At 38.6% G+C, this 72,089-nt stretch overlaps 4 protein-coding genes and 1 non-coding gene across 10 annotated transcripts; 4 read left to right on the top strand and 1 right to left on the bottom strand.

The window, feature by feature from the left end:
• Positions 1 to 25,843: 25,843 nt before the first annotated feature.
• Positions 25,844 to 25,949, top strand: LOC145565038 (small nucleolar RNA R71). Its single transcript, XR_014094953.1, has one exon. It is a non-coding gene; the product is annotated as a small nucleolar RNA R71 (small nucleolar RNA).
• Positions 25,950 to 31,209: 5,260 nt separating this feature from the next.
• LOC145557891 (uncharacterized) lies at positions 31,210 to 39,532 on the top strand. Its single transcript, XM_081619071.1, has 8 exons — positions 31,210 to 31,795; positions 35,270 to 35,434; positions 35,529 to 35,621; positions 35,704 to 35,819; positions 36,901 to 36,999; positions 37,150 to 37,455; positions 37,536 to 37,700; positions 38,847 to 39,532. The coding sequence occupies exons 1-8, from the start codon at positions 31,415 to 31,417 to the stop codon at positions 39,121 to 39,123; spliced, it is 1,602 nt and encodes a 533-aa protein (XP_081475197.1). The 5' UTR covers positions 31,210 to 31,414; the 3' UTR covers positions 39,124 to 39,532.
• Positions 39,533 to 41,031: 1,499 nt separating this feature from the next.
• Positions 41,032 to 42,642, bottom strand: LOC145635592 (uncharacterized). The gene has a single exon (XM_081686904.1). It carries the CDS (start codon positions 42,640 to 42,642, stop codon positions 41,032 to 41,034), a length of 1,611 nt encoding a protein of 536 aa, XP_081543030.1.
• Positions 42,643 to 51,569: 8,927 nt separating this feature from the next.
• Positions 51,570 to 64,900, top strand: LOC145557867 (uncharacterized). Of its 6 annotated transcripts, none has more exons than XR_014092332.1 (7): positions 51,570 to 51,913; positions 52,713 to 60,960; positions 62,625 to 63,877; positions 63,966 to 64,020; positions 64,107 to 64,259; positions 64,416 to 64,486; positions 64,568 to 64,900. XR_014092332.1 is itself a non-coding variant. In XM_081619054.1 (7 exons), exons 3-7 carry the CDS (start codon positions 63,641 to 63,643, stop codon positions 64,587 to 64,589), a joined length of 528 nt encoding a protein of 175 aa, XP_081475180.1. In that variant the 5' UTR covers positions 51,762 to 51,913; positions 52,564 to 60,960; positions 62,625 to 63,640; the 3' UTR covers positions 64,590 to 64,900. The 6 variants fall into 6 exon arrangements, 3 of the variants coding, with proteins under 3 accessions (XP_081475186.1, XP_081475180.1, XP_081475191.1); XR_014092331.1 differs by having other exon boundaries at positions 51,573 to 51,913; positions 52,564 to 60,960; XM_081619054.1 differs by having other exon boundaries at positions 51,762 to 51,913; positions 52,564 to 60,960; positions 64,117 to 64,259.
• LOC145635574 (protein FAR1-RELATED SEQUENCE 6-like) lies at positions 62,786 to 63,565 on the top strand. Its single transcript, XM_081686885.1, has 2 exons — positions 62,786 to 63,166; positions 63,272 to 63,565. The coding sequence occupies exons 1-2, from the start codon at positions 62,786 to 62,788 to the stop codon at positions 63,563 to 63,565; spliced, it is 675 nt and encodes a 224-aa protein (XP_081543011.1).
• Positions 64,901 to 72,089: the final 7,189 nt, after the last annotated feature.

Here is a 72,089-nt window from a genome sequence, read left to right as displayed (position 1 = left end):
AAACTACAAAGAATGAGAATAGGGAGAAAACAATATATAAAAGGATCTAGGGCATAGGTTCACCAATAAATAATACTCCAGGGTAAAACATAATAATCAATCATTGACATTGCATAAATAACATGATTAACAAGCTCTCGCAATTTATTAATCAACATAGATCTAACAAGCTCTCGCAATTTACTAGATCTAAGTTCTTATTGAAAATAGCCTTTAATATCAAATTAACATCTGCTCGATTCATCAATTCAATATTGCTATACTTTTACAAGCCGTAATTGTAAAACGTTAAAACAATTCAATAAGAAATTATCATGCGATACTAATAATCAATAATAGTCAATCATCAATGCATCAATTAACCAGATTGTAAAGGGCTTTCGCTACGTATTACAATCACACAATTAATTTACCGGTATTAAATCTCATCTCTCGAATCTCGACTTAACCATTTATAAATTAACCTGCCTATTGAAACTAGACCTAAACATCAATTCTCATCTCTCGAATCTCGAATCAATGTTGTCAAACTCATGCATAAAAGATATGCCTAATCTAGTCACAGAGCATTAAATCAATCAATAGGAAATTAATCTAGCATTGATAATTAACAACAACAATTTACCCCTTCATATTATTTAAGGATCCCCATAATCCCTAGAAATAAAACTACTCACACATAGTAAAAACTAAACTAATCAAGGCAATAAAATAAGTCATGATGAAAGGAATAAAATAAACAACTAAGATTAAGAGAAGAGAAATCGTTACCAAAATAAATCTGGAATTAAGAGTAGATTAAGAACAAAGGTTTAGGAGAAAGAAATCTAAGAGAACAATTAAGAGAGTAAGGAAAGAGTAAAAGAAAAAGAAAAGGAGTAAAGAGATCGTATTACGGAGGAGTATTTATACTCCGTACAAATCCTAAACTAAAACGACGTTAATCGTCAACTAGTAAATACACGCGCCCGATCAGGTGAGGCGCCGCCCGATCGGGCGCGCCTTTTTATCCCTAATACTGATCTCGCGCCCGGCCGGGCGCGTCACCGAGCGCCAGCCTTAGCTTCTCCCGCCCGATCGGGCGCGCCTCCGGGCGCCAGCCTCTTTGGTCGGGCGGCTCACTTGGGCCACTCTTTGGACTACGATTGGGCTCCAATTCTTCGGGCCAATCTGGGTTTCCTCTTCCGGTCTTGAATACTTGGTCCAAATGCCCCGGTATCACCTATACCGATCCCTTAATCACCAGTTCGATGGCTCTAACCGGCCCTGGGCTATAAAATCTGGTCGTGCTTCTCCAATGTTCGTGATTGCTCCAAAATATCTAGGGAAAATACTCCAAAAGCATAAATCCCTGCAAAAGTCAACCAAATCTACGAAAACACTAGAAAACACCAATTAGTAATAAAAGTGGCTCTAAAGAGCCAAAAACACTACTAATTATGACCAATGGATGGGGTAAAATACTATATAAAATAAACACATCATTTTCTCATGAAGTTAATAAGAGGATTGGCCTATGGAGAAACATAGACATTCTTATATATAAGAAGTTTAGTGGGAGCAAAAGTAAATTATATAAAGGTCCAACGAAAAGTTTATGAACTCTATTGTGAAATAACTATCAAATGCTAAATGCTTAGATTTGAAAGTATTTTTGACAATGGACCAAGCATAAGGCGACACTTAGTACATATTGGTATTGAGATCTATTGTATAGACTTAGCTTAATAAAATGTTTGAACGTGTAAAGGATTTTACCGTGTTAAACATGAATTGAAGGACTTTGAAAGACTTTCGACCCGTATGTATAAAACTAAGTAAATGTTTGAACTAAGTATAAGCTAGGCTAAATACTAAGTCAAACATGAAAGACTCTAATAGAGACTTTCAACCATATCACATAGCAAACAATTTAGCAAAGACTCAGTGAAACTGAATGAGCTAAAATGACAAATTGATGGAATAAGATTGAGAATTACTCTGCAATTTGATCCATCATGTACGCTGTAATATGGAATCGTCGCACGACTTACTTTCTTAGAGCATGTGAAGTATGTATGTAGTACCAATCAACCTGAATCTATGTAATAGATCGTTATATTATGGCCAAGAACATCCAAAGTACTTGGATAAGTAACAGGATGAGTTCTCGACTTGTGGAAACAAATACAATTTGAGAGTTGATGTTGCAAGCACAAACCTTAACAAGGATTAGATCCTTAACAAGGAAGTCATTTATAAGCTAATCCTTAACAAGGAAGTCGTTTATAAGCACAAGCTAACAATAAGTCGTGGCTTGAGAATGGTAACATGGACGTGCATCCATGTGTAATGTGCAGGATTTTAAGGAAAATTTCCATGATCACAAGTGATTAGGGTATCCCAAATCATTGTGAGCCGTTTGGAGTGAAACCCAAGCAAAGAATCATCAGGAAATCTACTAAAATATATGTTGAGAATATTGTTGCCTTAATGGCGATAATAAAGAAGATGTTCTATGGAAAGTTTGTTGCTGAACGTTAATGATTGTAGGTTATCAAATTGAAGGTCTCAATCATGAAAATGAGTGGGAGCCATCACTTGGACAATAAATCATAAATCAAATATAATCCATGACACTCTCAAATTTTTTCATCTTATTATGAAAGTGATCAGTAATGAAGATGCTAAGATTAGCAAAGTAGTTATAACTAAACCTATGCAATAAGTGAACGACAACATTCACAATTGCATGAAAGAAATCAAGCATATTAGATATGGGTGTGATTTCTATAGATGTTTTATAAAGAGTGATAATCTTAAAACATTCGGAAAAACCATTTATCATAAAATGAACCATTCAGGTTTTTTGAGTAATTTAAACTTTCATGCAATTTTATCACTCCGTTTGCTATTTAATTATGGTTTTTATTTGGGTATTTTATACCCGGCCAGGTGGCCCAATCAGAAAGCGCCACGTGTCCTCCATATAGGTGCCATTTGGACCTATGGAATGATGACACGTGGAGGGTGGACTCTTCTCCGTCCTACGTGGACTGAAGGTCCAGCAGGGACCATTCCGGTGGCGACACGTGTCACTCAAAATGCGCTTCCGAATCCTTTTGGGCACAGTGACACGTGTCACTCAGGCAATTGGCCCTGGGATGGCAGCCTTCTAAAGGCCCAAATCCCGAGGCGCCGCAAAACGGCGTGACCTAATTCCTAGGTCACCAAGATCCTAGGAGGGGCACACTTTTGAAAAGGACCCTATAAATAGAGATATTCTGGCATTTATGACGGACACAGAAAAAAGGAGAGAGAATATACACGCAATACGAGACAACACGTCACTTACCACAGAGCTGTTGTTTTCAAGGAACACACAGCACTTTACCTGAGCTTGGAATCCAAGCAGATAAACTTTACTTCCGCACGTTTTATTACCGAACGTTTACTAACTTAATCTTCGGAGGCGGACCATCGACCATCCGGCGGTCCGTTTGCTTTGCAGGTACAGGCATCCTCAGTCGAATCCAGTTTAAGTGTTGTAACTCTCCCAAGGGACAAAAAACCCCCGAAACATTTGGCGCCGTCTGTGGGGAGAGTACCTCTGAAATGGCTTCACAAGAACCTGTACCAAATCCAGAGGCCATTCGGCCTCCAGATGATATACTGGTCCAAACGGACCATGACTCAGGGGACGACGCTGACGTCGAAACCTATGTGGATCCAAATGGATCCCTCATCTCTAAGCACATCTGCAGTAAGGAGAGGCGGGAGCGCCACCATGACCAGGCAGGGCCAAGCAAAACTGCTGGTCAGCCAAAGAAGCCCTCGGGGCGGCCGGTTGTTCCTTCCCAGGCGGCAGGATCAACTCCCGTCACTCGGGATGAGCTAATGTCACTCCTGAGCAGCCTCAGGGGTGAAATCAAGCAGCTCGCCTCGAAGAAGTCGCCTGCTCCTAGAAAGGAGCAGTCGGCCAAGAAGCCAGCCCAAGCTGGCAAACAGAAGTCGGTCAGGGACCGTTAGCCGACTCCTCATCCTGCTCCTAAGGAGAAGGCCAGGCCCCAATTTGACCTTAATCGGCTCCGTTTCCCAGAAACGGGCGCAAGAAAACCCATCCGGCATATACAGCCGGATGGCAGCAAGAAGATGTTCTCTAATGCTCGGCAATATATCGAGGAGAAGAGAACTCACCTATCAGAGTCGGCTTCAACATCGACTTATCATGATAGCTTTCGGAATACCTCTGTGAGGTGTTCCCAGTCGGTACATGAGACCCCAGCAAGCAGCCAAAGGGTTCAGTCTGGGCCGCATGTGATTCAGTCCGCCCAGTACATGGCACAGCCATTGTACCAGGCGCCAGTTGTACCTTACATACAGCCTACCCTCTATGGAGGACAGGCGGCATACGGCTATCAGCCGATGGACTAGTAGCTTAGGCTGCAACGCCTTGGAGATCAACCCTCTGCTTTCTCTAGGGAAATAGCTGAAGATGTACAGCCGGCTAAAGTTAAAAACGTTCTGGTTGGAACCTATGACGGGACCTCCAACCCAGATGACCACCTGCTAGCATACACCCACCTCATGTATTTACAGGGGTTGGATGATGCCGCATGGTGTCGTTGCTTTCCAGCCACCCTGAAGGGCATAGCCCAGCAGTGGTTTGGCAACCTGCCGGCTGGATGTATAAATAACTTCAAGACGCTTGCGTTCTTGTTTGCATCAAACTTCTCTATGAACATCCCTGCCAAAAAGACAAGTCTTGACTTGGGCAATGTACAGCAGGGAGATAGAGAAGGTTTGCGTTCCTACGTCAGGCGGTTTAATCTGGTCCGAATCCAGATTCATGGGCTGTCTGATGAGGTCTCCTTCACAGACTTCTTCAAGGGTCTGAAGGACGGGTCTACTTTTAAGTACGAACTCGTCCGCAAACAAATTTTTACTCTGCAAGGAGCCTTGCGAGAGGCGAAAGCCTATATACAGGCAACCGAACTCTGCTCCTCCAATAAGCAGTCGGACCATAAGAAGTCCGACCGGCAGAAAAAGAGTCGGCCTGCTCAGCCGGCCCCTAAGCTAGAAGAGAGCAAAAAGAAAAAGCAAGTCTGGGCCATTGATAACTCTGATCAACCGGCCGAGAAGAAGAAAAAGGAGTGGAAACCGTACGTCCCAAGGTACGAATTCCACAAGGATTGCTGCTCCATCCTCTTGGAAATTAAGGATCGGCTAACTCTTGAAAAGCTGACTCCTATGAAAGGTTCCGCTGAAAATCGGAACAAGAACAGGCATTGCCATTTCCATGAGGATGTTGGCCATGACACGAACGACTGCTTTAGTCTCAAGCGGGAGCTCGACCGTCTGGCCGACAAAGGACAGCTGAAGTCCTATGTGAAGTCCAAAGTGACTTCAAAAGCAAATCCGGGGCAGTCCAAGAAGAAGACTCCCCAGCCTGCAGTGAGTGCCGAAACTGATGAAGAGCCGGTGTACACCATAGCAGGCAGATTTGCCGGTGGTGGCCCGACCATTCGGGGTACCAAGGACCATCTGAGAAAGATGGTCAATTCTGTTGAGGAGGGGGATGCATCAAGCGCATCCACCTTCCCTAAAGTTGTCATCACCGAGCAGGACAGAGGCAAAGTCCGTCGGCCGCATGATGACCCTGTTGTCATTGAGTGCAAGGTCGCCAACCAGCTGGTGGGCCGAATTCTGATTGACACAGGAAGCTCCTCTGACCTCATCAGCCTCAAATTCCTATCCAATCTCAAGTACAAACCGGATATCATGATAGAGGTCACCCACACCCTAGTTGGGTTTGGGGGAGGACTTGTGCACCTAGTCGGACAAATTGACCTACCTGTCCGCCTGGGAAGCAGGGGAGACGGTCGGCACATGACCATCCGTTTCCTAGTGGTTGAGGAGCTCACGGCTTACAACCTCATCTTTGGCCGTCCCACTCTTAATGAGTGTAAGGCCGTCATCATCCCTGCTCTTATGCTACTCAAGTATGAGAAGGATGATGGAACAGTTGGCTCCCTTAATGGGGACCAAAAGACGGCCCGAGAGTGTTACCTCTCGGACGTCAAGCCTGCGGCCACAGCATCCGGCCGGGGCAAGCAAACAATCAACCTCGACGATGTCGAGGAAGAACAGTCGGCCCCACCGGCCGGAAAGAAAAGAAAGACTGATCAGCTGGTGGTGGTCAAAAAAGAAAAGCAATAGCAATCACTAACCGGGGAACGGTCGGATGATCTTCGTCCCCAGCCTGCTGGTGAACACATTGATATCCCTCTAGATGACAGCCGTCCAGAGCGGACTGTTAAGGTGGGGACGATTGCTTTTGCAAAGCTGGGTGAAAGCCTTCACCAGCTGCTGAGGGAATTCAAAGACATCTTTGCCTTTGAAGTGGAAGAGATGCCAGGCATCAGCCCGGATCTCGTTGTCCACAAACTCGCCGTGGATCCTAAAAAGAAGCCCATCCGGCAAAAGAAAAGAAACCACTGCGAAGAAAGAAGTCAGGCGGCAGCTGCCGAAGTAAAAAAGCTGTTAGATGCCAAGTTCATTCGGCCGTGCAATTTCCCTGAGTGGGTAGCTAACGTTGTGTTAGTAAAAAAGCCGAATGGAACTTGGCGGATGTGTGTTGACTACACAGACCTCAACAAGGCATGTCCAAATGATAGCTATCCATTGCCTAAGATCGACAGTCTGGTCGACTCAACAGCCGGACATGCCCTGATGAGTTTCATGGACGCCTATTCAGGTTTCCATCAGATCCCCCTGTGGAAAAAAGATCAAGAAAAGACGGCATTCGTCACTGATCAGGGGTTGTTCTGTTATACGGTGATGCCGTTTGGTTTGAAGAATGCGTCTGCTACCTTCCAACGAATGATAAATACGGTCTTCATTAATCAAATCGGAAGGAATGTAGAGGCGTACATCGATGACATGATAGTCAAATCCAAACAACAGGCGGATCACCTTGCTGATCTCCGAGAAACATTCGCCACACTCAGGCGGCACAAGGTCATGCTTAACCCAAAAAAGTGTGTCTTTGGTGTTGAGTCTGGGAAGTTTCTCGGATTTTTGATTGACCAAAGGGGAATAGAGGCCAACCCTGAGAAAATACAGGCGGTGATCGACATGCAGTCGCCCCGTACTGTGAAGGAAGCGCAAAAACTAACAGGTTGCCTGGCGGCCTTGGGGAGATTCCTCAGTCGGTCAGGCGACAAGTGCCTCTACTTTTTCCAGGCAATCAAAAAGAAGACAAACTTTGAATGGGGGGATGACGCAAAGGCGGCCTTTCAAAAATTAAAGACTCGTTTGCACTCTTTGCCGAGGCTTGTTAGCCCTCTGTCCAAAGAGACGCTCTTCATGTACTTGGTCGTCTCCGATCATGCCCTCAGCGCTGTTCTCCTAGCTGAAAGAGACGGCACTCAGCTCCCGGTCTATTTCATCAGCCATGTTCTCAGGAACGCTGAGCTTCGGTACCCCATGGTTGAAAAATTTGGTCTCGCCCTTTACATGGCCATCAAGAAATTGAAACCCTACTTCTTGGCACATGCGGTAGTGGTCTATACTGACCAGCCGATCAAGCGGCCACTCACAACCTTGAAGTCTTCTGGACGAATGCTCAAATGGGCGATTGAAATGCAAGGACTAGAAATCACTTACGAACCAAGGAAGGCAATAAAGGGACAAGCTTTTGCTGACTTTATTGTCGAAATGACAAGGCCGGTTGTTCCGGACAATACAGACCAGGTTTGGAAAGTGTATGTGGATGGGAGCTCCACTGTGAACGGCTGTGGTGCAGGGATTATCTGTCAGTCTCCTGAAGGAGATAAGTACGAATACGCACTACGGTTCAAGTTTCAGGTCTCTAACAATGAGGCCGAGTATGAGGCCCTGCTGGCCGGCATCCGGTACTGCAAGGCGGCAGGGGCAAAGAAGATATCCGCTAGCTCTGATTCTCAACTGGTCGTACTCCAGGTTAATGGAACGTACGAGGCCACTCATCCGGCCATGATAAAATATTTGCAGGCGGTCAAGAGTGAAGTTGGGTCACTTGAAGAATTCCATCTAACCCAAGTGCCCAGGTCTTCAAACAATCAGGCGGATGCTCTGTCCAAGCTGGCATCATCCGCCTCCTGTGAAACGCCTCGGTCAGTTTTCTGGGAGGTCATGGAAAAAAGAAGTATATCTGAGGAAGACCCCATTGGAATTCTTGACCGAAGCTCAACCTAGATGGACAACATCCGGGCCTATCTTGCAAACGGCACGCTCCCTGACTCACCACAGGAGGCGGCTGTTCTGAAAAAGCGAGCAGCTAACTTCGAGTTGCGACAAGGAGAACTCTTCAGGGCTGGCTTTTTGAAACCCCTGTTGAAGTGTGTTACCCCTGAAAAGGGTAAGGAAGTCCTCGAAGAGTTGCATTCGGGATTCTGCGCCTCCCATATAGGCGGCAGATCCCTCGCGGCCAAGGCCAAGCGGCTTTACTTCTGGCCAACCCTGGAGTCGGATGCCATGGAAATGGTGAAAAAATGTGACAAGTGCCAAAAGTTTGGCAAGCTCATCCGTCGTCCGGCTACAGACCTGACGGCCATCCACAGCCCAATACCCTTTGCCAAATGGGGCATGGACATTCTTGGACCATATACGACTGCACCAGGCGGCAAGCGCTATATATTGGTGGCTGTGGATTACTTTACCAAGTGGGTAGAGGCGGAGGCAGTCAAAAACATCAAGACTAAAGACGTCATTTCCTTCATCTGGAGGAATATAATCACTCGTTTCGGGGTGCCCATGTCTATGGTTTTTGACAATGGTCCTCAATTTGAGACGCCTCAACTCAAGACTTGGCTAGGATACCAGGGGGTCTCAAGTTTCATTGCATCAGTCGGCCGGCCGCAAGCAAACGGCCAGGTCGAAGCCTTCAACAAGTTAATCTCAGACGGGATTAAAAAGAAAATTGAGCGGGCTGGTGGCCTTTGGGCGGATGAATTACCACACGTCCTCTGGTCCATCAGAACGACTGCTAAAGGGGCAACTGGAGAAACCCCATTCCTTATGGTGTATGGAGCAGAAGCTGTTCTGCCCATTGAGCACTATGAGCCGACTCTTCGAATCATGTTGTATGATGAAGAGGCGAACTGAGAGGCCATGCGCCTAGCATTGGACTCACTACCAGAGCGCAGGGGCAATGCTGCCTTGAGCCATGAGATATACCGTCTGAGAATGACTCGGGCTTACAACAAAAAAGTACACAAACGTCCTCTCAAAGTGGGGGACTTTGTGCTACGGAAAATGGAGGCAGTCGGTAGGGCGAATGAACAGGGAAAGCTAACCCCAAATTGGGAAGGCCCCTACCGAATCTATGAGGAAGTAAGAGACGGCACCTACCGCCTGGAAGACCCAGACGGCAGGAAGTTGCCCAGAACTTGGAATGTAGACAACTTGAAAAAGTACTACTTCTAAGTACGAATGTAAAGACCTCAATTTTGTAATCTTAAGTTTTGTTAATGAGAATATGCCTTCATTCTCCAACTTGTCTTTTTATCTAAATTTTTAAGTGTCGCCTGTACCAAATACAGACGGCCAATATGTTTGGAAAGCGTCTGTCCCAACAGCAGACGCCCCAATCCCTCTGAAGGAGCCGATTGTTTCAAAACAGTCGTTCCTACGAAATTCATTAAGTTTATACCAACACTTGACGAATATTTACTTGGTCATTTAAGAGGCCTAAGGCCTAATAAAATCATGATTAGGCCCATGGCCGGATGTTAATAAACAAAAAGAGACCAAATGGTCACAGTCTGCTCCAACATGAGTCAGATAACCGGCGACGTCCATTCGGGCGAATTCGTCGAGGAGAAGCATCTCCCATTTGGGTGGCACATTGCTCTACGAATATATCAAGCGGCCCTACCGAATGCTAAGGCAACATTCGCAATCGTTTGTTTTAATCGAAAGTGAAATCTAAAAGACCCGAATTTTCTCTGTCCTAGCGCAGTTCAGAAATGGTCACTGTTTCATAAGTAGAGGCTAAGCGAGGCATGAAGTCGGATGCGCCTGTTATTGCTCAGGGACAAAACAGGCGGAATATTTGATTAATACACGAGTTAAGTTAACTACTTAGCACTTATTGAGGCTATTGGCTGGATGACGCCTGATCCTTGCCTATGGGGCAAGACAAGCGGACAATTATTTTTAAAGAAAATTGGTTAAGTTACAAACTTAGCATTTAATCTCAAAGAGGCCTATGGCCGAAGGCGCCTGTTTTTGCTTATGGGGCAGAACAGGCGGAGATTTCCCCTTAGCAAATTAGCTAAGTTGGAAATTTGAGTTTAGTTCGAGCCAATGGCCGAATGAACACTTATGTTTGCCAATTCTGGATGGACGTCTGCCGCGTGGTTTGGGGCAATTACCATAGTGATTGATTGACTTAGAAACCATAAATACTCTTCTAAGTATCAACAATTTCTAAGTCAATCAATCCAATAAACCAAAACCACTTGACATCCGTCCAGGGGCAAGAACATTTGCATGCTATACAGGTTATAATACTTAGCCAAAAACATGCAATGAAAAATTCAAAAAAATTCAAAGGACAGAATATGGATAACTTCAGCCAAATGGCCGAATGATTCAAATTAAAAAAGACCAATCGTCACCAGACGATTGGTTAAGATTGTTATCTGGCAAAGCCAGAAAGATTGTCAAATTACCCGACCCCTCGGTCGGTAAAAATACAAATACTCGGCACGCAGGCCGGAAAAAACAAAGTACTTGGCCATTCGGCCGCAGAAACAGAAAAAATAAAAAGCTTAAGTGATCTGGGGAGAGCCTCTTCATTGGCAGCCGGCCTGTTTTCCTTCGGCTGCTCTTCATCATTTTTCTCTTACTCCTCCGCCTGATCCTCCTCCTCACCACCAGAGGACGACTCCCCAGAAGAGTCGGACCCAGAGCTTTCCTCGGCCGCAGCATTCTCAGCCTCTTCAATAAGACGAGCGTCGAATGCTTTGCTGGCTTCATCAAACTTGGATTTCCAAATCTGATAGTCTGAGTCCGGCTGCACAGCCGCCCAAGTGTCCCGCATGATGGCATCATAATCGCTCATCATTTGCTTAACAAGAGCCTCTCTCTCTTGCTCAGCCACGGACTCAAACTTGGACTTCAGTTGGTGCTCCTGGTTGCTGTGGCGCTGCTCCAGGCGACCCACCTTCTGCTTGACTCTCTCGGCCTCTTCTTTGGCATCTTGAAGAGGCTCGAGCTTCTCCTTAAGATTTGTAATTTCTTTCTTAAGGGAAGTGATGCGCAGGCGGGCCGAGTCCAGGTCCTTCTTCACCTGCATGTTGGCTTCCGCCTGCGAATACATCATATCAAGCGTCAGATACTCATTCTGAGCAATATCAAATTGAGCTCGATCCAAGGCGGACTCGGCCCGAGCTTTAGCGACTGTTACCTCTTTGGAATTCTCCTTGAGGGGTTGCCTGAGCCCTTGGACGCGCAGCATGGCCTGCAAAAATAGCCGAATGGTTAAAACCAGGCGGATAAAGACTTGAGCAAAAAAAAAATAAAAAATAAAAAATAAAAAATTTCTTAAGTTAAGACTCATACCTCGCAGAGGTTCCCTAAGATGCCATCCAAGTCCAGGGTGCCGACTCCTCTGACAGACGCCTTGTCGTCAGGATCAACCGCCCTCAGCATGGACTTGGCCATCTGGATTACAGTTGGCCTCTGCACAGGAACTGAGAAGGAAAGAAAGTTGGAAAAATGACACAAGTGTATCTAAATGGAAGAACAATAAAGACGAATGGTTTTTACCGTCGTCCTTCGGTTCCTCCTCTGTCCCCAGACTCCTCTTCTCTCCTGCTGAGCCGACAGCAGCGGTGGGTTGCTTGAAGCCACCCTTCGATGCCCTCTGGGCATCCGGTTTGCTGACCTCCTTTTCAGCTTCGAGAGAAGAGGCGTCTGGGCCCTTCTTGGGCTTATGAGCAATGTGCTTCCGGCCGCCCTTGCCGGATGCGCTCACATCACCCGCCCTTGTCTTTTGGACCTTAGGGTCGGACGGTTTTGAAGGAGATTTGGAAGGCGTACCCTACATCAACGCAAGATAAACGCCAGTTAGAAATCATTCGGGCAAATTTAATATTGGTCAGAAATGAAAGTATAACAATCTTCTACCTTGGAGGTGCCGCCAGTTTTCTGCTCATCCACTTTGGTGTGGGTGGTTGCTTCTGCCCTGTTTAGGACATTCGACCTGTATCGAGCAGCAGATACAGCCGGCTTCCTTGTGGCCGAGAGCTTCTCCATTGCTTTGTCAGCACAAAGGAACAAGTGTTAGCACCATTAAACAGGTACTGAAAAGCAAAAGTAAATTGCATATAAAACAGACGGCCGACTACCTCTCGGCATTTCAGAACTTAGCCCACAGGCGGCTAAGAATGTTCCTTCTTCAAACCACTTGTACAAAGGGAGATAGCATTGAGGGGTGACCTCCTTGTCCTCCTCATCATTCGTCCACACGGACACGGTAAACAACCCCGCGTCCATGATCTCCTCCTTTGCCCGCCTGGGAATAGGCGGCAATGCGCTCCTGCCTGCTTGGAGAGGTGGATCCTTATTCCACCTGTTATACTTTTGGTTCAGGCGGCTGTCGGCAGACTTGACTATATAAAACTTAGTCCTCCAGTCTTTCCACTTGTTCTCTTTGCCAACAGCCATCATGTACCCCTTGCAAGTGGTCAAGGTGTACCAGCCCTCACCGCCCCTAGCAGGCGCCCTGCTCAGATAGTGCATGTGGGCGAACGCTTCAAAGCTCGCGTCCACCTGCAGCATCTCACAGGCGGCAACGTACCTCAGAATATTGATCCAGGAGTTGGGTACAAGTTTCCAGATACCCAGTTGGTATCCGTCCAAGATCCTCTCCACGGCCGGATGGAGAGGGAAGCGGAGGCCAGCCTGGAAGGCCGCTTCATAGCAGCCGAATAATTTGTCCTGATAGCTGGCCAGACTCGGCCAGGTTATGGTGTCGCCCTCGTTAGGGACCGACAAAGTGTAGCCATAGCCTAGGACGACCTTGCGCCTAAAATTGGCAAGGCCGGATGCCATGGCGCTCCGCCTGCCTGGCGGAACATGCTGATAGTATGGGGCTCTCTCCAAGCACCTGGAAGCGCTCGGCTCGGCCCAGCTTTCCCCCCTATCCACTGCCAGAGACTCTCTGGCAGAATCTATATTTGATCTAGCCTCCTCTGAAGTTACGGAGGCATTCTCTGAAGAAGATGACGAGGCCGACTCGTCATCAGAGCTCTCATCAGAGCTAGGGGACCGCCGACTGGTGCCAGCGGGGTCCTCCCCTAGACTCTCTTCTGGCGCCTATCCAGGAGGCCCAGGTTGATATTCTTCATCCGCCTCCCCCAGGATTCCATCACTAGGAGTTCCACTAGATGTGGGAGAATGGTAATAGGGGGGTAGGAGGAAGATAAGAAGGCTGTCAGGATGTTCCGACAGCTCACTTCGAGGCACTCTTATTGAGCCGTCTGAATAAACAGTCGACCCATCCGAATGGTAGAAAACTCCATCGGAGCTACACTGCCTTGCTGTTCTTTTGGTTCTGGCCATAGTGTCCTGCACAGACACGGAAACGGTCGGATTCGGAGAAGTTCGCAAAGCAGGGTCGTTGGCCAAGCATTCGGCACTGCTAGTTCTAGATTCAGCCGTCCCCGGTGACCAGCTGATCACTATCCTACGCCGTGCCGTATGCAATTGGGGAGCCATTTTTCGAAAACCAAGAAAAAATGAAGAGTAAATGAAAAAACAGGTGTTACCTTTAGAAGAAGGGTGAAAGACGCTTGGTGTGCTGAAGAACAGTCGGACAATTGGCCGAGTGTCGGATGCTTGAAAAGTTAAAACACTTTGGGAATTTTGAGATTCTCTAAGTTAAAAAGTCCAAGATTCTCCAGAGATTCGCAAAGGTGTGAATCTAAGGGGGGGTCAAACCTCACTATTTATAGGGGGGTAAAACCCTAATTTTTCCCCCCAGTAATTTTTTAATCTGACCACTCAGATACCGACACCTGTCACAGGAGTCACGTGCAATGCACGTGACCCCTGTGAGGGGCAAATGATTTGGGTATTTTATACCCGGCCAGGTGGCCCAATTAGAAAGCGCCACGTGTCCTCCATATAGGTGCCATTTGGACCTATGGAATGATGACACGTGGAGGGTGGACTCTTTTCCGTCCTACGTGGACTGAAGGTCCAGCAGGGACCATTCAGGTGGCGACACGTGTCACTCAAAAGGCGCTTCCGAATCCTTTTGGGCACAGTGACACGTGTCACTCAGGCAATTGGCCCTGGGATGGCAGCCTTCTAAAGGCCCAAATCCCGAGGCGCCGCAAAACGGCGTGACCTAATTCCTAGGTCACCAAGATCCTAGGAGGGGCACACTTTTGAAAAGGACCCTATAAATAGGGATATTCTGGCATTTATGACGGACACAGAAAAAAGGAGAGAGAATATACACGCAATACGAGACAACACGTCACTTACCACAGAGCTGTCGTTTTCAAGGAACACACAGCACTTTACCTGAGCTTGGAATCCAAGCAGATAAACTTTACTTCCGCACGTTTTATTACCGAACGTTTACTAACTTAATCTTCGGAGGCGGACCACCGACCATCCGACGGTCCGTTTGCTTTGCAGGTACAGGCATCCTCAGTCGAATCCAGTTTCAGTGTTGTAACTCTCCCAAGGGACAAAAACCCCCGAAACAGGTTTAGAATTAAATAATGAGTCCATTCGATTCTTGGAATATTCAAAATAGGGTATCAAGACAAGTTTTGGTAAGGAACCACCTATTAAGTGAACGTTGAATATTATAATAAAAAATTAACCCTAATCGAGGTCATTTGAACGATGGACGATTAATGACCAGATGAGATTAGTGTGTAGTTTGATTCATAGCACCGTTTCATGTGCTACAAGGACATGATTGTCATGAATCATTTGCACAGGTATTGGTTTAGAACCATACTGGATCGACCTATGAGAATACTTTAAGAGATTAAAAATCGTCATAAGTATACTTCTCATTATTATTATCGGAACCTTTTTTCCTTGACCATGAGTATTGTGAGCTTTCTTGTTTGAGTACTAGTCCGCTTTGATTATTGTCAAACGTCTGCCGTAACAGAGGATTATAACGACATCACTCAGGCGGCTAGGTCTCCTTAGTAAGAGAAGCTACATTACAAGACTGGGAATGTCCCCCTACTAACAATAGGGAGCATGTCTTTTTGTTTACAAGGCCTCTCGAAGAGCGAGACTATGAAAACGCATGGTCGTGCTTTGATGGATTTTAGAAATCATCTGCTTAGCCAAACTCGGATTTCAAGAAACACTTCTGGACGTAATAGGGATGACGAATAATCTTACCCTATAGTTCATGAAGAGACATAGGAAAGGGGCTATACACTGAAAGCTCACTTGTCCGGAATGACAAGTGGGAGATTGAAAGGAATGGTGTCCTTCGAACAAGTGTATTATTCTGATAGTGGGTTCAGAATTATTAGAAAGCTAATATATTTAGTAAGGTCAAGTGATCGGAATACCTAGGTGGAGGCCGCTTCCGATCGGTAATATTAATGTATAATTAATATTACAGCTTAATCTTGATTGAACCCTTCGGGTCAAACCCAAGAAATGAACGAACGGACTCTACAAATTAATTCAGAAGAAATTAATGAGTCGCCCAAGTAATTAATATTTAGACGTCGGAAATTCGAGTTTGGAGCGTCGAAACCGAGCGTCGGAGAATCTCAAATGTCAAGCTAAAATTTGGGATTTGGCAAGATGGGAAAATGCTTCAAGTAACAAGTAAAATCCTAGCCACGGGAAAGGCTAGGAAAACGCGCCAAATAGGAGCGTGCCACGTGGAAAATCGCCATGTGATAGCGCACGTGAAAGCCACGTTGGCAGCACATGTGGCAAGGGTCGTGGACCCGGGTGATGGGTCATGGACACGGGCCAAAAGAAAGTGGCCCAACCGAACCCAACTTGGGGCTCAAGGTTGGGTGACACATGGTTAGTTCACAATGCATGTGAAATGCCTTGGGGACCAAGTGGGAAAGTGGTCCTCACCTAACCATGTGACACTTGTTACTTGTTCCTTGGTTTATTTAACTAAGGGTTGAATTCATAAATCATTCCATGTGGGATCTTTTTGTGAAAAAGTCCCACATTGAAAGATGAGTGGAATTCACAAGCTATCCTTCCTTATAAATAGCCAAATCATGGCTTGAGAATTCTTTGCTTGAGTAAGAGTTCAATAGGGCATTGCCTTTGCAAAAACCCTTAAACTCATATAATACTCGAGTTTTGGTCGGGCCTCGCTAACCTCGAGGCAACGGACCTAAAAGTCAGTAGTCGTTCTTGCGGGTGGATTTTTGTTGGAGGCTCTCGTGTTTTCGGGGCTAAGCTTTCAAGTAAGAGCCCATTTGGTCGGGCGAAGCATGCTCCAAAAGGTAATCATTTTATTTTAATCTTGTGTTTAATTTAATTATGTTTATGGTTTTATTTATTGCGAGTGCGGTCTTGTTTTTGAGTTTGTTTCCGCGGTGAGTCGGACTCACCAAACCCCAACAAAAATTACCTTAAAGATGGTCCGCAGGCTCTCCTGATTGACGCGGCCGTTTCAACTTCGCCGCGCCCGCGGGTAGCCCACGGCAACAAACAGATTATCACTACAAGAAAAATCTCTTTCCGTAGCGATTATTTCGTAGTGATTGTGCATTCGCTATAGTATGCAAGTATGTTTGTGAAATAATTAAGGATGTCGTATCATTTTTACAATCGCCATGGTTTTCCCATATAAAATTGATACGGAAAACATAATAATACATACCAACACTTTTTTTACACATTTATATAATTTTTAGAAATCGTATCATTTACAATCGCCACTAAATCATAAAAATCGATACAAAATGCCTTTTCAACACTAGATATATAAATATTGTTTGACAAAGAATACATAAAATATGTCATAGCTTATTGGTGAAACATTTAATATAAGAGTTTGAGGTTGCATGTTCGAATCTTATAAAGATCATACTTATGTTTTTTTTTTTTTTGAAGAAAATGAGTTAAACATTTATAGCGATTGTAATCGCTACAATAATCACCACGATTGGATGTAGTTTTTCGTATCGATTATTGAGGCCAACCCCAGCGATATTGAAAATCACTACTAAAGGCTAAGGCAACGGGGGATATTGTATCGAACGACCACTCGTTGGAAAAGATTTTTGTTGCAATTACAATCAATACTAAAGGTTAAAATAATCGCTACGAAAAGGTTAATTTCTTTAGTTTTTCTATTTTTTGCCTTATTGAGGAGCCGCTCCCTCTCTATTTCACCCGCGGCCTCTCTCTTTCACCCACGCCCGCAGGTAGCCCGCGGGGCAACCGCGGGGAGTTCCTGGTCGAAATTTGCACTTTTTATCATTTTAAAGCCCGAAACCCCAGCGGCCTCTCCATGCCCGTGGGGTGTCCTCTCCCTTGCTTCAAAAAATCTTCTTGTACTCTCCTCATCAATCACCCTAAGTTCATAATTATTGATGGAAAGCAACCTACAAAACAAATCAAAAACAAGAAAAATAGTAAAAACAAAGACTAATTAACAAACAAAAATAAAAGAGAGAAAAGAGGTTAGAATCCGGGTTGCCTCTCGTAAGCGCTTTTGTTTAACGTCGTTAGCTCGATGATTACCACCCATTCAAGGTGGTTGTCGGAGAAGCAATGTGTGAACAAGGCCAACAAAAGCACCATCAAAATACTTCTTGAGGCGATGGCCATTGACTTTAAACAAAGAAGAAGAATCCATCATTGAAACCTCTACAACGCCACTTGGAAGAACACACTTGACCAAAAAGGGACCGCTCCATCTTGACATAAGCTTTCCGGGAAACAACTTCATTTTTGAATTATAGAGAAGAACTTTGTCACCAACACAAAAATATTTCTTCTCAATAACCTTGTCATGTGTTTCCTTGGAACGAGCTTTGTACACACTAGCACAATCATAAGCATCAAGCCGAAGCTCCTCTAGCTCATGAAGATCCAACCACCTATTCTCCCCCGCACTTGCCAAGTCAAAATTTATCTTCTTGATTGCCCACAAAGCATGGTGTTCAATTTCAACCGGGAGATGGCATGACTTGCCATAGACTAGGCGGTATAGAGTGGTACCTATGGAGGTCTTGAAAGCTATTCGATAGGCACAAAGAGCATCATCCAATTTTTCCGACTAATCCTTTCGATTTCTCGCAACCGTCTTTTCAAGGATGAGCTTGATTTGACGATTAGAGACTTTTACTTGACCGCTCGATTGGGGATGATATGGGAGGCCAAATAATTGATGGAATCCATGCTTCCTCAACATATTTTGAAAGGCATGGTGAATAAAATGAGAACCGTTGTCGCTTACCCACCGCCTTTGGTACCCCAAATATTGGAAAGATTATTTTCTTAAACAACTTCATAACCACCTTGTGGTCATTAGTTGGGGAGGCAATGGCCTCCACCCACTTAGACACGTAGTCGACCGCCACAAGGATAAATTGATTTCCAAAAGATGAGGGAAATGGGCCCATAAAGTCAATACCCCATACATCAAACACCTCCAACTCGAGTATGGGTTGTTGAGGCATTTCATTTCTCTTGGAGATGTTTTCAACTCTTTGACATTGGTCACATGTCTTTATAAAGCCCCATGAGTCCCTAAGGAGATGTGGCCACCATAAACCGCATTGAAGTACCTTAGTGGCGGTCTTAGAGACACCCATATGGCCTCCGCTTGGATCCGAATGGCACATTTTCAAAACACTGGGCACCTCTTTGTTTGGCACACATCGTCTAAGTAAGCCATCGACTCCTCACTTATATAAGATAGGATCATCCCAAACATAATGCCTTGCCTCTCTCTTGAGCTTCTTCCTTTGATTCTTAAAAAAGGAAGGAGGAAACTCCCCACATGCAAGAAAATTCACTAAATCGGCAAACCATGGGAGCTCCTTTGCTTTAATAGCATACAAGAAGTCATCAAGAATCCTATCCTCAATTAGAGAACCATCATCATGAATTTGAGAATCATCTAGACGAGAAAGATGGTCCGCCACAACATTCTCCGCTCCTCTTTTATCCATAATCTCAATGTCAAATGTTTGAAGCTCAAGAACCCACCAGATCAATCTTGGCTTGGACTCTTTCTTGGAAAAAAGTTACTTGAGAGCCGCATTATCCGTGAAGACTATGGTCTTAGAACCCAATAGATAACAACGAACCTTCTCAAAAGCATGAACTATAGCCAAGAATCCCTTCTCCGTTGTAGTGTAATTTCGTTGAGCTCCATTGAGAGTCTTGGATATATAATAGATCACATGTAGCTTCTTGTCCACTCTTTGACCTAAGACACCTCCTATTGCCGAATCACTTGCATCACACATCAACTCAAATGGTAAATCCCATCTTGGAGCTTGAACAATAGGAGTAGAGATTAGAGCTTTCTTCAACTTATTGAATGCCTCCAACCACTTATCATCAAATATAAACACGACATATTTTTGAAGAAGATCATTGAGGGGCTTTGCAATGAGCGAAAAATCCTTGATGAATCTTCTATAAAACCCGGCATGGCCCAAAAATGATCTCAAACCCTTCACATTAACCGGAGGTGGCAACTTTTCAATAACCTCAATCTTTACCTTGTCCACCTCTATGCCCTTGTGAGAAATTTTGTGCCCAAGGACTATGCCTTCTTCAACCATGAAATGGAATTTTTCCCAATTCAACACCAAGTTCAATTTTTCACACCTTGCCAAACACTTTTCGAGATTTTCAAGGCACGCCTCAATGGAAACTCCACCTACAGAAAATTCATCCATAAACACCTCCATCTCCTCCTCCAACATGTCTCCAAAGATACTCATCATACACCGTTGGAAAGTAGCGGGAGCATTGCAAAGACCGAATGGCATTCTCCTATAGGCAAAGGTACCATAGGTACAAGTAAAAATAGTTTTATCTTGGTCATCGGGTTAAATAGGAATTTGGAAAAATCCCGAGTAACCATCAAGGAAACAATAGTACTTGTGCCTCGTTAATCTTTCAAGCATTTGATCAATGAAAGGAAGGGGGAAATGATCTTTCTTTGTTGATGTGTTTAGACGTCTATAGTCTATACACATCCTCCATCCCATGACCGTCCTCTTTGGAATGAGCTCACCTTTCTCATTCTCAACCACGGTCATACCTCCCTTCTTTGGGACAACGTGAACGGGAGAAACCCACATAGAATTAAAAATGGGGAATATGATTCCCGCATCCAAAAGTTTGGTGATCTTCTTCTTCACTACCTCTCCCATTTGGGGATGTAGCTTTCGTTGCCTCTCAATGGATGGTAGAGTACCCTCCTCAACAGTTATGTGATGTGTACATAAAGCGGGGCTTATACCTTTGAGGCCATCAATGGTATATCCCAAAGCACCTTGATGCTTCCTCAAAACATCACACAACTTTTGAGCTTGGTGCTCACTCAAAGAAGAGCTAACAATCACGGGAAAAGTGGATTTGGGTCCCAAAAATTCATACCTAAGGTGTGATGGAAGAGGTTTGAGCTCAACCATTGGTACACCTTTACCTTCCTTTGTAGTGGCAGCTTGCAAAGCTTCTTGGCTTGAGATATTCATGCACATATGCTCATCCACTTCCTCGATGCTTCCATTTAGCAAATCCTAATACACAGTGGCGGACCTAGAAATTTGACAAAGGGGGGACAATTTCGATAATTCAACTAACATCAACCTGTTTTTAAAAAAACGGGTACACAATAATACAAATAATTTGGGCACATAGTTGTTTAATACTAAAAAGTTACAATCCCAAAATCCATTAAATAATACAATTCGGTTACATACTACTAAAAAAAACCTCCGAGTCTTCATTCTTTGAAATCGATCAATGATAACTTCATCGAGGACTTGTAAAAATACTTCTTTCTCAATGAAAGTAACCAAACAATCGTTCATAAGTTGATCACCATATTATTTCTCAATTTATTTTTGATATATGTCATTGCCGAAAAGACTATTTCAACATTTGACGTAGCAACGGGAAGAATCAACATTAACTTGATAAGCAAATGAATAAGAGGATAATTCTCATGCAACTAATTCAATACACAAAGTTACAAACTAATTCAATACACAAAGTTACAAACTAATTTACATATTAATTAAATTCACAAAATCACAAACTACTTGTCTACTTTCAAAGTTTCAATCTTCCATTCACCATATTCACCAAATAATTCACAAAACCACAAAATCACAATTCAATTCACAAACTAATAACAAATAAACTAAATCACAAATTAATTCAAAAACATGATTACATAAACACAATTACTCATAAACTAATTCTTTAATTTTTTTTATAATCTAAGATAAAAATTAGAAAAAAAAAAAAAAAAACTAACCTGTTGTGTGGGTTGCCGTCTGCCGGAACGGCGGGGCTGACTGTAAGGGGTGCGGTGGCGGCGAAAATTCCGATGATCGGTGCCTTGGTGGGGCGGTGGTCGGTGCCTTAATGGTGCAAGATCTACTTTCTCTCTCTTAGGTTTTTCAATATTCAAACTTTTCTCTTTCCTCTCTTTTTTTCCTCCCTTTTTTTCTTTTCTTCTTTCTCTTAACCCACGTGATGTACAAGGCTTCTTGCTGATTGATTTCTTTTAAAAAAAAATAAAAAAAATTCTCTATATTTTTTTGTTTTGAAAGTGGGGGGACAATGGTCCCCACTTGTCCTAACGTGGGTCCGCCCATGCTAATACATTGCCATTTCCTTGATAGGAGCACCTATCTTATCCTTATTCAACAGGACATTCTCAAGAGGATCATTAAAAGTGAGCAAGTGCTCATGCATGGAAGATAATACAAGATCAAGAGAATGAATCAACATGCAATTTTCTAAAGAGGAACATGGATACTTCATGCTTTAATTCAAATCAAATTCAATGACCTCTTCTCCTACCTTGAGTGAAATTTTTGCACTCTTTACATCTATCATGGCACCCGAAGTAGCAAGAAAAGGTCTACCAAGAATAATAGGAATGTTAGCATATTCATCCATTTCAACATCCACAAAATCTACCGGAATTACAAACTTCCCTACTCTCAAAGGAAAATCCTCTACCTTCCCCTTAGGAATCTTAATTGACCTATCGGCCAATTGCAAGGTAATTTTGGAAGGCATAAGTTCCCTTAACTCAAGTCTTTGATTAACCGAATATGGAATTAGGATAACATTAGCTCCTAAGTCACATAAGGCATTATCAATTTGCATCTTGTTAATGGCGCAAGGGATAGAGAAGTTTCCGGGATCTTTCAACTTGGGTGACATCTTGTTCATTATAATTGCACTACAATTCTCGGTCAAGTTGACCATCTCCACCACATCACAAGTCCTCCTACCACTAAAAATGTCTTTGAGGAATTTTTCATAATTGGGCATTTGGTTAACAATTTCGGTAAATGGTAGAGAAAGATGAAGTTGCTTAAGCATGTCAATAAATCTTCCAAATTGTTCATCCAACTTATGTCTCATGAATTTTTTGGATATGGAAGCTTGGGTTTCACAATTTCTTTCTCTACTCTCACCTCTCTAAGTCTCTAGGTGTCTCAATCACAACCTCACTCAAAGATGCACCATCTCTCTCATTCTCTACCAAGACCTCCTTAGTTTCACTCTTCCTAGGCAAACTCTCCTCAAGAACCTTACCACTCCTTGTAACAATAGCATTCACGGGTCTCTTGGGATCTAAGCCTTAGGAAGGTAAAGAAGAAGGACTAGCATGGTCTTTCAAAGCATTGGCAAGTTGAGAAATTTGGTTTTCAAGCATCTTATTATGAGTCATCATCTCATTGGATTTCTTGTCACTTACGGCCATGTAAGTGTTCAACAACTTTGTTTGGTTATCATGGTTTCCTCAAAATTAGTCCTAGAGGAAGAGGATTGTGAATAGGAATTATCACCTTGAGTCTTTGGAGCAAATCCGGGTGGAGGGCCTATTTGAGCATTATTTTGAAAATTGCCTCTCCCTTGATTGTTCCAAATACCCCTATTTTGATTTTGACCATAACCTTGATTATGGTTACCACCACCTTGATTACGATTTCCATAACCTTGGTTTTTATTACCATAATTTTGGTTTTGATTTTGGATACTATAACCTTGATTGTTATAGTTACCTCGAGAACCTTGGTTCCTATAACCACCACCTTGGTTATAGTTGTCAAAATTACCTTGGTTTTGGTAATTCCTATTCCATTGACCCCTTTGATTATCAAACCTTTGCACATTGTTGTTATTTGACACATAGTTCACATGTTCACTCTCATTGTTATCAAAATCATCATGACTATAGGGAATATTTCAAGCATTACCCCAAACTTGAACCCCACTGTGATCATACACTAAAGCATGGTGGCGTCCAAAGGGAAGGAAGCTAGAGCAAAAGAGTCGCCAACAAGTTTTAGGAACTTGAAAACCGTTCACAGGGTGAAGGTTACACCCCTTAACAATCCAGGAGATCGTTAACTCCAATAGGTCTGGAACCATGACTGGTGTTCGGGGATGAAGGTACAAATCCAACCTAAAAGAGATTGAACCTGCCCTAATAATAGGCCTCTACTTTATTCTGATCGTATTCATGTGCGCTTTCTGACTAATATGCAATCATTAGGTTTACCCTAAACCTATTTATCTATGTTGGTTGAATATTAATGCACAAATAAAACTATTATTGGCGATCACTTGAATTATAATCATATTAACCCTGAACAAGATTATTAATTATCTTATTAAGCGTGATTACAAGTACGAATTCCCTTTAAACATGCATAAAAGGTGGGATCAAGCAATAACAATAATAATCAAGCAACATAATAAACCATAATAATAATCAAAATAATCATAATCATCATCATGACAATTAAAATAATCATAATCATGTTAAAGCATAATAATAGCAAGATCCTAGGCATGATACTAACAAGATTAATAACAAACCCTAGCATGTCACTAAACAATAAAAAATCAAATCTTTAACCCTAACATGATACTAACATAAATATTAGGAAGAGAATAGGAAGCATCACAGGAATCACAATAAGCATATTTGATATTAGAAATTATAGTTATTACCCTAAACATGATACTAGGAAGATCAAAACGCCCTAACATGACACTAGGAATCATAATAATAACCTAGACATGATTTCTATATCATAACATCAATAAAATCAATTAAAGCATTTACTTGGATGCCTCTCACCTCTTTCTAATAATAAAATACACACATTAGTAACTTCAAGGAAAATAATAAAAACAATCAAACAATTAAATTAAATAATTGAAATAGAGATTGGGGACCAAACCCTCAGAAATTAAAAACTTTCACGTCTAGGGTAAAGGCAACTTCGAACTTGGCTAGGTGTTTCTAGATCTTGTGAATGCGGAATTTTGTATGCAAAAGGGTTGGTTTAGAAAAGAAAGAGAGAGATAAAGAGAAAGAGAGAGATAGAGAGAACTAGAATTAGAGAGTTGTTGATTATTGATAGTTTTTTAAACGGAGGTTTAGGAGGCTATTTATAGAGAAAATCAGCCGGATGGATAGAAAAACAAATCAGAGTTTCAAAGAGAATAAAACGAATTAGCGCCAAACGCCAGACATTAGCGCCAGACGCTAATCCTGTTGTCAGGCGCTAGAAAACAATTTCACGCGTTTTCTTAATTTTGATAAAATTTAGCCGTACAGGAGGGAAAAATCGTATTTTCCTTAAAAACACTTCTTTTATTCTGATTAAAACTCTAAAAAGTCAACTAAAGTCAATTTATCAATGCTAATTAAATTAGGAATGAAAAGAACCTTCTAGAAGAATTTAGGAGACTATAATCAATTCTAATTGCATTAGGAATGATAAATCAATATTAGGCCCTCCTCTAGATCATTGGGCCGCATATAAATATCAAACCGGGCCCAGTTTAGTAATTTGGCCATAACTTCCTCATTATTCATCGAAATTGGGCTTATAATATATCGTTGGAAAGCAATTTTCGAACCTGACCCAACTACACCATTATTGGACCCTTTCCATGGACCAAACCAAACTGGATTGGCTGTTTTCTTAAAAATAGGTTTTCAAAAATAGAGAGAAAGAAAAGAAATAAAAAACTAACCGTAACACTAGACCTTCCACACTTTCACTTCATTCGATTATGATTGGACGCGAAAGGTAATCATCATTGGGTTTGGTTTTGGGGAGATACAAATGGGTGTCTACAATTACCATCCGGAAAAGCATGAGGACAATTACTAGCATCATGATCATATAAACCACACACATTACATAAGAAACAACCACTAGGCATGTTACTAGAAGAAGGAGGGGGATGAGAGTTAGAAGGAGTACCTCTCCCCTTAAATTGGGAGGGAAGACTTGGAGCTTGGGAAGAAGAACTCTCCAATTTTTCCTTGATTGCAATCACTTCCTTCCCCAAGTTCGTTATTTGTGAGGAGAGATTGCTGATTGCATTTAGATGATCAACCGAGTACACCGAGTAGCTAATCTTGCTAGTTAAATCTATGTCACCATCTTGCCAATCTCTATAGTACCTCACAACATCCTCAATGATGTATACCACTTCTTCTTCCTAACTATTCATGATGGGACCTCCGGCTCCCCCATCAAGGCACGACTTGCCTTGGGGACTTAAGCCTCCATAGAAAATTTGAATAATTTGATAGGTTGGAATTCCGTGGTGAGGACACTCCCTTTGATACTCCTTATATCTCTCCCACGCTTCATAGAGGCTCTCACTTGGCTTTTGTTTGAAACCTTGAATCAAAGCTCTTGCCTCCGCCGTTTTCTTTTGTGGATAGAAAAGGGTTAGAAATTATTTTGTAACCTCGTCCCATGTCGTTAGAGAATTCGGCTTAACCTCCTTGTCTAGCCATTCCAAAGCACGCCCTATGAGAGAAAAGGGAAAGAGCTTGAGGCGGATGAATTCTTGGGAAACTCCGTTCACCTTGATAGTATGCAATATTTTTCAAACTCCTTGAGATGGTTTAGCGGGCTTTCATGCTTGGCTCCACTAAATTGTCGCCTCTCTATCAAAGTGATCATAGCCGGCCTAATTTTAAAATCATTTGCCGGTGTTGTAGGTGGAGCAATTCCACTCTCAAATCTATATGCACCGGGAATCCCCAATTCTTTCAATGGCACTCTCGGATTCTCTCCTATTCTTGCTTGTTCCTCCAGTAGTGGTTCTTCCTCACTTGTAATGCTAGAGCTCAAAGATCGCCTAGCAACCCTTAGTCTTGTAATAGTCCTCTCAATCTCCGGATCAAATGGCACTAGTGAATGACCACGTGCTCTATGCATACAACTTCAAAAGAAATGATTAGTAGCACGACTACAAGTGTAGCCTATAAGAGGAAAATCTTTTTGATTTTTTAGAATGAAATAGACTCAACAACTACAACAAATAACCAATGTCACTCCCCGGCAAGTGGAAAACTAGGTCGTTCTCTAATTCTCCCTTGGTCAAACTAAATTTATAAACACTTTACAAACCTTATACAAGTATGCGGTAAGTCAAGGGTCGAACCTAAAGGAATGAGTAGGAACTATGCTATAGTCTATTGTCAAGCTAAATTGAAGAATATCAATGGTTGAGGTTGGTAACTAGAATATCAAGAAGATAGACAAATCAAAGAATTCAATCAATATGCTAAACACTAGGGATATAGGTTCCACATGCAAGCTCAATGATTATGTTAATTGATAGATCACTCAATTGATTCAAACATTACAAGGGACAAACAATAGTTGCAATCAAAGGAATTCAAAGTTTATCTCCTATAAGCCAAGATAGGGTTCACTAAGAATGGCTAACAAGGAGAATCACAATCAAATTCAATCAATTAAAGCAATTCTCAAATCAAGGGTTCATGTCATTGAAATTTGCAATGCAATCTAGATTAATCTTATAGGTTGATCACTCCTAATCTAATTAATCACATGCACAACTATGTTAACCGATTTAATTGCAACAATTCAATCAATCAATGATCATCAACTAGAAAAAATCATCAATCAAGCATGCTTCCCTTCTCCATAGAAACTAATCTACTCACTAATCATGGTGAAATTGAAAGACAAAACAAATTCAATCACAAACATATTCATTTCAAGCTAAATCAAAAGGAAAATCAATCAATCAACTAATTCTTAAACCTAAATCAAAATCCAAATCAAACATTAAAGAAAATTACAATTGAAGTAAATTCAAAGGAAAGAAATCTCACAAACTTTCATTGATATGAAGAATAAATCCAAACTTGATTGAACAAATGTTGTAATACAAATCAAATCCAAGAATTCCAATCTCTACTTTCTCTCTAACTTCTCTCTAATTTCTCTCTCTAAAAACTAAGCAAATGAAAGATTATCTAAAAGTTAGCCTTCCAAAGGAATTACAAGAGTATTTATAGACAAAGAAGAAAAAATGATCGGCCACGCCCTCTCCAAGAACATCTCGCGGGCGCGGAGAAATGGGTACGGAACCCATAACTAACTCCGTCGGGAATCTGGGCAAGACCCGCGCCCACGGCAAAGGCACCCGCGCCCGCGGCTAAGGGCGCGGCAGATGCCCTATTCCAAGTGTAAACAAGGGGGCCTCGGTCTCTCCAAATTCTCCGCGCCTGCGGCTAGACCGCGGCCAGGGCGCAGAGAGTTCCTGCCAAAAATTCCCACTTTGCTGCACTTAATCCGCGCCCGCGACCCTCAGGACCCGCGCCCGCGTCAATGAGCAGATGTAGAGCGCCCTCTTCGTGCCCTCTCCAAGGAGCTTGATTCGTCTTTTCTTAGCCCTTTTTGCTCTTCTTGACCCCTTTGCAAAGACAACTCCTTAAGCACATACAAAAGTAACCAAAGAGAGAAAATAGAAGAGAAAAAGAGCAATATAAAAGCGAAACACGAAGAAAACCACATAAAGGAAAGTAAAACACGAAGAAAGATGAAATAGAGAAACTAAAGGAGAAAAGACCAAAATGATATAAGAAAACCATAAATAATAGGGTGAAAACATCCTAAAAGACTACCCTATGAGTGCTATAAATGACACTCGTCAATAGCTCGGCAGCTAGGTCATGCCTGCCGCAAGTCCTCATAAAGTCGAGCTATAGCTCACTCGCATAGAGCTATAGCTCGCAGCCTCGTTGCAAATTTCCAGCTTCGTCAGGTTTTCGTAAAACGGTCATAACTTTCTCGTTCTTATCAGAATTGGGCATATGACCTGTCATTAGAAAGATCTTGAACCAAACTATCACCTCCAACTTGAATCACATAAAATCAGTTGTAGTTTGAGAGATATAAGCGTTCAAAGTTAGCCCTACTAGATTTCGAGTCACAATTTAACACATACAAATGTTTAACTGCTAAAAAGGCACTTGCGGCATCATCCCTCAACCATGTAAGATAGCAAAATTTCATAAAACAAAAAGATAATGGAAAAAACAAAGAACTAAATAACGTAGTATATTCATGCACAATATATGCTCTAATAGATGACAAGACTTAGCATAGTATATGATGTTATTATCATTCCATTAACACACTACTATAGACACCAGAATGGAGCAAATAGAAAATACATGAATGAACTCACCTAAAGCTTGCTTCTTCGGAACAACTTCTTCTTGCTTCTTCTTTGAATCAAGACAATGTTTGGCAGCCTCACGTGCATCAAGGATTGTCACATAGTGTTCAAAGCACTGTCCAGGCATGTAACCTAGGATTTTAGCTATGAGGTGCCAATTATCTGGCACTTGCAGATTCTCTTGGAGAAGTATAATCTTCAGATCCTCTACTAACGTCCAATCCACCTGCAAATTCAACCGAAAAAAAAATAAACACAACTTAGAAAGGAGAAGTTGTATAAATAATCAATAGATCTTTTAATATATAATAACATATCATTCATAATAATTCATAAAAGAAGTTATGAGAGGGAAAACCTTCTTTCGCTTTCTTGCAAGACTTTCCTCAAATACGGACAGAGGAATGCGCTTCATTGAGAATCCGGTTAGCACACATAAACAAACACAAGCAAAATTAAAAAGGCAATTAACTTTCAAGAACATCAATTACTATTGCAATTCAAATCCTAATCCTAAACTAATAAGTTAGATAAATTCATAATTTGATGTAACACAAAGGAGATATGGATTAGGGGGTAACACATCCCAAATTAATTAATAAGGGCACCGTTGATGAGTGTCATTTATGGCACTCATTTAGCCTCTTTTAGGATGAATTTTGATTGCTTTTATATCTCTTTTATCTCTTTTTATTTAGTTTTACTTGTAATTTCTCTAGTTTGTGTTTTTGTTAGTTGTTTTCTCACTTTCTTGCATTTCTTAGATTATTTTACCTTTTCTCCTTTACTTGTTTTCTTCTCTTTGATTTTAGAAGATTGGTGATGCTCAAGGAACTCAATGGCGTTTTCGCATGGTATACAAAGCTCAAGATGCAAGCCGGACTTTCCCCTTGAAGCTCAAAAGTGAAGGAGTGCAAAAGCCAAGTCTTCAATGCCGCGCTCTCATGCTGCGTGGACATCAAAATCAGTGTTGAACCCACCGTGAAGACCTCTAGTGACTGCCTCCCCCATCATGTATCAAGTAGAGCGCATGGGAGCATCAATGACCGCACGAGGAAGTTCTCTCCTGTTCCCAGAAGCGGGCGCGCAGGTGGCAGGAGCGGCCATACAACCTACTTCCCCCTGTTCTGTACCTATTTCTTTGCGGCCACGCATTGAGAGGGGAGGTCGCGCCATTTGGGGTTCTCTTTGGACGTTTAACTAACTTCTCCTTAGTTAGTTTTACTATGCATAAAATTTCTTCTTTTTAGAGAGAGACTAGACATTTTATTAGATTTTTTTATTGGAATTTTAGAGAGAAAAGCTCAAGATTTTGGAAACTTTAATTTGTTCTTAGATTTTAGAAAGAGAAACTTGGTAATGGATGATTGCTACATTTTAATCATCATTCACTTTGATATTGATCAAATTTTTGTAAGAATTCTTTCCTTTTCAATGCAATTTTATGTTTGATTCTTGATATATTGTTGAATTTCTATCGTTTGTTTGTTTTGATTGTTGATATTTGAATTGCAATGTTGATGATGAAATTGATGATTAGTTTTGTTATGCTTTTCAATTTTACAATGTATAGTGAGTAGTTCCTTTGCTGGGTGGTGAAGCATGTATGAATGATAAGCTATAGCTAATTTGGGTTTTTGATTTGATGATGTGATAAAATTTGTTGATGAAATTTGTGCATGTGTTTGATTTGAAGAGGAGTAGCTAACCTTTTCTAACCTTGATTATCAAGCTAGATTGCATAGTAGTTTTCAATGACACAAAAAGTTGATTTGGAAGCTATTATTATCGATTGATCTTGTTTTGCGATTTTCCTTTGAAGTCATTTGTAGAGACATTTAGATTGACCCTAGAAAATAGCGTGATTTTGATTGCGAATATTATCTTCCCTCGCATTGCTTGATTGAACAAATTCCCGACAAATTGGCAAGTTTATCGTGAGTGCATGTGGATCCTAAATTGCCTAGTGTTTTGATAATTGAATTCTATTTGTTAGTTTTGATTGAGTTGACTTGCTAGCTTAGACAAGCCCTATTGTTTAAAATTTTGGAATAGTTTAACTAGAGACATTAGCTAATACTGCATTCCCTTGGGTTCGATCCGGATTTACCCCTATACCTAGGATTGGGTTTGGTTTTATAAATTTGGTTTTGATATGGGAATCTTAGAAATCAATGACCTAGGGTTCACCCGCTTCAACCGCCACCATCACCTACCTCGACAGCGCCAAAATAAAAATAAAAATAAAATTTCAGGCCGGGCCAGCAGACCGAGCTAAAATTAAAAATATGGTAACTCAAAATTAAAAATATGGTTAAAAGTATGAAAGCGAAGTCCTTATTTTGTGGTAACTAAAAATTGTATAAATGGAGTTGATTTGTGGTAAACTGAACCACGGAGTTACCCATTTCGGATTGGGTTTCCCCCTTTGTCGGCTTCCACCAACTATCAACAAAAACCTACAACCTCCCTCACACTTCAACTCCTCTTCCCTCTCTCAATACTCTTTCAAGAAGAGAGAAATTTTAACCTCAATTTTATCTCTTCTTCCATATCTTCATTTTCCCCAATATTATCATGTTTTTCTGATCAATTTCTTCATCAATCATCACTTCATATAATAATCTCTGATTACAAAAAAAAAAATAAGAACCCCAGAAAAATGGCGCACGCTGTGTTTCAAGCAGCTCAAATTATGCCCATGAATACCCAAATTTCGCCTAAAAAGTCTATCTTTACAAAACCCACAATTTTACCCATGATTTCTTCATACTCAATTGCAGGAAAATCAAGGAAAACTCTGTTTATCAGGGATTTTCTATCTTCTACTCCTTCTCCTGTTGATGGGGGTTCTTCAATTGGTCATTTGGAGCGCTGCTTAGGCGTTTCTTCTGCGCCTTTGGATTCTTCGGCTTCGGCGACATTGTCGTCTTCTGGGATGTTTGCTCCTTCTATGAAGGGAAAGTATGGTGCTTTTGGTGCTGTTACTTTGGAGAAGTCTAAGCTTGATATGACTCAGAAGCAAACCCTTTCTAGTCCTGAGGTTTATCACTCTTCCCCCCCCCCCCCCCCCCTTTTTTTATTGGCTTAATCTTTTGTATTATTTATGTTGAGAATTTCGAATTTGTAGATTGATTGTTGTTTTTTAATTTCTTTTGGATGAATTTCTTGAGTTTGTTTGTTGTTCTTGAGTTTTGTGTTGAAGGTATGATTTGTTGCTGATATTTGATTCTTGTAAAGTAGTTGGAATGGTTTAGTTATTGTATTGATTGTAAAGATGGAAGAATGTTAGTGAAATGAAGTTTTACATACGGTTTTGACATAGTAGTGGTGAGTGGTGATGGTACCCTGTCTAATCAATGCCCTTGTACTGCATCAAGTTCGGTTTTGACATATTAGTGTTGACCATACCAATGCCCTTGTACTGCATCAACTTCGGTTTCGACATATTAGTGGTGACCATACCAATGCCCTTGTACTGCACCTATTTTCCTGGGTTATTTCTTTCCCTGCAAGGTTCGGGCTATGGAATTTAATGAGATGTATGCAATAATAAGTGGGCATTTTGGGTCTTGAATACACGGGTAACAATTTTGTTGCGCAATCTCTTTATAAATTTTGATAATTGCTGGATTTTATCTCTCTGGACTTTTGTCACATGGTATGACTAACAAAGAACATTGATTGGTGGCCTCAATCTGTTGACTGTATGCATAGTAGCTGTGTACTGATTCTTTTTAAGGTGGCTTGAAGGCTTCGGTGACAATTTAGAATTTAGAGCTTAGTGCTTGTAAGTATGATGGAAGATGTTTATATTGTATTGAAATTAGTTTTGAAATTTCAGTGGCAAGTGTGCCATGTTCTATCTCTTTTGAGGGTTACTGAATATTTGGGTCTTAAATCTGTAGAATGAATGAATATTATTAGTGACACAAACTAGAAATGTCGATATTATTGCCAAATTTCTATCTTTCGGGACATTTGTCAGATATGTAGACTTGAGAACATTGAGAACATTGATTTGTAGACTTGGTAATGAAGTCACTGTTAATCTGTGTTGCATAAGTCTTTCTATAATTGCTGGAACCACACTTCTATATGAATGAGAGCCACCCTGAATTGATCTAGGAAAATTTGCTGTTGAACATACACTTTTTTTAATTGATACTTTGTCTTTGGTTTCTTTAGCAAGCTTTAGTGTAAAAAGTACAAACTCACCCATATAAGTAGTCAAAATTAGGAGAGAGGCAACAGCGTAAGAACTAAGAAATCCTTGTGAAGTTTGGAAAAAAGGTAGGTAGTGGTGTCACATAAAATATATTGATGTGCCCAAAAGATAAATGATTGAGCTAATTTTATAAATCCTTAAAAGGAAAATGGCAGGAGCGTAGAATTAATAAAATTAACCGAGGAAGTATAATCCATACCGTCAACTTTGTCAAGTATATCCAATTCAAATTTCTGTCCACTAAAATGATCTACAGCTGCCAATATATCTCGTGGCCAATACATACATTGTTTTCGGGTATATCAATGTTCAGTTGCAGGGGTCTTTTTTATGGGGCTGGGGCAATACTTCCTTTTTTGGATCTTTTGTTGAATGAATGCGTTTCTAAGTCCATTATTATATATTCTAATAATACTTGGTCCCCACCTTACAAAAACAAATTTATAATAAATGTCAAAATGGAATTTTCTTTCGACCTGAGATTTTTTCTCCTTTTCATTCATGATGGGAATTTTTTTTATTTTTTTTAATTTTTTTTTTTTGGGGAAGAGCAAAGGTAATCCAGATGCATTTTTTCTGTGTTTTAAATGATTTATTATTGTTTCGAAGAAACATTACACTTATAACCTACACCTTATACCCTTAGTTTTATCCTAGTTAGGATTCTTTAAAAAGTATGAAGCGCAAGGCCAAAGTGTTTGTCCTTGTTAGCACAAAGCCTCTAATCTTTTATTTTTTATTTTTATTATGCATTTATGGTATGATTTTTGGCAAGGGAAACTCAAAGAGATTTAGAAAAAAGTTTAGCATGGCTAAAGCAAAAGATATAGTGACAGCTCAAACTCTTGGCATAGAGAAATAGGTACAGGAATGCAATTCGTTACCTAAATTTGTCAATCTAACTGAAAGTGTGTGTGACTGAGTAGTGTATAGTGTATACCCACTGGCGAGTTTAATCTTTATGGGAGCTTGAGAGTAAAAGACAAGGAAATTGGCTAACCTAAAAGCATGACTAGTGATTGTCACCAATAAACAATTTCCATTGATATGTGGTGTCCTTCTATACTAACTTCAAAATGGGTCTCAATAAAATAAGTTTTTGTTCTATTTACCTGAAATAAAGTAATCTTATCTAGATTTTTTGTTTATTTTGTATGCTAATATATAAGACCAAACATTATCAAGCGAAGTTATATTTGTCGTAATGTGAATCTTTCTAATATCTAATTGCATTTTTTTTTCTACTTATATGGAATTAATATTGTATAGCATTAAGCAAACAAAAATAAGATTTTGATTGGTCTTAATTTGTAAGGTTTGGTTTTAACTGATTTGTTTTTATTAAGAATTAAAAGTTGCTTAAATAACATAAAGAGAACTTAGCCGTATGGAATTTGATTTGGACCTTAATTCCACAAGGGCTTTGTTTTGTAGAAATTTTGTCAAATTATCTAACTCATGTAGCAGGCGTGCACCTCCTAGTCACAACATGCATTACGCTCACGCTTGGTACCGCATTTTAAAAAATTAAGGCCCCTAGGGTTGGTGTCCGATGAATTATTATATATTATTATTTCTTAAGACCAAGTATGCTACTTTTAATGTATTATTATTGCCAATATAACCAGTTGATTTCAATTATTAAATGCTGAAAAATATGTGCATGTATAAGAATGGATCCATTATTTTAGTGAGGATACAAATAAACAATACCATTACAATTCCTTTGATCTTGCTAACTATGAGATATCAAGAATCACATTAGAAATCAGAACTGGATAAGGGAAAGAAGTAATGTTACTTGAATCATGATTACCTTGGTGAGTGATGTCTTCATTGCTACATAGTTCTGTAGTCGGTGCATTAAGTTGCTTTGTTACTACCTAAAAGATTTGGTGCTTGGGAAAATTTCTGTTCTTAACTTGATTATCAAGTTATTATTTTTGATGTGAAGCTGCTTAAGCGACTCTTTCCGTTCCTTATTATTTTGCCTATTTGATCCAAAAAGCTCTCACAAAAAATGGTCAAATGGGGCAAAAAGGGACCAAGGGATTACATACCTTTGCCCGGTCTGGTTTATGCAATATAAATACAAAAATCTTTTAGCAGAGAAGATTATATTTATGAATTTGAATATCCACAAATGGTGAATATTTTACACTTTTTCCATTCATTATGGAGGTTCTTTGAAACTTTATTAGGTAAATATATGAGGATCTACTCTTTATGGATATTGCCAAGTAATATAAATTTACTAATTGGGTGCAATCTTTGCGTGTTAATGTACAGCTAGCGACAGGTGGAGGTGGTGGTGATATTGGGAAGAGAATCAATAATGGTGGTGGAGATGGTGGTGACGATGGTGGAGACGACGATGACTACTTCGATGACTTCGATGATGGTGATGAAGGAGATGATGGGGGAATTTTCAGGAGGCGTATTGTTTTGCAAGAGGTTAGTAAATCATTTTCATTCCTAGATTGCATCTCATGCTTTGTAAAGTAAACAAGTCCATCCTGAACTAAAACATTCGTCGTGCATGTTTCAGCTATTTGATCGAAAATTTCTAGATGCAGTTCTTAGTGAGTGGCAGAAAACAGTGATGGACCTTCCAGCTGGGATTAGGCAAGCTTTTGAGATGGTGATTACCCATTTACCCTTTACCATATTCTCTCATTCACTGAATTTCACTGTTAAGAATCTGATCTTACTATTTACTCCAGGGTTTGGTTAGCTCTGCTCAACTGGTTAAATTCTTAGCAATTAATGCCAGACCAAACACAATTCGAACTATTGCACGTGGCCTTCCTCAGGGAATATCAAGAGCATTCATTGGGAGGTGATTGCTTTTTACAATTATTTATGAACTTAAAAAGTTTTTTTTTGGGGGACCATTGGGGTTTGCCACATGTTTAGATTTTTGCACTTTTTCTTGTCTAAATTATAAGTTACTTTCTTGAACTTGTGTTACTTGTTTTGGATTTTGAGAAGTTTTTGGTGCCTAACAGTTCAACTTCATCTATTGCTTTCTTGTATGTTCTACTAAGTAGTAAGTTGCTTTTTTGAGCAGAGAGGGGGGGGGGGGGGGGGGGGGGGGGGGGGGGGATAAAATTATGTTTACAAGAAATTAGCAGAGTGATGACTGGGAGCATTTTAACAACCACCACGTATGGAGTTGGTATATGATCATAGAAGATAGAGCTTTAAAATTGAAGGTGCTCTTCAAATTGTTAAGCAGCAAGCTTGTCCCTGTGAACCATGCATTAAAGTAAATGGCATACTAAGTCCCTGTATGTGTTTCATTAAAGGAAATACATTTCTGGGTGGCTACGAAACCGCTATATTTTGTCATTTTGTGATTATAATGCCAACTGCAAGAGTGCTATACCATGATTTGCTGCTGGGAGAGGAATTGGTTACTTTTAAAAAGAAAAGCTTTGATATTATCTTTTGGCTGATTTAAAGTTGTTTAATAATTCATAGTTGTAACTGCTCTTGTTATTTATCTATTGTTAATTAACATGGTTCGAAGTTAGAACAAATGTAGGTTTTTGTGGTGTAGTATGACAACTGATGTCATTCTGTATTGACTTGTTGCAACTTGCAGATGAATTTGTAGACCATCTGGCCTATCATGTAATGGCGATATTAAAATTTTAAAATGGTGGCTAGTATGTGATATTGTGGCTATTTTCTTGGTTCCAGGAATTAGGAGTTTAGTTGTAAATTAGAATGTGCTAGAACATCATTAATTCACCCATTAAGAGTCGCGTAGGGATAAGAGGGGAAGGAGAGTTCACTTCTGTTCAACTATCTGCAAATGCTTACTTGCTTTTGCTCTCGAAATTTATTTATGTATTTTTTCTATTTTCTTGATGTGGGAAACAATCTTGAATTTTATTTCGGTATGCTTTGTACAGGATGATTGCAGATCCAGCTTTCTTGTATAGACTTCTTTTGGAGCAGGCTACGACCATTGGTTGTTCTGCTTGGTGGGAACTAAAGAATCGCAAGGATAGGTAGTTTCTACACAATTATCATTTTTCTCATCTTTTTGTATGTGCAGTCTTTAGGCAGCTTTTTTTTTTTCCCCATCTTTGTTTTGCTTTTTCCCTTTTCAGCATACATCTTTAGCTGATTCTGTACATGTTTGTCTTTGTTGGTTGCAGGATAAAACAGGAGTGGGATTTAGCTCTTATTAATGTCTTGACAGCAGCAGCATGCAATGCAGTTGTTGTTTGGTCACTTGCACCTTGTCGTTCGTATGGAAACACGTTTCGATTTGATTTGCAGAATACATTGCAAAAGCTTCCTAACAATGTGTTTGAAAAGAGCTATCCTCTCAGGGAATTTGATTTACAAAAAAGAATTCATTCATTTTTCTACAAGGCTGCAGAACTGTGTTTTGTGGGGCTTAGTGCTGGTGCAGTACAAGGTGCCCTGTCAAATCTATGTGCTAAGAAAAAGAATGACAGGTTTCCATCTTTTCTCGGACACTGTTTGTAGTATCTAATACTCTTTTCTACGCAAGTATATTAAGCTCCATTTTCTCCAGGTTATCTGTGACAATGCCATCTGTTAGGACTAATGCACTTGGCACCGGTGCCTTTCTTGGGATTTATGCTAATTTGCGTTATCAGCTCCTATGTGGTATTGACCGAGGATTATCCAGCTACTTTGATGTTATTGGAGTAGCACTATTTTTCAGCTCAGCTCTGAGGTCTGCAGTTCTTCCCTTCTCCTCCCGAGAAGTATCTGTTTGTCTCAACTTTCTTTTTTTTTTTTGAAGTATTGAAGTCTTATGAGCTTTGAAGCGTATGCCTGGTACATGTTTTACCAAGTTCTGATATCAAGATACCAAAGTGTGTCTAATTTCCATCTTAGATTTATTACCTGTTCATTGATATATTATGGTGCACGTACACCTGATTGTGAAGTATTTTCGTTAATGCTTTTGCAGTTTATGTTTTTGATGGTGAGTTGGTGACTTCTTTAAAATTAATGAGAACACATTTGAATTTTAGGAAGTTCACTTGAAGCTTTCTTTTTATCTAAGTAGTCTGATCGAAAAATCTTAACTTCCCTTGTTTTTCCAGTAAAATCCCTTTGTTTCTTTTGCTGATAAATTACATAGCATTTACTCATGTTTGCAATTAGGTTAAGGAAATTTTGACAATTACCACCTTCTGTTTAGTCCATTTTAGCAATTACCACCTTCTATTTTTTTTTTTTGAAAATTACCACCTTCTATTTTCAAAAACATCAAAAGTTACCACCTTCTTGCCTCCCAACTACCACATGACATTATTTTGGGCTCATTCTTTCCCTTTCCTCCCTATTTCCCTCACATTTCTCAATCCTAACTCGATTCTCATCCCCCCTTTCACTTTTTTTCCCCCAAACAATCAAAAACACTTCAATTCACTCCTCCAAATCAAAATTGACGAACAATTATTGGTGGTTTGGGGGAAAAAAAGTGAAAGGGGAGATGAGAATCCAAATAAGAATGAGAAATGTGAGGGAAATAGGGAGGGAAGGGAAAGAATGGGCCCAAAATGACGTCATGTGGTAGTTGGAGGACAAGAAGGTGGTAACTTTTGATGTTTTTGAAAGTAGAAGGTGGTAATTTTCAAAAAAAAAAATACAAGGTGGTAATTGCTAAAATGGACATAACAGAAGGTGGTAATTGTCAAAATTTCCTTAGGTTAATAAGTAAATTTTGTGATATACTATTATTTGTTTCTCAACCTTGAGAGGTTAGAATTCAAGCTGATAATCATAACACTCTATTTACTCATGCTATATACTCTGTAGTTTCTTGTGACACTGCTGTGTTGCTAAGGTTTGTGCGTTTCACTGCATGCAGGATCATGAATGTTCAAGTAGGAGAGACATCACGGCTGGCATGGCTGGGAATAGAGGCAGACCCCCTTGTTCAATCAGACCTTTTAAAGGCTTACAATCGGGCTCCTGAGACCAATAATTCCAAGCAGGGTTCCAGTTGGTTTATATCGAAGAGCACCATTGTCTCAGGACTCGGTTTTCTTGGGCTTCCACAAGGTAATGGTGATTCTGCTAAAGAGTCAGATGCTCCCAAGCCTCGGAGGAAACGGGTTGTTAGGAAAAAAGTGACTACGGCGTAGTACTGTCAACATATTGTCCAATTTTGCAGCCATATAAGTAGTTAGCTCTGGAAAGATATACAAAGCTGACCATATCATGGGTCGTCAGTAATACTCAGGGCGGTCTAAGTGTGCAAGCACCTGCAGTTTGTGTCTAATGTGTTGAGACATCCGATGTTCTGCCCGTTGAAGTCACCATGGTGGAAAGTAGAAACAAATTGATCTGGAAGCTGTAAAGGTGGTTTGTGAAATGACAATATAGCCATAAGACCAGCTCTGAAAGCTTCTGAAGAATTTTGTTTCTTTTCTTTTGCTCTATTTCTTCACTGGATAAAAATTATCTAGGCTCCACCTGGTAGCATATGTTCCTTTATTGTTTTACTGTAATCTGCAGTAGCCAATTGATTGCATAAATGATCCTTTGATATTCTATATTGTGCAATCGCCTATAATGCTACTGATAGTACATAGTTGTTTTTGCCATAGAATATTGACTGACTACTGTTTTTTAAATGCATATTAAATACATTAATAGGCTAATGCTATTGTTCAACTTACATCACCTATACATTGAAAATCTGGTGAAGCACACATCTGCCCAAAAAAAATTGGCAAAAGATAGTTCTTTGTACTACACTTCGCGATAAGTCACGAAAGATTCATTCAATGATTCCTCCTTTTCCAAGCCCCAACAGTATTAAGCTTAAGGAATCCTCTCTGATGATCATTTATACCAGTGTGAGAAACATTTATGTTGCATGTATAGTTGTTTCTTTAATTCTTTTGGCCGTTTTAAAGGGCCATTTTTACATAAGTTGTTGCCACATGCATTGTGCTCTATTACACACTACTTGTGTCTTTAGGTAATTTTGTGGTTATTTGGATGCTTTCAGAGTGTACTAAGAGGCGTATTGGACAGGTTGATAAGCTGATGGTTCATATCAAAGACGTGGTGTATTGCTAGAAAACATTGATGTTTGGAAATGGCTAGAATCGATTCTCGAAGCATTAATTTTGATTTATATATCATCGAAGTTGATTTGAAACTTTCATGGCTTGATGATAGCAATATGGGTAGAGTCGAAACTAAAAATTCAACTGTTCAAGTGTCGCTAGACTATTGTGGCTTGTTGCTCTTTGCATAAGCAAGCAAGGCTTGTGGCCAAGCAAACCATGGCGCTCTAACCATCGCCCATTCGCCCAACCATCAATTTCCGTTTTTGCACTTATAGTAGAAGGAGGAAATTGTTTCAGTTATAGTAGAAGGAGGAAAAGGAATTATAATTTATACCCAATTTCCACTTATAGTAGAAGGAGGAAATTGTTTCAATCGCCTTCAAGATTGGGTGACATAGATGAAAAAAATATCTCAAAAAGAAGGAAGAAATAAACACCCAAAAGTAGGTGACATTATTGGTATCTGCTCCAATTTTTTGTTTTTAATTTAATTTCTTCAAAAGCTTACCTCTTAAAAAGTTATGCTTTTAAATGATAATTATGTGTATGATTTATGGGGATATTTGATAATTGAATGAACTTGCATGTTGGTAATTGTTTGGTTAAATGAAATTACATGTTGGTAATTAGTTTTAGTCCTTGTTGGTGAGTATAACTCTTTGATAGTATAGTTTCGTTTATGCTCATACAAAAATTAAAAACAAAGTACCATAAATCATTCATATATCCATGTTTTTTACAAAAAAAGTACAGCATGTGTTTAAGGAAACCAGTTAATCTGTACTGCATATACAAAATTAAAGTGGGATCTTACCTATCTTAGGAGTACATTCTAAGCTCATTCTCAAGTTAATTGTTTAGTAATAATACTACTACAACTACTATAATTAATCCTCCCCACTTGCAAAAAATTATCAAGCCTTGTACTACAAAAGATGTGTAGATTGTCTTTGTACTACACGGAATTGAGACTTAAATTGCATCTTCCATTTCATAGTCTTGACCATTTGTAGCTGGAGCTGCCACAAACCCTTCATTAAAAAAATCCACGGCTGATTCTATAATTTCATTAGAAATGTCAACAGTTGTAGGAAGTAAGCCAAGTCGATCAAGTCTTTTCTTACCATGATGTGGGTTCTTGTACTTGTTCCCGCCCATATCCTTGAGTATTTCAACCATTACATACTGTAGTTGTAACCAAGTGTAACTAAGACTCTTAGGCTCATACTCTGCATAAGCTTCTTTCACTGATTTCACTAGTTCAGTCACATTAGTTGGGAATTTTTGATGTTGTATTGACTGTATAGCCCTAAAAAATCCCAAATCCAAAATATTCAAATCCGGGGATTGAGGGGGCTGACAGATTAAGTGCATACTAAACCCATCTTTGTTTGCTTCTTCTAAAAACACAACATCATTAGGGGATATATGTGGCCTCGCATTATCTTGTTGTATCCAAATTGTCTTACATGCATTACTTGGCCACTTGGCTCTAATTGCTGGTAATAATTCATCAATCATCTTCTTTCTAATGACAGCCTTGGTGATAGATTGTGTTGGTTTGGTTTCAATAGTCCCTTTCTCCCTGTTCTTGCTTGATATGATGGCTGCTACTTCCTCTGTGAATTCCCAAATCCCTAATTTTCCATCAAAAGTGACTTCCCCATTGTGTTGAAAAAGCGGTGATCCAACCCCTGCTAAAAACATGACCTTCTCAGTGAAGTTTTTGGACTGCATATGTCTATATGGCTCTTGTTCTCCCTCTTCTCCTGCAAGTAGGTAATACCTCTGTGTGTTCTTGCTCATAAAAAACCACTTCTCGTCGATGTGCACAAAATTGGATAAATTCACAAATGTTGATTGTTGAGTGACTGATCTAGGAAGAGTGAGACCCAATATCCATTTCAATCTCTGTATTTTGTGTGCAGCTGAAACTGTAGGCCTAATAGAGTTGGTATGTGACCCGATTATCCCCTTTTTGAGCAGCTTATAGACAGTGGAAACACAACATTCTAATGCTACTGCAAAGCTTCTAAGGGTGGTTCTTTGTTTTTGGCTGATTGCAAGTAAAATTTCAGTATCAAAGTCTCTTTGTTTTCTACCTACTCTACCAGTTTTTTTATGTTGAACATTAATCAGGTCAATACCATTTTTCCCTTGTTCTCTTACAACTCTCCACATTCTACATACAGTTGATCTACTTAGATTGAACTCATCCTGACATTGCTTAAGTCCACCTCTTTTTATATCCCAATCAGTAGATAATGTCATAAGTCTCTGTGCTAAATGAGTTCTTTTTTTGTTGGTCATTTCTGGTTTTTTATTAGCTAAGTTGGGATTACCTTCATTAACATGCAACTCTGTTTCATTTGTATTCAGATTATTATCATCATCACTATCAGTTTCACCTTCACTACAAAACCATACCTCATCATCATCACTCTGGGAATCATGTGCATCAGCATCCCCTTCCGGCCACTGTGTAGCAGCTTCAAGTTCTTGCAGTTCTTCAACTGAAAATTCCTCCCCCATGACATTTGTAGTATCAACATCTTCACGAATATTGGACCTGAATGTGTGCATGTGTGTGTTGTGAAGTTTTTTTAGAGTAGTTTTTGGGGAGGAAATTTAATGTTATTTTACTGCTTTTATAGTAGGTAAAAATATCCCCTCAATTTTGAATTGTAAAGTTGTAAAGTAATGTGAAAATTTAAATTTTCATTAAAAAGTTTGGAGGGAAACTACAAAAAGAATTTAGCTCCTTCATAAAAAAATAGTGTCACGGTAGATTTATTACTAAAGGATTCCCACTCACTTTTTCAATTAGCTTAAAAAGGAACCCCACTCACTTTTTCAATTAGCTTAAAAATACATGCAATACCCCTCTCTTTTTACACTCTCTCTCCTTGTCTTAAATTGTGTGCCAAACCCAATGGTGTCAACTAAAAAAAAAACGGAGGAAGTATATCATAATAGTTTTTGGATCAAAGGAAGTAGTTCAAAGTGTAAACACATTCATTTATAATATATATTAATTGGTTAAAATAATATACTTCACAATCTAATAGAATTTTATTACTATGTACTTATTTAGACCTGTCAATTAGGGTCGGGTCATGAGTCATCTTGGATTGGGTCACTTCATGTTACGAGTCAAGAAATATTCAACTCTTGCCCAAGGTTTTGGGTTCCAAATTTTGAATCAACCCAACGGGCTTTTAACATTAATTCTATTTAATTTATTTTATGCTTATTTTTTTTTTAATTTTTTAATGTATTAAATCGAACATTTCCACCAACATTATTATTACTCATTACATGCCTGCTAGTAGCAAATCGTCACAAAAATACATTAATTCCTAACTAATTTTATATCAATGATATTTTTTAAAATTTGATATATAGATTAAAAATTTATCTTAAAATTCAATAAATAACCCGGGCATCGCACGGGGCACAAAACTAATAACTAATATATAAAAACTAAACTTTTAGCCAGGTCACGAGGCAACGACATTTGGCGTTCCAACTTTTCGCCAAGTGTCGCGGAACGTTGGATGGTTTTAAATAGACTTCTTAAGATACAAAAAAGTTAGTTTAGAATTCTATTTGGATAGGATAAAATTGATTGTTTAAATATTTAATTTCGATAAAATATCAATATTTCAGATGTACAAATTGAATTATAAATTTATATGATAATTTTTTAGAATTATAATAGTTCAAAGTGTAAAATTTACCTTTATAATATATACTAACCGGTTAAAATAATATACATCACAATCTAATATAGTTTTATTACTATGTAGACCTGTCAATTAGGGTTGGGTCATGAGTCATTTCAGGTTGGGTCACTTTAGGTTACGAGTCAAGAAATGTTCAACCCTTGCTCAAAGTTTCGTGTTCGGGTCAACCCGACAGGCTTAGAATATTTATTTTATTTTATTTATTTATTGCTAGTTTTTTTTAATGCATTAAATCGAACATTTCCACTAACATTATTTATTAGTCATTGCATGCCTTCTAGATAGCAAATGGTCACAAAAGTATATCAATTCCTAACTAATTTTGTATCAATGATATATTTTAAAATTTGATATACAAATTAAAAATTTATCTAAATATTTAATAAACAACCCGGGCATCACACGGGGCACAAAACTAGTAGACGGTAAAAGCTTAAAACTAACTGATTATATGATGCAGTCAAGTAAGGTGATAGCCCCTTCACACCAAGTAACATAACATCATAATCTAAGGATCCTTCTTCCACCAAAACTTGCTTTATAAATCATGTGGTTAAAAATTCTTATTTTATTTATTGGTTAATGCTATATGTAACCCTAAATACACTCTTGAAAAACACGCGTAAATTAGTGTAATAGTGTTTATATTTTTTTGATTTCCTAATTTTATACAATTCTAGTGTAAATTTAATGATTATATGTAACCCTAAGGGCTATATATATCATTTTCCTTATTTATTTTCATTAATTTTTCTCATAGGTAGGCAGACACCTAGGTATACATGTGTAATATCTTAAAACATGTTAAAAAGTTTTTATAAAAAAAAATAATTACAGTTAGCTAGAAAAAAATAGGAACTGGCCTGAATTGGGTACCCAAATTTGGAACCGTTTCCAACAGGGTCCAAGATCGTATCCAGAAATTTAAGACCTCGTTTCACCGGTTCCAAAGTCTAAATCATTGGAATCGACTTAACCAATTTTGATTGCAGTCCTTCCCTCACCCCCAACTACAACACGTCGCAACTATCATCACATTACCATAACATGATGGCCTCGTAAGTGCATCGCTTCGAATAATTTTGCCTAGGGCACTGGATTTCCATTCGGCACTATGTTTTGTGTGCAAGCGTCGTCGTAGCATTATTCGAGATCCAACACTCGATAATTCTTCTGCATCTAACATAGCATCATCGCTACACCATCGTTAGAAGCGCCTGCTAGCTTGGGTGTGCATGGGTCGCGCGAGCACTCCCGACTACAACATGACTTGTCGCCTCTAATTGACCAATCATATGCCGAATAATTATTTCATGAGATTTATTGATTTATTTTTTAATTTAGAATTATGAAAAAAATAAATCCTTCAGAGATTTTTTTTATACTTAATTTCCTCCTCACTTTTTTTTTTTTTTTTTGGTAAATAGAGAATTTTATTACAAAAGGGGAGAAAAGTTACAACTTACAAAGAGCTAAGTTATAACTCACAACAAACACCACAAGACCCAAAGAGGCCAAACACCCACCAAACAGTCCTAAAGACTGCCTAGCCACCTTCTAGGAAGGGTTCCAGACAAAAACAAGGACTAGGACTTGACTCAAACTCCCAGCCACCTTCTAGGAAGGGTTCTGGGAGCTAAGGACCAGACAAGACACAAAACCACAAAAAGCAAAAACAGACAAGCCTGAAACTACAAAAGCAAACTGGACTCAGAGTAGGCAGACAACAGCCAAACCTAGGACCAAAAGATCACAAATATAAGAGTTTTCTATCAGACTCAGTACACCTAACAACAACCCTATAAACAATATCTCTAAAGACCAAGTCAACAGATTGAAAACTGCCATTAAACATTAAAATGTTTCTCTGGAACCAAATACTATGAACAGTCTCAGCAAAGAACATCAAATACAATATGCATTTCCTGCTAGGTTTCCTGCAATATCTTGTAGCCCATTGTTGTTCAAGATCAAATCTCTGAACTATCTTCTGAATTTTCAGCAAATCAAGGATTTTCTGCCAAATTTCTCTAGAGTAAGAGCAAGAGAAAAATAAGTGAGCAACACTCTCATCACAGTTCTGGCAGAAGAAACATAGAGGATTACAGTTGATATGCCACTGAAGAAGCCTGTCCTTAGTCACCATTCTATTCTACAAGGCCAACCAAGTCATGAAAATACTATTAGGAGAAGCTTAATTGTTACAGACAATTCTCTTCCAGCTCACTTTTTCAGCCCGGGGTCTTATTTTAGCATACATCCTGGAAATACTCAGCTTGCCATTGTGCATAAATGCAGGCCAACCACCAATACTGTCATTAACATTCCTGCACCCTATAATCTTCTTTAGAACCCAAGTGCATTTTTTAGGAATAGTTGCAGACCATAAGCTCTTGTTATTGAAATATTATGTGTGAACCCATAAATTATCAGATTTATGAGCCAAATCCCACAAGATCTTATAGATAGCAGCCTTGTTCCAATCACCAAGAAGAGTGATATTCCAGCCACCACAAACTTTAGGGAGAGTCATATGATTCCAAGAAATAAGAGCTTTCTTAGAATTGGTATTCTTACTAGTCCAAAGGAACACTCTGAATCTGGACTCAATTTCCCTAAGAACCTTTTTGGGGAGGATAAATATTTGAGCCCAATAAGCTTGAATACCAAAAAGGACACTTCTAATAAGCTGTAATCTGCTTGCATAAGATAAGTGTCTAGCAGACCAATTATCAATTCTAGCAGTAACTTTTTCAATCAAAGGTCTACATTGAGCAATGGTCAACTTCTTAGAAGACAAAGGAACACCAAGATACTTATAAGGAAGATTGCCTCTGCTCATCCCAAGGATAGATTGTAAATTATCCTTTTCTATTTCCAGCAGGCCCCCAAAATACACCTCACTTTTATTAAGATTAGCAGACAAACCAGAGGCATTAGAAAATTTCTGAAAGGCACTTAGAAGCAGCTGAATAGAACCAGCATCAGCTCTAGCAAAAAGCAGCAAATCATTTGCAAACATCATATGAGTGATTCCAAGCTTCTTATATCTAGGGTGAAAATTAAAGTTAGGATCCTAAGTCATTTCTTTCAAGCACCTAGAGAGATACTCCCTATAAAGAACAAAAAGGAATGGAGACATAGGGTCACCTTGTCTCAAACCTTTTTGAGCAGGGAAGGGCTTAGAGGGAAAACCATTCACCATCATGGAATAAAAGACAGAAGAAACACAAGCCATAATCCAACCAACCACCTTTTGAGGGAAACCAGTTTCTTCAAGAACAGTTTGCAGGAAACTCCATTCAACTAAATCATAGGCTTTCCTCAAATCAATTTTGAGCATACATCTATGAGTGATAAATTTGTGAGTATAGCCTTTAATAAGATCAGTAGCAAGAAGGGTATTATCCCTAATATGCTTCCCAGGAATGAAACCAGCTTGAGATTCATTAACAACAAATCCCACAACATGAGCAATCCTATTTGTAAGCACTTTAGAAATGAGCTTGTAGACCATAGTACAACAAGCAATAGGTCTGTATTCTTTGACATAAGAGGGATGTTGGACTTTAGGAACTAAAGTTACAGTAGTGCAACTCCACTGCTTAGCAATAACACCAGTTTGAAAGAACTGAGTAACAACAATATAGATGTCATGCTTAATAATATGCTAAGCCTTCTTAAAAAAGACAGCATTAAAGCAATCAATACAAGGAGCCTTGTCATTACCAATACTAGCTAAAGCAGCATCAATTTAAGAGTAAGTAACCTCAGCAGGCAGGATATCCATAGCAGTCATGTCCAACTGTTTACCAGCTATCATAGTTTAGATATTAACATACAGCAGACAGAGAGGGAGCTCTAATACCCAGCAGAACCTTATAAAAACCAACAATCTCATTCTCCACCAAAATAGGATCCTTTAGCAGTACATCAGAATAAGTAAAAATAGAGTCAATTCTATTCCTACTTTGCCTTTGCTTCATAACAGAAAAGAAGTAGTGAGAGTTAGCATCTCCCAACTTGATCCAATCCACTCTAGCTTTCTGCTTATAGATATTCTCCTGAATATTCATCCAATGCTTAACTTGCTCAATAGCAACAACTTCTTGTAAATGCTGATTAACATTTGTAATATCAACAGCAAGCTTTTCCTGAATTTGAGTTAAGACTGAATTGGCTTGATAAACTCTTTCAGCAATGTTTGCAAAATGCTTGGTGTTAAGGCTCTTAAGAACCTGCTTGACAATTTTTAGATTTTGCCAAACATCAGTCATAGTTGTAGCCTCGTAAACCTTTTTCCAGCTAGCTTCAAAACCAGGGCAGAACTCTTTGTGATTATCTAGGTAGTTCAAGAATCTGAAAGGTCTACCTTTCCCAGGAATATGGGTACAAATCTCCACCAACACAGGACAATGATCAGAGAGCAAGGTGGGGAGATAAATGGCTTCATCAGAATTGTAAATAGACATCCAAGCTTGATTAACTAGACCTATATCAATTCTGGTAGCAACCCTATCATCACCATGACCTTTGTTATTCCAAGAATAAAATGAGCCCTTACTCTAGATTTCACACAAATCAAGATTCTCAATGCAATCCTTAAAATGCCTCACCTCATAATCAGTAATAGGATTACCATTAATCATGTCCCCATTATTAAGAATAGAGTTAAAGTCACTAATGAGAAGCCAAGGGTCAACAGCCATATTAATGTTGTTAATACCAGCCCATAGAGGAACCCTATCATGCATAGAGTGGAGGCCATACCCAAAAGTAATAAGAAAATGGTGCTGCAAGTCTTTAGAACAAATGTCAACATGAACAAACTGCTCATGAGCAGAGAGGATAGTCAGATTCACCTTGTCCTATAACCATCCAACCAAGACTCTACCTCTATGAGAATGATCATAGTTGCAAAACCAAGACCAAGCTTTGCCAAATTTCTTCTGTAACTTTACACTATTTTTCAGTTTTACCTTAGTTTCCAGAATACCAACAACATCCACTGATTGTTCAGCTAGTAACTTCTTAACTGAAGTTGTTTTATTAGGGTCATTAAGACCCCTTATATTCTAGGAGACAACAATCATCCCCCTAGAGGGGGATTACCATCACCCCCGATAGGATTAGTGTGAGCATCCTCAAATAAAGCAGAGTAAGGATTAGAACTAGACAAATCTGGCATAGTATGAGAAACACTATGACTCCTATGCTTCCTTCCAACAACTCTCCAATCATGATCAGAATTTGCTTGTTGAACAATAGGAGCAAGAGTGATAATAGCAGCACCATGAACTGTCTCATTCACACTATCATTAGAGACAAGAACATTAGCAGTAGAAGCAGGAATAGGAGCAGGCTGAGTTTTAGGGACCCAAACCTTAGTGTGTTCCTTAACACCATGCTGCTTCTTCTAAGCCTGAGTCTTAGATTTAGTAGGAACACTATAGTCATGACCTACTTTATTACACTTCTTGCAAAAAGGTGGAGACCATTCAAAGAGAAGCTTCTGTTCAATAAGAATGCCATCTGGACTCTCAACCCAAATGCTCTTAGGCAAGGGTTTAGTAATATCAACTAGCAATCTAGCAAAGGTAATGAAGTACATTCATCAGCATACAGAGGCACACCAATAACACTAGCAATTCTACTCAAAGTACCCACCCCCCAGCATTTGAGAGGAAGGTTAGGAAGCCTTACCCATAGACGCACAGTTCTAAGAACCTCAGCATGAAAATCAAATTTATCACTCCAAGGTTTCACAATAGCTGCCTTACCAGAGAACATATGTGGACTAGCATTAAAAAATGTATTCATATCATCACAGTTCTGAAGTTTAATCAAGAAATACCCATCATCATGCCAAAAGATGTCAGGCTTAGCAATAGAACTCCAATTCTCAGAAAAATACCTATGAACAGCAGCAATTGTAGGGTAGTAACCTATAACATAGAAAACAACTGAGTTTTTCCATTTAAGATTACCTTCTTACAGTTCTGCACTCTGCAGCTGAGCAATAGATTTCCCATCTTTGAGAAAAGGAGCAACAAAAGATAGAGAAGATCCTTGGGAAGTGAGTTTGGGGCTAGACCATGGATTAAATCCCTGAGCTGCTTCAAAACCCCTAGGGATCCCACCATCATTCCCCAGAAACAATAGGGTCATCAATAGGAATGGAATCAGGACCAGGATTCAATGAAATAGTGTTTCGAGTAACCTAGAAGTTGATTGAGCTAGATTTGTAGCAATATCTCCAAAATTGAGAGTGTTACCAGCATCATGGACCTCAAAATTGCTACTTCCATCATTCAATTGAGCTGCATTCTCCTTATCAGCTCCAGCAACCAATGGAACAGTAACCGCAAAAACCTAGTTACTGTTCCATTGGATTTCTGCAGTAAGCTAGGCCAAATAGCTTGATGATGCAATTTAAGGGCTCTGAGTTCAGCTCTAGTAATCTTACCAGAAGCAGAAGAAGGATTCACTAGGTGAGGAGGAGGAGTAACTAGTTCATCCATATCAGACTTACTTGCAGAAAATCCATCAGCATTCAGCTGATTCAAGCCAGTACTCAATGAAGTCAATGATGCTAAGTTTGAGGGTTGAGGTATTGGAGTTACCCGCTTCTTCTTCGCCATAATCGATCAAATTGAGTGAAAAAACCAGCTCAGAAAATCGCCATGGTAGAGAGAAAAGTCAAACCTCAATGTATTTGACTTTCATTTGATTCGAATTTGTTTAATTTCCTCCTCACTTTAATTACATTTTAGACGCTTTTTGGTTTTCTTCATCATGGCGAGCCTATTTAATTATTCTTCATGATGAATAAATATAAGTATGTTAGCAATCGTATTACATATATATTGATTTGTAAGTGTTGATACATACCCGACCGTAAGATTAGTGAATTCTTTAATTGTTTGACCTAGCTTGTATATTAATGAATTGAATTGCATTTCATATATTTGTATAAACATGGTTGTGGGTTGAATGAATGCCATAGGCTTTCATTTATATAATAACAATTTTATTTACGTAATAGTTTTAGTTTAATCATTTGATAATAGTTCACTCTTTGTTTATTGAAATATTTTGCAATAATTTAGCAAAAACTAATATAAATTGCCTATAAGATTTGACCTATATTTGCTAAGTCGTCTCTGCAAGAAACAAACATTGTGCACTTGCGGTATAACTTTTTAATCACATGATTGACATCTAACCGTAGTGTCATCCTAGGCTCCTATTCGACCTTTTTCTTTTCTTTTCCCCTATAGAATACGTTTTATCCATTGAAAATCTAGAACAAATCTACTAAAAATTGAAAAAGAATGAATCAATCTCATTTCGAAGATAGCCATGTCTCTAAGTCTCCATATATGCTAAATTATAATAATGAAAGTTATTTTCTAGTGAGTGTATTGTCAAAGTTAAAAGAAATCTACTCGTTCCAATTTGAATTACTAAACATATGAACGTCAAAGTTTGGAGGATATTAACCTTTGCAAAGATATATCATTCCATAATTTGAATTGTACGTGCTAAGAGAAACACTCTCTAGTAATATTAAGATGAGATTCAAAAGATACATAACTTATTTAGAACAAAAGGGGGATTATGATAGGAGAATGATAACAAGTCTTTCAACTGTTAGTATTATAGCCTGAACATAAATCAGCAAAGGCATTTTATATTTATAAAGAGGGAGCCCCATTTCTCAAGAAGAGGATCTCTAATGGCAATTCGGTAATAAAATTGCATTGGTATTTGTGAAGTATGAGTTTTATAATCAGAAAACTTGCTGACTGTAATTTCCACTATTGGCGCTGAGTTGGTCTATTACTAACGTTTGAATTGCTGAAGTTAACGACGTTGGTGGACATCCATAGTAACTACAAAGTTACTAAACAACGATAAAATGTTTTTACTCCCAAGTTAGTCAACAGTAAAAGTGTTATTACTCCATAGTTACTGAATCTTCTCTCGCAAGATTGGATCAGTTGGAAAAGGTCGAGCGAAAATGGCGTGTGGGTGTTGGTTGATGTTTCTATCAAGGCAATTCAGATCTACTGATCTTCTCAGTCCGACATTTCGTATCATGGAAGGTTAGTTTGATCTGATCTTCGTATATGATAATTCGGTGTTTTCGGCGTTTTTTTTGGAATTTTTATTATTAAATGTTTATATAGCCATGTGCTTAGATTTGGGCAATTGCTCTGGTATGACAATTCAATTGAAGAATAATGTTAATCAAACGAATGGGTATATGTAGCATGTTTTGATTGTTTGGGATATTTTGTTATCGTTGTAATAATTTAAACACACAATTTATAAACCGTAGAAATGGATCTATGTTTTAATTGGTTTAAAATATGATATTTGTTGTTAACTGTTTAATGGATTTTTGTTGCTAATTGTTTAATAATAGGATCTGTGTTGTTAATGCTGTAATAATGGGGCCGTTGTTGTTAATTTTTTTTTAATTATAACGGGATCTGTGTTGTGAATTCTCTAATAATGGGATAGTTGTTGTTAATTGTTTAATAATAGGATATGTGTTTTAATTATTTATTAATAAGAAATTTGTTGTTAATGGATGACTTGAATTTCTTGATATCAAAAAGTACTAATCGTCCTCAACTAGACCAGGACGTGTTTAGTACACAATTGAGATGAGTAGTGGTGTTTAGATTCAGTGTGAGAGTCTTTGTTTAATTTTATGTTTACTATATATTAATTACATGAAAATGTGTAGGAAACTGGGAGGGGGATAAATGTGGGGATAGTTGATGGAAGGAGAGGGTCTGGAGGAGATCTTAGTAGAGGATAGTTTACTCCATAGTTCAGGGCCTATCACATGTGGGGATGTAATTGAGTTAGACACTGTTTTGAATGATCAAACAGAGTATCAGAATGCTAGTTATTTATCTCCCATGAAGACCATTCAGACCACGGAGACTGTTGTTGCTATCAATCAAGTCATTGTGGTGACTCTTGTTGAGGCCCCAAGGGTTGGTATGGTCTTTAATTCATGGGAAGATGTTGAATCCTATTACAAGGATTATGCTGAGCAACACGGCTTTGGAGTGACTAGGGTGCAAGGGGTGAATTCAAAGACTGACAAGAAGAAAAGAATTGCTACCACATGGCGGTGCAAATGTTGGGGAAGACCTGACATGAGGGCAGCCAGGGTAGCAAAGAAGAGAGCAAAAGAAATGGAAATATGTGGTCCTTGTGCACCTGTTCTAGGGGAAGCATGTGAGGATGATGCAGTGCTTAATGGGAAGAGAACTTCTAAAAAATGTCAATGCAAAGCAAGGGTATATGCCAGTCTGAATGATGATGGTAATTGGGAATTGAAGACTGTTGAGTTGGAACATACTGGCCATAATCCTACTCCAGGCAAGGCTAAGCTCGTGAAGGAATATCGAATGAAAAAAATGACCTCAAAAGTTCGGAAGAAGCTGCTGTAGACACCTAAAAATGTCTCCCAACCCGATGATGAACAACCTTTCACCGCCATTATTGGTCGGGTTGAGTATTTAATCTTGGAGTGCTTAAATCCATATTTTCATTTCATAAACCAACCCAATTCCTAGCCCATTTCCCCAAATCATAACTTATTTTCCTCTTTTCGTGCCTTTAAACCCAAAATAATTCATTTCGTGTCCTTTAAAATCATTCATTTCGTGTGCTTTTTATAAAAACGTTTAATCTAGTTTATTTTGGTCTATTATCTGGGTTCAATAATTAAATAGTTGGATGGGGCTTTAAAAGAGCTTTCCAACGATATATTATAAGCCCAAATCCGAGTTATAACGAATAAGTTATATGGCCAAAATATTAAGCCGAGCCCAAACCGAACCTAAGCCCACCTTACCTACGACCCAATGATCATGTGGAGGGTCCAAATGATTTAATCCAATTCCTAAACCAATTAGGATTAATTAGAAACTTCTATAAGTTCCTTTTTGAAAAGATAAGATTAAAGAGTTTGAAATTGAATAAAACTCCTTTTTTTTAAAGTACTATTTCTATCCGAATTGAAAGACGTTCAAAAATAGACAGATATTATTTTCGTGCCTCATATTTTTTATCCAAATTTTATATGGTTAGATAGCCCTTGAAATTATCTTTCCAATGATATATTATAATATCAATTCTGAGCTATAACAGAAAAGATATGAATAAAATATCAAACTTTATCCAAAACTGACACCGTCTCACTATTTCGGCCATTTCTTTTATTCTATTAATTATTTTAATTTGATTCTAATTGGGTTAGAAAGTAGACTTCAAGAGCTTTCCAACGATATCTTATTCATCTTATTCCGATTTCTGTATCAAAAGATATAATAAAAACAAAAACCGCAAAAACTGCTGTCTATCGCAAGAGTTTTATCCGATTCGAATTCTTATCTTTTCTTGATTCTTCGACCTTCTTTTTTCTCTATAAATAGAGGTTATATCTCCCCTTTTCCAATCATCAACAAGCTTGATCATCAAATCATTCTATCTTCCTCTCTTTTACACCAAAAATCATTATATTCTCTCTCTCCCATATTCTAAGCTTTAAACCTATATTCCTAATTACACTATTCTTCCCTTAAGCACTCCAAAGAGCCCATACAATACCTAAAATTCTATACTTAAACCAAAGCATGAAAGGTACAAATAACTGAGGGTTTGGACCAGATCAACTCTACTTTTCATTTATTTAATTTAATTTTCATTTACTTTATATTTTTTTTTATTGAAGTTACTAACAGTTTATTCATGATGTAGCAATTCAAGGAAGCGCGGAAAGTGAGTAATTGATTCACTTAATTACTCTTATTTTAACATTGCTAGCATCATGATTAGGTTATTATTACTATTATTTGATTTGACTAACGTTATTATTGTTGAACAGCTTCCAATATTAATGTTTATTCTATTGTTATTATGATCACCATATTGCATGTTAAAAGGAATATGTAATTGAGAATCACGCCTAATAAGATAATTTGGACAACCGGTTTAGGTTCTTTTTTAATTTTGTTATTAAATTAAAGTGATCACTAATATTTTAGAATTATATGTTGCATTGATATTTAACCAATTTAGCTTAATAATAGTTTGGAGCAAATTGAATATTTTGTTTGCATGCCTTTGAGATCGCAAGAATCACTTTTCACTATAAGAATCGAGTAGAGGCCAATACGGGCGAATGTGACTCCATGACTCACTTCGTACCACCATCCCCGATCCTCCTTCCGTGGTTCCGAACCATATGGAGTTAGTAATCTCATGGATTATGAATGGGGTGTAACCTTCACGGGTTAATCGTTGTTGCATATCGTTATCCCTTTATTCGTGGTTGCCTTAAATGATCCGTGAACGGTTTACAAGTTCCTTAAAAACTTGTTGGCGGCTCCTTACTTTTCTTGTTCCTAATCGTATTATGTCAATTTCCACTTCCTATGAGTGTCAAGCATATTCACCACATGCTTAACGTAGGCGCACTTCGAGTGACGCCTACAATTTGGCGACTCCACTAGGGAGGATTCTTGGTTATTTATCAATTTGAGTGATCGGTATTTAATTAAGATGAGTGGATGAGACTTGAAAGATTCTTGAATTGTATTCCTGCGATTTAATTGGCATTTTCACATATGCATATGCAATTTTAGGTCACCTATTTTGCCACAAAAGTACGTGTTCTACGTATGTGGCTAGCCCGGGGGATTTAAGCTCTATCAACCCGAAAACGTTCATGATAATAAGGGTTCATCCGAGATTTTAAATCCACCCAAACCATGGAGTCGAGTTCGATTTCATCACGAACTCGCGGAGCCGCCCGTTGGCATACACCCTCAAGGGAGGCTGCCTTGCTAACGCGTCCAAATCTCTTAACCATGGTACCCTTTGACACCCAAATAAGCTTGACCATAGTCGAACATAGAACTTGACTTTAGGTTGCTAACTTCATTGCATCATGCTTGACGATGTGCTTATATGTGCATTTTTTTAATTAATTTTTTTTCTCTTATCAAACCCTTTTTATTTTTTTTAGAGTCGAGTCATAGATTTTTTTTTTTAAAATTTGAGTCAACCCGAATTTTTATTCCCGTATACTGCATAAGAGTAAACTTGTTTTGGTCATAGCCGGAGTTCTAGAAAGAGTTACGTCTCGTGCAACCTATGGATATGTAGCCCCGAGTTTTATCTTTCATTTGGAGCTGGTTTCGTCCTAATCAGAGTCACAGATTAAAAGTAATAACCGATATACTACAGCCTGTCCAGTTTAGGTGTCTTTTCAGCGTTACCTTTTTTATTTTTATTTTATTTTATTTAAAAAAAAAAATTCGTGTCAAGCTAGTCTTAGCCAAGTCCTTTAATCTGTGTCAACTCATATAACATATGATTATAGATTTAGATTTTTATTTTTATTTTTTTATACCCATGAGTCTTAACTCTTCTAGAATTTTAGTGATCTTCCTAGTTTCTTGTGATCAAGTTTTGTGCTAACCTTAACATGTGTTCTTTGTCTTTGATTGTGGTTGACTTATTTATGACTAACGATTGCCAATGGACCGTTTTCACCTAGTAAATAGCATAAACATTAAAATTGAACTAAATTAATCAAGTTAGTTTGTCTTTTAGTCTTCCGTGCTATTTGGTCATTGGGTCCTTTGTTTTTCACAACGTCCTCTTGTCTAGCCATGCGATCATACCACGAGTCTTAATAAACTCACCTAATCACACATGTTGAGTCATTGCACACACTTTTTCTTCAAGTAATGCACTATATTGTTTATGATCGTATACTAGGACCATGCATGCATCGTTTTCCGTCGTAATAGGAATGAGTGGAGTATTTTCCATCAGTTTTCAAAATCGTTTCATACACTCTTCCTTTTCAATCCGAGTATTGAGTGAATGCATTCAGTGAGTTCTTCCTTACACAGTACTTGAGTCTAAAATAACTAGGTAATAGTTGGAAGAATAAGGGGAATGTCACTCCTTCCTTCTTTCCTTTCAACCAAAGCATCAACAACAAGAAACTTTTTTTTTTTCACCAGGCGGCAAGAAGTTACTCATAAACAGCCATGAAGACAATGCACGATGCATGCTTCTCACCAAGATTTCATGTTTTCTTCTTCTTTTGTTTCAAACCCTTCCACCTAAAAAGTCTAGCATAGGTTCTCCTTATCCATATGGTTGTGTCACATTTCTTACCTTCTTCATAAATGAGCATGTCTTTCTTACATTCGATCATGTGATTAGCAAAAAAAAAAATCAATTACCGAACTAAACACAAGGTACATCAATGATTTGAGGCACCTTTGCAACCCTGTCATTCCATGTTACCGTTCAATCACATTTCATTTCTTCATCAACCACTTTGAGCCTCGTCTAACGTTTGACCTTCATTTCTTCAACCCACATTCACTTAACCCTGGAATTGGAAGATGTGTAATTGTATAACATTCAAAAAACAAGTAAAAAAAAAAGTAGCAAAACAACAATAAAACAATGTCTAAAGGCAAGTGTTCCAATGTTTTTGATATGAACATGTCTCAAATTGCGTCTCTCATCGAGTGCTTGGTACCGTGCCTGAGAAACATGAATGATAAGTGAGTGACGGACCGCATGATCTGAGATTGCCTACATTGATACAAAAGAATAAAAAACAAAACAAAAAAAAAAAAATGAAAATTGAACTTGCAAAATTAAAAATTTTCAAATTCACAATTACACATCTTGGAAGCTTCTCTCCGGTCTTGAGCCTTTTACCCCTTTCTTCCTTAAATCATCAGCTTAACAATATTACAACCCTTGAAAGACCTCTTTGAGGTGTACATACACTTGTGCAAAGTTCGGCTAGAGCTACGTTCGGCCTGATTCCTAACGGATACGTAGGCAACCTCATATTGAGGTGCGACCACATTCATATGCATGATCGAGTCAAAAGAATATCCAATGCTTACCCCTACCCATTTAGAGCTAGACTTGGGGGCTTGAACCCATATCATTTAGCCTACCATCTTTAACTCTTCTCACATCTCTTTCCATCGCCATAACCCTTGCAGCCAGCCTTAGTATCACATTCACACACTTCACTCACACATCCATATCCATATCAACCATCCTTCCATTTAAGAGCCCTTTATCATGAAATCTTATTTCAATACTGTACATGCTTCATCATTTTTCAAGACAACATTCATTAAAAGAAACATTGTATACTTGCTTTGCTTCCTGATGTGAGCAATGTTCATTGTTTCATGCATCGCATAATGTGCCGAGCAACATTTATATATCAATGATTTCTAATCATACAAAGCATATCGTTCTTAGCTCCTTGACCTAAGCAACGTTTATTATGCAATAATCTCTTCATCTGTATATGTGCTTAGATTCCAGACCTAAGTGACGTTCAAGATCGTTTCTTTACACCATATATGATGCTTAGCCCCATGACCTAAGTTCATTCATCGTGTCACATGATGTAATTGTCCTTAGGCTCCTGGCCTAAGGACATGCATCATGCATACATTACTTTCAAGAAAAGCAATTCGATCCATGCGATTCATTTTGTCTTGCTCAACGAGGAAGTTCAACACTTTTTTCCTTTTTTCGCGTCTTTTCTTTTCGGGAAGTTTAAGAAAACTTTTTCAAAATTTTCTCATCGAGGGAAGTTCGAAAATAAAAGTTAAGTTTTCACATCTTTCTTTTTCTGGAGAAAGTCGGTACCCTCCACTCATGACAAAAATTGACGGAAAATTTTTGCTTTTGCATCTTCGTTTTCTTGTGTTTGCACACACACATATATACACAAACACACTCACAAGTCATACACATGTCATGTCACATCAAGTCAAACTTGGTCAAGTCAGTGGTCAAGTCAATCACAATATATACGAGTCCATTGGCAAATTTATTTTTGCAGGTCTCATCTACAACCCACGTTCGGGGACAAGCGAACCAACTACAACCCACGTCCGGGGACAAGCGGACCATCTACAGCCCATGTCCGGGGACAAAGGGACCAACTACAGCCCACGTCCAGGGACAAGCGGACCATCTACAGCCCACGTCCAAGGACAAGCGGATCATCTACAACCCACGTTCGGAGACAAGCGAACCATTTACAGCCCACGTCCAGGGACAATCGAACCAACTACAGCCCACGTCCGGGGACAAGCGGACCATCTACAACCCACGTTCGGGGACAATCGAACAACCATCTTTTCATGACGCAAGGTTCTCGATACACAGAGACTTGCAATCTCATCATCCGTCGACTTTCCTCAAGCATGGAAAGTATTATCCAGTGGATTTCTTCAAGCATAGAAAACCGCCAAATTCCTTTGTTAGCTTTCCTCAAGCATGTAAAGCATTATCGGTGGATTTCTTCAAGCATAGAAAAACGCAAAAATCATATGCCGACTTTCCTCAAGCATGGAAAGCGTCATCCGGTAGGTTTCTTCAGGTTTAGAAAGCTACCAAACTCATCTGCCGGCTTTCCTCAAGCATGGAAAGCATTTCAATAAACGTCATCCGGTGGATTCCTTCAAGCATAGGAAAATTCCAAACTCATTTGTCACCGATACACTGGTGTCAAATAAACGTTCTATCCCTTTACTCTTTTATCTGTGGAATTAACATTTTTTGTAGGTATCGGCGTATAAAGAGTGATTTAGGATCGCAGAACGTCTTAAATCATTCTCCGTCCCTATCGAATACTTTGACTATCGTTTTCGAAACTGACGTTTCTACAAACTCAGTCAAAGTGGGGGCTTCTATAGACACCTAAAAATGTCTCCCCGAAACCAAACCCGATGATGAACAACCTTTCACCACCATTATTGGTCGGGTTGAGTATTTAATCATGAAGTGCTTAAATCCATATTTCCATTTCATAAACCAACCTAATTCCTAGCCCATTTCCCCAAATTATAACTTAATTTCCTCTTTTTGTGCCTTTAAACCCAAAATAATTCATTTCGTGTCCTCTAAAATCATTCATTTCGTGTTCATTTTATAAAAACGTTTAATCTAGTTTATTTTGGTCCATTATCTGGGTTCAATAATCAAATAGTTGGATGGGGCCTTAAAAGAGCTTTCCAACGATATATTATACGCCCAAATCCGAGTTATAACGAATAAGTTATGGCCAAAATATTAAGCCGAGCCCCAACCGAACCTAAGCCCACCTTACCTACGACCCAATGATCATGTGGAGGGTCCAAATGATTTAATCCAATTCCTAAACCAATTAAGATTAATTAGAAACTTATATAAGTTTATAAAAGATCCTAATTATCCTTTTTGAAAAGATAAGATTAAAGAGTTTGAAATTGAATAAAACTCCTTTTTTTGAAAGTCCTATTTCTATCCGAATTGAAAGACGTTCAAAGATAGACAGATATTATTTTTGTGCCTCATATTTTTTATCCAAATTTTATAATGTTGGATAGCCCTTGAAATTATCTTTCCAATGATATATTATAATATCAATTTCGAGCTATAACGGAAAAGAAATGAATAAAATATTTCAGCCTTTAAATACTCTATCCAAAACTGACACCATCTCACTATTTCAGCCATATCTTTTATTCTATTAAATATTTTAATCTTATTCTAATTGGGTTAGAAAGTATATTTCAAGAGATTTCCAACGATATCTTATTCATCTTATTCCAATTTCTAGATCAAAAGATATGATAAAAACAAAAACTGCTGTCTATCGCAAGAGTTTTATCCGATTTGAATTCTTATCTTTTCTTGATTCTTCGACCTTCTTTTTTCTCTATAAATAGAGGTCATATCTCCCCTTTTCCAATCATCAACAAGCTTGATCATCAAATCATTCTATCTTCCTCTCTTTTACACAAAAAATCATTATATTCTCTCTCTCCCATATTCTAAGCTTTAAACCTATATTTCTAATTACACCATTCTTCCCTTAAGCACTCCAAGGAGTCCATACAATACCTAAAGTTCTATACTTAAACCAAGGCGTGAAAGGTACAAATAACTGAGGGTTTGGACCAAATCAACTCTACTTTTCATTTATTTTATTTAATTTTCATTTACTTTATATTTTTTTATTGAAGTTACTAACAGTTTATTCATGATGTAGCAATTCAAGGAAACGCGGAAAGTGAGTAATTGATTCACTTAATTACTCTTATTTTAATATTGCTAGCATCATGATTAGGTTATTATTATTATTATTTGATTTGATTAACGTTATTATTGTTGAACTGCTTCCAATATTAATGTTTATTCTATTGTTATTATGATCACCATATTGGATGTTAAAAGGAATATGTAATTGAAAATCACGCCTAATAAGATAATTTGGACAACTGGTTTAGGTTCCTTTTTAATCTTGTTATTAAATTAAAGTGATCATTAATATTTTAGAATTATATGTTGCATTGATATTTAACCAATTTAGCTTAATAATAGTTTGGAATATTTTGTTTGCATGCTTTTGAGATCGCAAGAATCACTTTTCACTATAAGAATCGAGTAGAGGCCAATACGGGCGAATGTGACTCCATGACTCACTTCGTACCATCATCCCCAATCCTCCTTTCGTGGTTCCGAACCATATGGAGTTAGTAATCTCATGGATTATGAATGGGGTGTAACCTTCACGGGTCAATCGTTGTTGCCTATCGTTGTCCCTTTATTCGTGGTTGCCTTAAATGACCCGTGAACGGTTTACAAGTTCCTTAAAAACTTGTTGGCGGCTCTCTACTTTCCTTGTCCCTAATCGTATTATGTCAATTCCCACTTCCTATGAGTGTCAAGCATATTCACCACATGCTTAACGTAGGCGCAATTCGAGCGACGCCTACAGTTGTTGAATTACTTTGATCAGGGTGTACCGGTTTCTCAAATTCATGGTTATATGGCCACCGACTTAAATGGGATGGATAATATTCCATGGACCGTTAAGGATCTACAACATGAGGTGTATAAGGCGAAGAGGTTGAAAATGGTTGGTGGTGATGCGGCGACAATGATGGAATACTTTGAAAAAATGCAGGCTGCGAATCAGAACTTCTACCATTCCCAAAGGTTGGATGACCAAGGGCGGTTGAAGGATGTGCTCTGGGTTGATGCAAGGAGTAGGGCGGCGCACGATGACTTTGGAGAAGTTGTTTGTTTTGATGCTACATACTTGACAAACGAGTATGAGCTGCTGTTTGTGAATTTTGTTAGGGTGAATCACCATGGCCAGTCGTTGTTGCTTGGATGTGCATTAGTTTCTCATGAAGATTGTGATACGTTTGCTTGGATTTTTTTGCCAATGGTTAAGTTGTATGGGCCGAGCTCCAGATGCTATACTAACAGACAAGACTGCTGCCATGCGTAGGCCTCTAGCTGAAATCATGCCAAATACTCGCCATCGTTGGTGTATCTGGCACATCATGAGCAAAATACCTGACAAACTCGGCAAGCATGCTCGATATAATTTGATCTGTTATGATATAAATGTTAGTTGAGTACAAGTAATTTGACATTTTATGCTTTGAATTTTAGTTGTTGAGTACAAGTAATTTGATCTGGTATGATATAAAATTTAGTTTAGTACAAGTAATCTGATCTGTTATGATTTAAATATTAGTTGAGTACAATTTGACTTTGTTGTTTGTTTCAATGCATATCATTATTCTGTTTTTAATTGAATTTTTATGCTGTTTTATGTGAGCCACCATTTGTTTTTAGGTCACCTGTGAAGTACATATGGATGTCTGATTTGTGATGTGCATGCCTGTTGGGACTAAAAATGCCATTCTTGTGTGTGCACAGGTACAATGATTTCAAAAATCCACTTAAGGCTATTGTGTATGAGAGTTTTACCCTGATGAGTTCAATACTCGTTGGCGGAGTTGATTGCGGAGTATAATCTAGAAGATGATCAGTGGTTGTTGAGTCTACACAAAGAAAGCCACGTGTGGGTTCCCGCTTACATGAAAGAGTTTTTTTGGGCGGGCATGAAGACCACCCAGAGAGTTGAGAGCATCAATAGGTTCTTTGATGGTTTTGTGAATAGACACACCAAATTGCATGAATTCCCAATGAAATATAGGATTGCGTTGGGGAAACGTGTCCATGATGAGGTTAGGGCCGATGAGCAGTGCTGTAAGTTTGTCAGGAGATTGGTTAGTGGCTTTGAAGTTGAAAAGATTTTCCAGAAGCTATATACAGACCAGAAATTCCAAGAAGTACAGACTGAGTCTGCTAGGATGTCTTATTGTTATGTAACTAACAAAATGGTGATATCTGACAACGTCACTGAATTTGATCTTGAGGATAGGATATGGATCGTTCCGCCTGGGACTAGTAAAGAAGTTCTCACAGACTGGAGGAGAACCTATAGTGTCCAATTTTATTAAGACACGAAGGAGGTCAGCAGCAATTGTCGCAAATTTGAAACTAGTGGAATTCTGTGCAAGCACTGCATCAGAATATTAGACCAGAACCGTGTTTCTGAGCTCCCACAGAAGTACATACTAGATCGATGGCGCAAAGACATCCCCAGGAAACACACTAGGGTGAAGGTCCCATACTATGATCCTTGTGACGATGTAGCTGTCAAGCGTTTCTCCAAGATGTTGAACATGTTTGAGCCCATTTGTGACTCTGCAGCTTTGGTTAGTGATGAAACTGTTGATATGGTCCTTGAGACTCTTAGAAAACTCAGTGTGGATGTTGCTGCAGCAATACTTAAGAAATGCGATGATAATTAGCGCATCCGTTTTGATGCAACAAAGTCACAGCCAGCATCAGGAGGTGTTGATTCAGTCACCATATCTTCCGTGCAGATGCTTGCATCAGCCCCTCAGAACATTACATCCTCAGCCCCTCAGAACATTACATCCTCTCCCCCTGATGCACCAGCTAGGTTTACAATCCTAGAGCCAACTGTAACTGTCCATGTGAAGGATCCGCCAATCAAGAAGAAGCCACGAGGACGGCCTAAAGGGTCTAGGCATAAAACACTTGCTGAAATGGGATACAAAATTCCTAATTCCAAAGCTTCCAAAGGCAAAACTCCAAGGGTATGTCCTGCCCTACTCCCGTGATATTCCTGGTTAGCGTAAAGGGTGTTATTTGTGAAGCCTCTTATTCGTTTGTTGAATGCTACAGGCTGCCCCTGATGCATCCCCTTCAGGCATGTTTGAAGGCAAAGAAAAATGTGAAGGTAGCACAGTTGTGGTCTTAACCTTTCAAAATGATCTTTGGTTGTTTCAATGTTATGTATATGTATGATTGTTGTACATGTGACAGTCGAATGCAGTACAGAACAAGAAGAAATATTTGAAGACCAAGAACAAGAAGGATGTGAAACCGAAGAAAAATGGCGTGAAACAGCCGAAGAACATATGCAAGCCCAAATACAAAGCCGTGGTGAAGCTAAAACTGAAAAACACCAAAGCTTGGGTATGGAAATCGTTTTTTTTTTTTTTTTTAATTTTTTTATTTTAAAGGCTTTACTGTAAAGACCACATAGGTAGATGTATGGTGGTATATTGTCAGTATGTTGATTGTGTTTCTGGGCATTTGGACTGTTGTTATGCTTTTCGTGATTTGTTACAGGTCCCCCGTGCAAATGTTAATTCAGACCAACATAAAAAGCATCTTCACATTCCAGCAACAGAAACCTATCCGTAATACTCTTTACACCATGCATCTACATTTCTTTCTTCACAAATTGCTTGCTTACATGCGTTGAACATTCTGATGCACAGCGGAAACGGAAGCGTAATATGATGCTTGACAGTTCAGAATGGATTTCTGATGTTTCTGCAACATTCTAATAGGAACCACTGTGCACATTGGTCGACATTCGGACACTTTTGGTGACAACCCAGGCAATGTAATCATGTAGTTCGGCCACTCATTCCCTGTAATTGTTGTAATATATTTCGTACTCAGTCAGCTTGACTGTAAATGATGTCATACTTCTGTTTCATGTGGCCTCTTGGATTGCCGGCTGTTTATTTGCCTCTGTCATCTTGTTGATTTGTTGTTGATTGTTTTCATCTTAATGTGCTTATCTTTTCAGCCCCCCTCTTTATTCATGGTATTTCTCAATTTTGCTTGATTCAATTTTGCTTATTTGCTTCGTGTTTTTATTGCCTGGGATGATCCAAGTGTAATTTTGTTCTAAGAATTTTTACGATGTATTACATATGCTGGGTGCATTTAGCCTGTCAATTTGTTACTCATCGGTGCATCTTCTTTGTTGTCAATGTTTTGTTATTGTGGTGTCATGGTTGTCTAACTGGTGTTTTTCTCTAGAATCCCGTTGCCAAGTTTTTCTGGCACCCAAAATGTGTGTTTGCCCCATCACCTAACATACAAACGGTTTATGGGCCCAAAAGGGTTTCTGGCATTGTTATTTTATTTGGGCCTATCCGGACTCCATATCTAGCTGTACATGATTTTACCTTGCCCTGGACTTGTTTCTCTGAATCCGCCTATTCAGTACAGATATTTAACGTACACAACCCCATGTTTCAACTTTGAATACCCTTTTGTTTACCTTCGTGTTATGTTTTAATTCATTGTTATTGTTCTGTTTTAATTAATTGTTATTTATAAGTATACGTATATAGGAAAAATCAGTGGAAAAAAGTAAAAAGATTTCAACACAAGAAATACCATTTTTCATTACTTAACACAGAAATTACACATATTTTGCATTGCTAAGGCTTACTTCCATTATATCATGCATTAGACATCCTCCTACTGACTTATATTACAGGACCATAGTAGTTGGATTCCGCACAGATAGATCTGATACAAAAGGTGCACACTAATCACCACAAAAGACGACACACATTCAATTAACACCTAGATCTTTGACAACACACTGACATCAGATGCAAAAGAGCTAACCCCCCCCAAAGCACCTTGTCACCGAATTTAGAACACAACATTGATAATTAGATAACTATGACAAGGGGTGCAACTTTAGCCCAACTAGTGGGACTAACGGTCGGTCAAAACAAAGACCTCCTCATCATTTTTCAGTCCAACACCACGAATGGTATGATACGGACTCAACAGCTTGTTCTCATGCATCATCACAATGTCATTTGGATCCACTCCCATTTCCTCACCCCACATCTGGAACATCTTCCTAAAATGACAGCCAACACGGACATGGAACAACATCCTCATTGGGCGGGTTCGAACATCCCTCACCCAGAACTGCTTAATTCGTGCGTCCATGTTGTAGTCCGGATTTTACATAACATAAATAACCACATCAGTACTTAATTGAATAATAAGAATAATGACATAAAAGTGATAGGCATATGGGGGTTATGGGGTTGGGGTTTATGTCGTTATAATACCTCCCCGCGAGCGTACAACACATCTCCATCTTGAATACCCGCACGAGATGGTGTGTCATTCTCAAGGACAGGTCCGTCCCCGTTCATGAGAGTGAACTCGCATGGAAGGCGGTCTACCTTCTCAGCATAGTTGAAGTAGATCTTCTTGAAAAGCTGGTTCACCCTGATCCTGTACTCAATTCCTGGGTCACTCGCCTTCATGCATTTAACCCTAACAGTTATTGCTGGGACAAGACCAGCCATAGGAACCTCATTTAATACCACTTGTGGGTTGACCTGACCATTTCCCATCCCAACTTCAACTGGATCTTCAGCAGGAATGAGCACAGGAGGCAGTGCTGGTTGGGCATTGTCATCACCAACAGCAGTCGGTGCAGGAGAAGTGTCACCGTGGCCTCCAACATTTCCATGACCGACGACAACGACTACATTGTCTTCGTTTGGCTTCTGAGCCCCCAGTGGTGCTGCTTCAACTACAATTGGCCTGAATGGTGGCCTTTCTTCACAATCAGAGTCACTATTAGACGACTTTGCACGAGACTTGTGACGTACATATCTAAAATGGGCAAAGGTGTTCCCATCCATCGCCATTGCAAGAAGTGACCTCCCAGTCCTCATCTTCTTCTTACGTCGAAAAGGAATCGGAGGCCTTGGCATTGGTGCTGAACTGTGTTCAATCTCAGCATTGGCAGGTTCAAGGTTGTTGGAGGACATTGCCTGAGAACTCATGGTTGAGTTTCTATCTTTTGTTGTTGGGTTGTGTTTAGGTTTGGTGGTGGAACTCGTTAATGGGATCAGTTTATATAGAGGGGGCGGTGGAATGAAAACCCTAGTTTTTGTGTTTGATATTTATCTTGTGCGTGTCATGTTGTCACATTGTTGTATCCCTTATACATTCTCTTTTTAAAAAATTATTGGTTATTAGATTAACCAAATTTGATGTACGAGTTAATATACATGTTTTTAAGTTAACAAAATCAATCCCTTTTGCATGCACCCGGTGTGCAGTATTTTTACTGTACATCGAATATTTTGCGAAAAGTGACCCTTTTTTGTATAAAAGTGACCCTTTTTCTTATACAAAAGTGCTCCATATTTTCATAAAAGTGACCCTTTTTTTCACAAAAGTGGCCTTTTTTTTCACAAAAGTGACCCCTTTTTTTACATAAAAATAACCCTTTTTCACAAAAGTGATTTTGTTTTTTCACAAAAGTGACCCTTTTATTCACAAAAGTAACCTTTTTCCTTCATAAAAGTGACCTTTTTTTCACAAAAGTAATTAAACTACATATGCAAAACAGAGTATCAAAATTAACGAAACAAACACAAAAATTAACAATAGTCATGAAAAAACTATACAATCACTGAAACAAATCAAAAGTCACCGCCAGAACCACCGTTAGCGATGCCGATCGCGTTGAAACCATTGTTGATTCCACCATTTCCGACCATCTCACCGAGCAAAGCGACGAAATTTACAAAAAAAGTACAAACACTAACCTAGAGTAGAATCATCAACATCATCAATTATCACCAGAAACTAGAGGAGAAAGGAAAATCAAAAGAAGATGAGAAGTAGAGGAGAGAGAAAAACAAAAGAAGATGAGAACTAGAGGAGAGAGAAAAAACAGAGAAAAAGAAGATTGAAGAAGAAAGAGAATCTGTTGAATAAAGAGGAGAGAGAAAATAAGATTTCATTTTTTCCTTGCCAAAATTGGGCCACCAAACTCACGCGTCCTTTTGATTTTCACTAAAATATTGAACACCCGGTTTAATGAAAAGTTTGTGTAACAAAATAACGTTTAACAAATGCGATTAGTTAATCCATAACAAACATGTACACATTAAACAAAAAGTTAGAGATAAATATATTATTTCATCAAATACTTATCAAACGATATACCCATTTATCTCATCAAATACTTATCAAACAAATCAAATTTATCTCCCCGATAAACATTGCATGTTTATGGGGGGGGGGTATTTTCGATATTTCCTTAACCCTACATTAAAAGTGGGGGCAACGTTGGAAATAAATTGTGCATTAACTTTTTAGCTGAACCCCGTCAAACGACCACATATTGATGCGTACTAACCAGTGTTAACTTGGGTCCCACGGTTAAATTATTATTCAGTAAAGTTGATACCTTTACCATCCCTTAACCTGGATCCATTTACCCCTTCTTCAAAATTAATTATTGAGATTATGATTACACGATTTCGAAAAAAGAATATTGATAGCTATTTTAAACAATTCATATCTACTTACTCCGTGCAACGCACAAGGCTAAACTAGTTTTTCATCTGTTATAAATGAATCGATTTTCAGCTTTACTACATTAACATTTTCGGGTTTAAGTCGGCCGGATTCCACTTGGGACGATTTAGTTGAATGCTTTAAGGAATTAGGAGTTCTTATCGATCGAATTGATCACGATTTGAGCGGTGTCCAACTGAATTATGACCCTTTAAGGGTTCTTATCAAGGGTTGTGGATTTAGGCCTTCAGGGGTGTTCCACTGAAGTGAAACCTTTTTTTTAACAGTCCTTAACTTGAGCGTGACAAAGTTTTGAAATAAAACCTGGTTGACTCCTTCTACCTGCTGAGATTAGGGTTTAGGCTTTCGGGTTAGGGTTACGGGTTTCGGTGTAGGGTTTAGGGTTTCGGTGTAGGGTTACGGGTTTCGTGTAGGGTTTAGGGGTTATTCAATTTTTAATGTCTGCGTTGATATACATCTATATTTGAATAAAGGTTCTTACTTTTTCTCCTCATTCGTATACGGAGTTAAGCCGTGTTTAGTTCTGACCGGGTGGACACCGAGTTTATTACTTAATTTTTTTCGACCATTCCCTCTAATTTTTTTCTTTTCTTTTTTTTTCTAATATTTTTTTTTAATAAAGGTGAGTGCGACCAAATTTAATTGGTTATTACTTTACTTTACCATTGACATTTTTTAAACCTAACTTGAAATTGCACTTTTAAAATTGGGTTTAGGTTTTACGGTTTTGGTTTTTAGGTTTTAGGGTTTAGGATTTTAGGTTTTAGGTATAATTGAAATTATTTGTTTCCCTTTAACGCTTTAGGGCTTAGGGCTTAGGGTTTAGGGTCTTATTCGAAGTACTTTTTTTCCCTTAATGTTTTATTCAATTTGTAATGTCTGCGTTAATATATATACATGTCGTACACCTGTGCCAAAAATAAATTCCTAAGAACACCAACTAACAATGTAGTAGGGTATGGGTCGAATCCATAGATATGGTTATTCAATCTAACTTCTAAGGTATGGAGAAACTAAACTATGTCACGAAATTGGGATAGAAAAGTAGTCTAAATTAAAAATAAACAATTAACAAAAAGACCTAAGGTTATGGTTCACCATGTTTATAGTTCTAAATCTATCAAATATCAATAACAATTCAATCAATTAATTATCAACTGCAATTGCGAAGCCTACAGTCGGGTCTTATCGCTCTGAATCCAACATATGTAGTTTGGTCGCTGACATAATCAGAATTGATAAATGTAGGTAAGCCTCTAAACGTAATATCTTTCGATTAAAACTCTTACTAACATGAATTAATCAAACATTTGATCAAGTTTCAAGGAAAGATTAACAATAAAACACTATCAATTAGAGAAATCAATAATCTAAATATTAAAAATACCAATAAAGATTCTTCATATAATCATGGATTCCCAAACCCAGGTTCTTACTTTGTCTACTCGTTAGTATATGTTCATCGAGTCTAGGACTACTGTTTTTATTGATTGTCATTTTATTATCCTTTCTTAAGTTTGGAAATTGTTTTAAAGTAACTACTAATTGAGCTAATTGTTTATAAGTAACTACAAATTCCAGTGTTTTAAAATTGGGTATTTAGCGAATTTTAAGTTTTCATGTGTCCTAATATACATTTGTGTCCGCGTTTTAAGTTTTATTGTGTCCGCTTTTGTAGAAGTGTTGTTACGTAGTAGCTTTTCATTTAAAAACAAAAAAACCAAACAAAATTTTACACAATGAAGTAGCTTTTCATATTTGGATTTCTTTTTTTTAATTTGCCTCTCTTGAGGCCGTATTCATTTTCTGTTTTGGCTTTTATAGGGTCTGATTCGAATTACTTTATTTTTGGCTTTTATAGGAATCCGTCCAAATTGAAGTCATTAATATTTTATTTGGTTATTTAACGTATTTTAACTCTAATGCTAGTTACGCAGAACTATTTTTAATTTTTTTTAAAAAAATAGATACTTCATGCAGTTGCTTTTCCTACTTCTGTTCTAGTAACTTTTTTTTATTTCATGTTAACTTGGATATTTACCGCCATAGAGGTGTTGTTACGTAACAATGTAATTTTTTTTAAAAGGAAAAACAAAAGAGTTGGTTATCATTTTTTACTTGCCGCACCATTCCCCTATCTTTATTTACTTTAAAAGGTTTTATATACATATTATCGTTGGAAATACTTTTTATGTAACTTCACATTGAATTTTTAAAATTGGTGTACACCTTTTTTTCTGTCCTGAAGTGTATTTATTTCATTTATTTTATTTACAAAAAAAGTTGTGCATCCCATAGTTTTTTTTTGGGTTTTTTTTTTTTATTTTTATTTTTTGTTAGATTAACAAATGAGTACAGTTGCTTTTATTTTGTTCATTTGTGTTTTATATTTTTACAATCCAATTTCGTTCCTCCATTTTTCCCTTTTAAATAGATTCCCTTTGAAACTCTTTTTACTTAACTATTATTACTTTCTTTTCTACTTTTCATGGAGGTCAGATTTTGTTTATCTGTAAAACAACAAATCTTCAGCTGATTGACAAGTCCATTCCACAATTTTTAGCCATCCCATTTATATCTGATTTGTTGAGTACGATTTGTATATGATATTATTATTCATCCACTGGGTGAGGAGTAGTTTTTCAAGTTACTGACAACGGACTTCCAGAGTTATATTTCTTACACAGCTCATTTTCTTCATACTGACGGCTTGCAAGGAAAAGGTCAACAGCGAGGGTTAATTTCTTATTTAACCGCGTACGATCTCACACACTTCGCAATGAATATTAAGTTCCCCAAGCAACTTGTCTAACACATACATTACTTTATCTTACCCGCCAGCTATGAAATACCAACCTCTCAGCTGAAAATGTGCTTTTTGATATGACAATACAGGAATCAGCCCCATGTGGCAACATTGTACCCGTATCCTTGCGGACTTGAAGAATACCCATTCCAATCCTAAAGTAAAATTTTCTGGTTCCTATTTTAATTCCAACAAGTTATTTGGTGACAGCGTGCACATAGTCGTACATTAATATCTAATCCACAGCTCACATTATCTAACACGCTCTTCGTGAATTACAACTTGGGCAACATCTTTTGCATTGTAACCTCTGCCCTGTTCGGACATGACAACACACGAAGCAACATTAGGTTACTAGGTTAGCTCAAGCTGTACTTTCCGGACTTCAAGCATACCCATACAAAGCACGTAATTGAAATTGGATAATTATTTGAATTCCTAAAAGTAATTTTCTGTATACGATGCGTAATGGGATATGTTACGAAAATAGTTAATTTTTACGAAGCATTTACCACACGGGTTGATTAAAGATTTTTGTCCATTATTGGTATACAAATCGATAACCAATTGATAGAGGAATAATTGCGTCGTTAGACAACTACACCTAAATCAAATACAATTTATAACACTCGACTTACCCTAATACAAGTATATGACAAGAAGAGGGGTCGAACCACAGGGAGAAGCACATAAACACCGCATTCATCACTAGACTTTAAGCTATCTCAGGACAAAGGATAGGGATGACTAAGAGATTAAACTAAAGATAAAACGAGTTAAAATCAATATAACTAAACACCAAGGGAGATAGGTAGATGTAGATG

This window comes from Chenopodium album, chromosome 1, assembly GCF_948465745.1.
Source record: "Chenopodium album chromosome 1, dcCheAlbu1.1, whole genome shotgun sequence".
NCBI lineage: Eukaryota > Viridiplantae > Streptophyta > Magnoliopsida > Caryophyllales > Amaranthaceae > Chenopodium > Chenopodium album.
This window is presented reverse-complemented; position numbering and strand designations above follow the sequence as displayed.

Coding starts and splice junctions, on each gene's coding strand:
- LOC145557891 (XM_081619071.1), top strand. CDS start 31,415: ATGGCGCACGCTGTGTTTCAAGCAGCTCAAATTATGCCCATGAATACC. Junction 35,435..35,528: donor GGCGTATTGTTTTGCAAGAG/GTTAGTAAATCA, acceptor TGCATGTTTCAG/CTATTTGATCGAAAATTTCT. Junction 37,701..38,846: donor TTTTTCAGCTCAGCTCTGAG/GTCTGCAGTTCT, acceptor CACTGCATGCAG/GATCATGAATGTTCAAGTAG.
- LOC145635592 (XM_081686904.1), bottom strand. CDS start 42,642: ATGCACACATTCAGGTCCAATATTCGTGAAGATGTTGATACTACAAAT.
- LOC145635574 (XM_081686885.1), top strand. CDS start 62,786: ATGAAAGAGTTTTTTTGGGCGGGCATGAAGACCACCCAGAGAGTTGAG. Junction 63,167..63,271: donor CGCCTGGGACTAGTAAAGAA/GTTCTCACAGAC, acceptor ATTCTGTGCAAG/CACTGCATCAGAATATTAGA.
- LOC145557867 (XM_081619054.1), top strand. CDS start 63,641: ATGCTTGCATCAGCCCCTCAGAACATTACATCCTCAGCCCCTCAGAAC. Junction 63,878..63,965: donor CCAAAGGCAAAACTCCAAGG/GTATGTCCTGCC, acceptor TGAATGCTACAG/GCTGCCCCTGATGCATCCCC. Junction 64,260..64,415: donor TGAAAAACACCAAAGCTTGG/GTATGGAAATCG, acceptor GATTTGTTACAG/GTCCCCCGTGCAAATGTTAA.